The sequence below is a fragment of the Electrophorus electricus genome, chromosome 4 (assembly GCF_013358815.1).
Source record: "Electrophorus electricus isolate fEleEle1 chromosome 4, fEleEle1.pri, whole genome shotgun sequence".
Lineage (NCBI taxonomy): Eukaryota > Metazoa > Chordata > Actinopteri > Gymnotiformes > Gymnotidae > Electrophorus > Electrophorus electricus.
In genome coordinates, this window is record NC_049538.1 from 18,512,366 (window position 1) to 18,584,454 (window position 72,089).

Below are 72,089 nucleotides of genomic sequence, written 5' to 3' on the forward strand. Positions count from 1 at the left end.
AAGGATTACGGATGGTTCCTAATCCACTGCATATCTTCGGGTATTTTCTCTTTAGGATCTCAAGAGTGATGCTATCAAGTCGTGCCACAAGCTCTAAACATGTAATTGCTCTACAAAGTAGAGCCATCTGCAGGTTTTTAATGATGTACACATCATGTGTTGCCTCCATGTTCCCTTTTTGCGTCACAACACTAGTAATACCCAGTGTATCTAAGGGCTAGCGTCCTGCCCCCAGAGCTGTCCTTCAGAAGTGGTTTCAGAGAGTGAGAGAAAATGTCTGTGAATACTTCCTCTAAGATAGCGGTCACATCTGCACCGGTGTCTGTTTTAAATGTGACATTTGTGCCTAACACTAAAATGTCCACCATCCATGGGTAAACACTGGCTCATCTTAGGAATATGCTGTCCTCTTACTGGATCTTGTGTACTGCTTTGGCTTTAGCGCATAGACGCTGAAAATTACGTTTTTTTCCACACCGCGGACAGATCTCATCGTTAGCTGGACACATATTTTGGATATGAAATAGATTTTCCACGTGTAGCACGGATTACTCATGGGCTTTCCTCTGCTTGACTTGGTTTCGCAGGTTTGCCTTGTTTGGGTGCTGCACTGCTCTTGCACACTATCCACACCGAAGCCGGTTCATAGCCCAAACTGCTCTCTCGGCTTTTCACTTCCTCTGACAGCCTAGCCATATTGACGGCTTTCTCAAGAGACAAATCTTGTTGCAAACACTCAGACAAAGATGTATTGGCTAATTCAACAAATAGCCTGTATCTTATCAGCTCGTCATGTAACAGCCAACATTTGCAGTGCTCAGCAAATGCATATAAAGCGGTCGTAAAGGAATCTACACTTTCATTGTCCCCATTTCCTCATATTAAATCTGGCTGGTTCATAGATTACTATCTTCTTCACAACAAAGAACGAGTTAAAACCATCTCTTACGCACGTTGCTTCATCCCCCATTCTGTAAATGAGAGTTGACTTGATTATCTTCAGTAAATGCGTACAGATTTCTCGTCTGGCAAAAATGTTCAAATCGTCAAATCAATCTCTGCCATTCCTGTGGTTTTGCTAAGTCGAACTGTATTTGGACCAGACACACGCATGTCTCGGTTATGCTCAACTTGCCCAGCAGCATTCACCTCTATTTTGGTAATATATGATAGCCCGATCTGCCTCTCTCCGATCTACGTTAGTTTTCAAGCTCCTCAGCCTAATTGGAACTCGCTAAACTACACTCTGTACAAGTGAATACGTGCTACAACAGCTCTCTTCAGACAGCGTTACATTCTCTATTAATAAGTGGGACTGCTGTAGAACTTCGTGTCTTTCTTTATTAAGAAAGAAAATAAAAAAAGTTTCCATTTTTAAATGACTCTCTGCCACAGAAAAGGCGCTCAGCATTTTACTGTCCCTTAAATAGTCAATTAGATATGGGATAACGCCAAAATTTTGAATCATTCCCGCCCATTTCCGGTGGTTCATTGTTGTTTTCGAAGCTTCAAATTTCATAGTCATGTGAGGGTAAGTGACTCAATACAAGCTCCGGTACACTGTATCAAATCATCAAGTGTTGGAAAAGTGACACAAACTTCAAAGCTTCGGTATTGAACGAGAAAGTCAGTAAAGTTCCAGGATCGTCTCCTAAAGAGGATGCAGCTACGGGCTCGGGCCACCACCAGTGCAGAGCTTGTTCAGGAATGGCAGAAGGCAGGTGGGAGTGCAGCTGCATGCAGAGTAAGGCGAAGGCTTGTGGAGGATGGCTTGGTGTTAAAAAAGGCAGCAAAGAAGCCACTTCTCTGTCCTGGATGTTTTTCTTGGAGAGACATTCTGCAGAAAGTATAGGGATTGGACTGCAGAGGACTGGGGCACAGTTATTTTCTCTGATGAAGCCCCATTCAGACTGTTTGGGACAGCTAGACAAATGATTGTCCAGAGAAGAAAAGGTGTGCTACCATGAGGATGCCAACAGTGAGACATCCTGAGACCATTCGTGTGTGGGGTTGCTTCTCATACAAAGGAGTGGGTTTGCTCAAAATTCTGTCTAAAAACACCATCATGAATAAGGAATGGTATCAAAACATCTTCCAAGAGCAACTTATGCCAACAATCCAGGAGCAATTTGGTGATGAACAATGCTTTTTTTCCCAGCATGATGGAGCACCATGTCATAAGGCAAAAATGATAATCAAGTGGCTCTGTGAACAAAACACTGATATTTTGGGTCCATGGCCAGGAACTCCCCAGATCTCAATCCCATTGCAAACCTGTGATAACCTCTCAAAAAGAGGGTGGACAAACAAAAACACAGAAACTGTGATCAACTCCAAGCACTGTTTAGGCAAGAATGGGTTGCCATCAGTCAACATTTTGCCCAGAAGCTGATATCTAGCATGCCAAGGCAAATTGCAGAAGTCTTAACGAAGGGTCAACACTGTAAATATTGAGACTTTGCTTAAACTGGATGTATTTCTAAATAAAAAGTAAAAAAAAAACAAAACAACAACTTATGAAATGCTTATAGTTGTACTTCACTCTACCATATAAACATCTGACAAAAGGATTAAAAAAAACCAAAAAACTGAGGCAGTAAAATTTGTGAAAACCAAAATTTCAGACTAAATTTTGGCCACGAATATATATGAAACAAAAAACGTCATGCCCTGCTGAATCTCAAACCCAAAATCCTGTTCTGGATTTTGTAATGATGGACTCCCTGGTATCGCTATCTGAAGCTGCTTGTAGCCTGGGCATAATTTTGGACATTCAGTTGTTATTCTTAACTCAATTCAAATCTGACCCGGTCTTGCAGATTTCTCCTTTGTAAAGAATTCAACCCTTTCTCTCGCTGGAAGCTGCCCAGGTGCAGTCTCTTGTAATCTCAACTAGACTACTGCATTGTCCGATTTAAAACCTTGATGCTTGAATACAAAGCAAAAAATGGACCAGGCCCTGTATAGGTGGTCAGCAGTCAAAGCCCTATTCATAACTTGTGTACTTCGTACCTCAAGCACGGCTTGGATTGAAACACTATGCACAGTTTCATGGAAAACAAGCATTGAGACTATGTCCCGGCTCCCGGATGGTGGAATGAAATTCCTCTGTCGGTTTAGACTGCAGACTTCAAATGCAGACTGAAGACCCATCTATTTATGGAATATTTAAATGACCATTGATCCTACATCTATGCTGAGTAACTGAAACGCTAGTACTTATTCGTTACTGCACTAATTGTTAGCTGAGATAGAGCTTATGCATGTTTTGCACTTCTAGGCATCAGCATCGATCCATGTGTTTCAACAGTATTCTAGTTCAATGGCATCATGAAATGTAACAAACTGTACTGGCTATGATGCACTATATAAGTAAATGACAAAGCATTTTTGTAAGTCAATCTGGATAAGGGCATCTGCCAAATGCCATAAATGTAAAGACTTAGTTAATTTACATCATAAATCACTGGTATTCAAAACTGTAGATGCTTCACCCCTTTTTACCTACAAGTATAATGAAGTGGACAACCAGTTACATTATCATCATTTCAATTAACGTGACTTAAAGCCAGAACTGGAAATAGGATTCATTAGGGTTTTGTCAAATTCTACCTTAAGCCAAGCAGAAAGACCCTGTTAAGATGATGTTTTCTTTATTAGAGCACTGAAACTACTGGAAAATGGGCCACAGTTTAGTCTCCAAAACATACACATTTCATACATCAATTTAATCTACCATTTATCAAATTAGTATGGTAAATATTCAAAAGGTAAACACAATAAGAAAGGGAACACCACTACTGGGGAATAATCCCTGTCCTCAACCTGTTAAACCACACTGATACTTAGAAGTTCATGGCTGTACTGTCAACGTCAATCTCAGTCAAATCAATAACATTTTGGCAAATCAACATGGGGCAGTCAGTGAGACTAAAAGTAAGGAAATTTGAAAAGCAAATATATACCTTCTATGACAGATTTGGAGTTTAAACCTTCTTACCAAATTATAACCCAAGATGTTGGAACAGTGACAGTGTAAAAAAGAGACTATGATTATTTCAGGCCATTTATTAAAAAGTGTACAAAACCAAAAATGCATACAAACCTTCAACCAACAAGACCAGAAGCGAGAAAAGCCCCACAGCCACCAGCGGCCACTCTCACTCATGCACACACTCTCAGAATAGTGGTCCATCTGGGCTGGAGACAAAATGCTTTGCACATGGAGGGAGCACCGTTGTTTCAGCTGCTGGTTATGACTCAAAGCGTTCTTATTTACAGCAATGGTGAAACGCGAGTTGTGCGCTCTTTGGGCCGCTGTCGACGTCGGCACATTGGCACTGATTGTCATCCAGCTGAAGCAGGAGCAGATGGAGGCTGAATCTAGAGCCGCATGCTGAGGCCAAGGAAGTAGTCCCTGTTCTGCCACAGTGCCAAACATACATGAAACAAAACACACAACTGCTACTGAAGAGGGGCCACACCTGGCCTGCATTACTGTTCATCACCATGACTACACAGAACATCTTCAAGCTTGACGTCATTTTTGGAAGAACAATTTTGTTTGTGTGCTAAAAATAAATAGGATGGGAGGTTTGAGGGGGAAAAAAAATGAGGGGAAAAAACCCAAACAGGAAGTCTCTCTCTGAAAGGAAAAACAAACACACATTTATCTGTGATAAACAAAAATGCACACACATATACATAATATATATATATATATATATATATATATATATATATATATATATATATATAAATACCAGTCATGCTATATCTTAAAGCAGGACTAGCTAGTTAACACCATAAATGGTAAAATCAGCCTGTGCTAAAGTGCATTATTGTCCACACTGTGACTTAGGAAGATGGTCTCCATGTCAGTAAGACTGCAGGTGCAGCTGAGAAGTCAAAAGGACAGGCGTATTCTTCAGTCACCAGCAGCAATGCTACTTAATTCCAGTCTCCAGTGAGTAGTTTCACAAGATGCGGCCCATGACCCTGACATACTGGCCCCAAGCATCTGTGACTTAAAATACAAAGTCTTCTATTGGTGGATATCCTCAAAAGAGAAGGGCTGATTGGTGGACAGAAACTGGAGGGCTGGGGACTGGAAGGCAGCCTCACATCAGTCCCATTCTGGAGAAGCATCATGCAATTAACTTCATTCGTCCTGGACAGAATAAAAGGAAAAAGATCCCAATAAGAATGAAAGACAAAATTAAAAAAAAAATGTTGCTAGTGTCAATAAACAATGTCAGCAAAAACTGCAATGGACAAGAGATCACAGTCCACGGGTAAATGAACCAGTAAAATTCAGGTCACCTGGACCACAATACACTCACCGATCACTTTATTAGAAAATCCTACCTTATACCTACACAGAGAGTTGATTAGAAACACCTACCTTACACCTACACTCCCTGGCAACTTTTTAGATACACCCATGTTCATGAGTTTTTAATTACAGACTGAATCTCATCTATAACTAACTAGCAAGATAGTGGTCTGCCACCTAAAAAAATAACCTTCCAACAGAAGGTCAACTGGTCAGGACCTGACCTCTGGGGAAGGCCGAGAAGTTTGCAAATGCAAACTGAACGCTACAGATACTTGTGCCTACAATGATACAAGTTGCCTCTAATAAAGAAGCTGGTGAGTGTAGAACTACACCCATGTTACTTTGCATGAGTCAATGCTAAAAAAATTCAGCTCAGGCACTTGGTTTAGTTAGTCACCATTAGGTTAAGAGACATTTATGAATATGACCACTCATTTTCTGCATTGAAAAGGGAAGAGCTTTATCACTACATGTGAAGGGGATGATGTTTGTCCTTTGTAGTTGGTATGTGTGCTGCTCCAAAAAATGGTGGTGAACTCATCACTCTCACAAAATGTATAACATTCATTTGCACTTCACACAAGATGTATCTGTATAGCTGGTCCCGCAGTGACCGTATACACTCAAGTCTCTTGGTTCCACTCCGTCCCTCTCTCACAGCCTCGCATGTGCACACACAGTGACCACCACACAACAACCAAGCCACAGAAAACAGCAGCCGTGGAAAACTACTTTGACAAAGAAGGAAATAAAAACGTACATAATACACAAAAGCGTGACAGGACAAGTCAGAGCAACATCAATTTTTACTCCACACAAAAACTCTCACTCACGCACGCACAAAGACACTTTCCTAGGGTTAGAGGCAATGTGTTAGATGGGCAGAGGGCGACCAGGTGACACAGGGCCATGCTGAGCCTTTCCATGCTAAGAAGTCAATCAGAGAAAACCCCACCTACCTGCCCACTGTCCCCAACCAATGGGCTGGCTCTGTCTACCTGTCTGTCTGCAAACCAACCAATTAAAGGGTCATAGAGATGAGGTGATCAGGTGCAGCAAAATAAAAACTCAGATCCAAAGGCATTCCCCCCTTTTAAATACATCCATATATGTAGCTTGACTTTTATGCTTACATTGCAAGTCTGTGCATTTTGTGTGTACATGCAAAACATGTCCATTATCTCCATGTGACTTAGTAAATTTGTGCAGTGAAGTTTGGCAAAAGAATCCTGCCAAGAACCACTCTCCTGCAAGGGTTGGATAAGTCCAAGGAGTAGACATCTTCGTGTGAAGGAGACATATCTGAACTGCTGTCTTTTGCAGCTGGCGGTGCGCATACAACAGAAGAACATATGAGGGGGTATGTCTCCTCACCAGTGGTGAGCTGGCTGTGGGAACGGCGGCGTGAGCTGTGACTTCTGGAGGTGGAGGAGACAGTAGAGCTCACACTGCTGGCCCTGGAGATGGGCAGGGGCACAGGGGTCACCGGAGGAGAGTCCAGCTGTGAGAGAGAGTTATGACTGACAAAGGCAATTTACATGGTGGGGAGTGAGAAGACTTTGGATGGCATGTTTATGGTAGTGGCTAATGGGACACAGACTACAGGTCAGGTAAAGGAACTATAAAAATCAATCATGAAATTTAAAATCAGTTATTAGCCATATTTTTTAAATGCCCATCCTAGAGATGTTGTGATTGACTGTGTATAGTTGTGTGTGAATACCTCCACACTGTCATGAGTAGGTGAAGAAGATGTTGAAGAGTTTTCAGCACATCTGCGTGAAGACGATGCCGGGCCAAGCTCGACTGTACGAACACGTTGGGCAAACTTCAGAGAGCAGACTGACTCACTGACATTACTGTCCAAAGGAGATACCTGAGAGAGAGAGAGAGGGAGAGAGAGAGAACTTAAGTGCTTTCCATATGATCTTTTGATATCTAAGGTTAAGGCCACATGGCACAAGATTCAAGGGAGGAGAAGCCAGAAACTCCAGTGTGAGTGACCCCATGCTGATGAGGGCATTGAGAATGAGCAAAATTCTGTGTGTTAGATTTGGGGAAGCACTCCAATGTGCATAGCCTGGGGTCCTCACAGCTGGGATTTAACCCCTGCTGCCTGGAGGCTGCTGGATGGCAGAGACCTGCACCACCATGAGGGTCTTGTTGTCTCCACTGAGCGAGTCCTGGAGCAGGTATGTGAGGCGCGAGTTCCGGAAGGGCACATGAGAGTGGCGTGAACGCAGCGCGTTGATCACGTCGCCCAGTGCTGACAGGGACTTGTTGATGCACTGGGCCTCCCGCAGACGGCTGCCCTCAGCTCCAGATTTGGCGATCCGCTCTGAACCAGCCAGGTCCACCAGGTTCAGCTTGCCTGAATGCACGCACACACACGCACACACAATTCTCCTGTCCAAATATCTTTAAAGTATAAAAGCACAATTTCTAACAAACTGTTCATTATGCCCATGCCCATTTAAATCACAGATCGTTCGTGTAGGTGTGTGTTTCCATCTCCCCACCTGAGGTGCGGTGTCCTGTAGAGGAGTTGAATCCAGCCACGGTGATGATGAGCAGTGCGTGTGAGCGAGAGCTGTGTTCATTCAGGTTGGTGCATGCCGTCGCCCTGTTCATGTGACCCAGCTCAAACACCTCCAGGGGGTAGAAGTCAAGAGTTAAGCTTTCATTTACACTCCAAAGTCAGCACTCTTGACATGCAAGGACAAATGCTGAGTGACCTCATGGTTTCCCAGACTGAGATGGAGGGAATGAAGGCAATATGGCTTCCCTCAGCATTCAGTCAGTGTAGCTGGTCTCATGCCATTGCTCACCTTGTTAATGTCCTCCACACACTCCACTGAAAACTCTGTGAGACCCGGAACATACAATTGACCACTGCCATCTGGACACATCTTAATGTCCAGTTTCTCGCTGGGGGTGTCTCCTAAAAGATTCCTGAGGAAAACAATGATTCCTCTAAATGAAGGTTGATACAGGCACAAAAACTAAACCAATGACCAATAATGTGACAACCATATCAGTAACTGCAGAGCAAGCATGTCATTACAATATGGAAACTTGCAATCCTCTCCAACAAATGTGGTCTTTGAACTGTGCAAGTTTTTACACACACACACACACACACACACACACACACACACACACACACACACACACACACACACACACACACACACACACACACACACACACACGAGAGAGAGAGAGAGGCTATAATGCTTGGTGAGCCATTATGTTGCTTGTGTATGGTCCATCCTTCTCTCTTAGTTTCTCTTGCACCCACACGAACATGCACACCCACACACATCTACGCATACCCCTCTGAAGCTGTAGCAGACGGCTGTATATCTGACCCTGATCTCCTGAGGAGTGCTTAGACAGTGCGCTCACTCGGACTGGCTAGTGAAGGCAGCTGTGAGGGACCTGCAGGGGTCCAGGGTAGCATGTGCACTTACCGCAGCATCTCATTGTAGATCTCCACCATGCTGACGGTGATGTTGTAGTCCCAGTCAGGCTTTTTCTCAGACACCTCGGAGAACAGCAGACGAAGGGCTCGCTGGTTAATACCGGGGTCTTCAGCAACACCCTAAAAGAGACACACCCACACGTTAGATGAGACACATTAACTCATCTTCACCTTCATCACAACTCGTATTGAGTTGGTGAGCCTTAAATTACTTCACCTCCATTGTATAGGTCTTTCCTGAGCCTGTCTGGCCATAAGCGAAGATACACACATTGTAGCCATCTATGCAGGATGTGACCAGAGACTGCACCTCCTGAAATACCTGCCCAATCAAACGAGAGGAGACTATGAGGTCAAAATAGGCACTTGACCTGCACTAGACCAGTGTGACCTGCCGTGACCTCCTGCTCAAACGAACCTCCTCCTGCGTGGCCTGAGGTGGAAAGACCTTGTCAAGTTCAAAGGTCATAAGCTTGCCCTTGTTGGACAGGCAGAGCACAGCATCATCATCTGGGTCAAAGGTCACCATGTTCTTGCAGTCACCCTCTGCTTCCTCCTGACAGATGGGCCGTACACGGCACAACACTCGAATGTTCCCTGTAAAAACAGAGGCATTGTGGGCCAGAAGGTCTGTAATCTGAACAGCAACCTCAGTTTCCAGGTGGTATTAAATTTTTGTAAGCAAACCAGAGTCATGTGGGCAGGAATGAAAAAACTGAACAGTCCGAACTTTCTGCTCAGAGGCACATGAGGGGAGTGTTCACAGCCAGATGTTGCTATAGAATGCTCCTAGGCAGAGGCCTGTTTTTGGCTGGGGGAGGTCTCTCTCTCAGGGAGCCTATACCTTTCAGGCGCACTAGCTCATTGTGGCACTTCTTCCTTAGATTCATCTCCCTCTTGTATTTGCGCAGCAGCTCTTGGTTGGCACTGCTCACCTCACCGATCACCTGACAGATCTGAACACACATGCATCGCAGAAAAAACACGCACACACACACGCACACACACGCACACGCCATCATGTCCAGGGTCGGGTCTCTCTCCTTAAGGTAGGAAATTATTGTGTGTACTGAGTACGTGTGTGCGCGCGCATGTGTTTGTGTATGTCTTGCCTCTTGCTTAGCCTCAGCAATAGCTTTCTCCAGCATATAAGGGAAATCCTGCACCTGCCTCTTCAGGCAGTTATAGTCACAGGTGAGTGTCCTCAACGCTGGCTGCAAGGTCAACAAGTTCATCCGCACACCTGCACACACAATGAGGAATTAAAGTATGCCAAAAACATGCACGTGCACACATGCACACAAATGTGCATGCACCAAAAGGGACGAAGGCACGCTAAAAACAAATGCACAGACACACATGTGCACACGGACCTGCGAGGTTCTCGTGCACAGCCTTCATTTCACTCTCGGCTCGGATAAAGGCTTCCTCTATAACTCGGTTCTTCTCCTCCTCCAGACTCTGCAGCTCCGCCTCCAACTGCCCTTGAGCTCGCTCCATCTCACCCTCGTACACAAGGATCTGACACAAACGCACACACCCTACACATTAACTTGCATAAACATGTTCATGACACATACACAGAGCCATTCAAGTATAAAAGCTTTTGGAGACAACACACAAATAGACGTGCAATGTCACCTCCACAACCTGGACATATTCTCCACTTGCAAATTTAGAACGCACACACACACACACACACACACACACACACACACACACACACACACACACAAAAACATGTATGCATGCATGCATGCATGCATACATACATACATACATACATGCATACATACATACATACATGCATACATGCATACATACATGCAAGTATACTCAGAGAGCAAATGAGACTCAAAGTTGCAGTGAAAGGCTTCCAGAGAAACACGATGTTTCGGACAGAGTTCCTACATCCGCTGTGCAAGCAAAATGCTAAACTTTTTGCAATTTGCTTACACAGCTGATGAAGGACCCCTTTTCGAACCAGAATGGCCCATTTCACTGAAAATTGTGTGTACTCCACTGCATATTATATACAGTACACACACTAATATTTTATATATATATATATATATATATATATATATATATATATATATATATATTATATATATTATATATATATATACACACACACACACACACACACACACGCACACACACACACGCACGCACGCACACGCACGCACGCACACGCACGCACGCACGCGCACGCACACATACACACGCACGCACACATACACACGCACGCACACATACACGGAAAGGGGGGTGGGAACGCATGGGTGTGCAGGTGGTAACATGCGTGGATCCCTTTTAACATACTCAATACTCTAAATTTCCTGCAGTTTCAAAACTCAAAAAAGGCTATCGAGTAGTTCAGAATAAGCTAACTGTTCATCTAAATAAAATGTGAGCATTTCTATGATGACCTAAAAAAAATGTCAATTTACCCTTGGTCAAAAGAACTGGGAAATTGACCCAGGTCCCTTTTTTTTTTTTTTACCTTAACTCTAGTCAGCCCCAGAGTAACCTGGCCAACTTGGGAGACCCTAAGGATGACCTCCACAGCTCAGAGAGGGATAGAATCCTCGCCACACTAAATCTTGTCTTGGGGAATTGAGGTTTCATACTATCAAAACCAGGGAGAACAATGGTGCCATTACAGGGGAAAAACAGAGGCTTCTCAAAAGGGGTGGAATATACAGAACTCAACATGGCCAACCACTTCACAGAGGAAACAATGCCAGAACAACAGAATTCAGAACACCACAGCATATTATCTGAACAACTGTGGGAGCTTTAAGTCAAATGGTCTGCTACTGGTGTAGTAGGGTTAACCCACTGCAACAGGACAGAAACCGAAAACCCAAATTCACCAGGTATTCCACAGCAAAATAGTGTACACACACACACACACACACACACACACACACACACACACACACACACACACACACACACACACACACACACGAGAGAGAGAACGATAAAACAAAACCATTTTTACCATGGCTGTCAGAGATTGCATCTAACCGAGTTCAACTGACGTTATCAGTCAAGTTATTTGCCATTCCAAAGTGACTGTAGCAGTGGAATGTATAAATCATTTGCAGACAGAACATGCCTGGAGGCGTATGCATGTGCATGTTATACCTGGTGACGCAGCTCACTGCTGGTTCTCTGGCTTTCATGCAGCTGCTCCTCCAACTCTCGGAGGAGCTGCCTTTGGACCCCCAGCTGTTCCTGGAGAGCTTGGTTACGTGCCTGTGCCTCCACCAAGGCCTGCTTACACTGAACAGATTCAATCTCCACTGTCCTAGTCACATACTGCAGAAAGAGAGAGAGAAAGGGAGAAATGCACGAGAGTGAGCCCAAGAAAGAGAGAGCAGGTTATACGTTGCATGCATGCTGCATAATATACATAATGAAGTGAGTGAAAGGAAACATTTAAAGTCCTTGGCCACCACATTGAACAAAACATCAGGCTGGCCGCTGCATTGCTCACCTTGACCTGCAGGGGTGCTGCAGCCTGGTGGGAGAGGGCTTCCTCTGCGTCTTGGAGCCGAGCGGCCAGTTGCTCCTGGTTCTCAGCACTGCGGCGCGACGCCTTCTCCATCTGCTCCTGCAGGTGGGCCACCAGCTTCGTGCGCTCCTCCAGCCGCTCCTCCAGGGTGGCCAGGCGCCGGCCCTGCTCGCGGCTCTCCTCCTCGCATCGCAACAGCGCCCCCCGCAGGGCCTCTGCATCCTAATACGCAGCCGCATATCCCAGAGGCGGGAATGGTGGGAGAGATGGAGAAAGACAATGGGTTGCATTTAGGAATCCAGTCTAGGACCAGTTTTTGCCTTTTACAGCTCAATAGTCCTAGTTATGTTGATGAGGCTGGGGTCTATCTGAGTCCAAGGTCTAACTCAGACATGCCTAGACTTGTTCTACATGCTGTGTGTTTATCTCCGTGTATAATGCAGCCGTAGGTGACTGCGGATGTGTAAGAGTAAGAGTGTACCGTACCTGGCTGTGGGAGCAGGTGGAGGTGGAGCAGGTAGCTGGGGGCTGGTGGCCGGAGGTGGCCCTCAGCTCCTCTCTGAGCCGCTGGTTCTCACTCTGCAGCAGCTCCAGCTGCTTTTCCAGGTCTGTTGCGCCCTACACACACAGACACGTGCGCACGCACGCACGCCCGCACAGGTGCACAGACGTGGCCAGACACACGCACCCAAAACTGAGAACTAGGCCATGTGCCGAAACCTAATCTTGTGGAAGAACCACATTCCTGACATATCAAATCTAGGTCAGTCTCCCTGACTTTCCAGCCCGCTATCAAATTAATCCACAGCATTAGGCTCATGGGCTCCCAGTGTTGGGATTCCGTGCTTACAGCGAGCAGACGGCTGCTTGGCTCAGCTCTATTTACCATCGGTCTCTTTCTCAACCCTGATTTCTCACCAGTTCAGAGCGCAATTTCTCCACCTCCTGAGTCTGGTTCACCAGTTTCTTCTCCAGCTCCTCAATCTGAGAGGAACACACACACACACACACACACACACACACACGACTAATCAAATGTAGTGTTCAAGACATTACAGACATTATGCATGAACAAAGTACACTGTGTGTGTATGTGCACGCATGCTTACCTGTGTGTGCAGCCCCGTTATGAGAGCGAATTGTTGGGTCTCCTCTTTGCGCAGTGTGTGCTGGGAGTGAGCAGGGTCAGGGTGATACTGTAGCCTTGGTGATGCTGCACTCAACAGCCTTGTTCCTGCCACACACAAAACACACATCATTCCTCATCGCTCTTGTATTGCATAATTTCCTGCATTGGCTTCCCATATGGGATAGCCAACCATTTACGACCTGCCACAGATCAGCAATATACTAAAATCAACCCTGCATTTTCTCTTCCTTCTCCACTATGCCCTGCTCACCCGAGGCACAGCCAGCTTGGTCGAACTGGTTCTCCTGCAGGCCTGGCCTCCCGGCAGGCTCCCGTTGGGCGTGCTCAGGCTGGCAGCCCGTGCCGGTCCGCTCTGGGCTGCCCACCTGCTCTTTGTGGGGCTTGTGCACGTGCACTTGCTGGAGAAGCTGTCTCTTGGTGGCTTCTCCGCTGCGCAAACAAGCTTGATACTCACACACTTTCTCTTGCAGTGCCTGCAAAGACACCGGCACACACCAGTTACATCATACTCCCCTCTGCACTGGTTAGGAAGTATAGATGTTGGCGTGCCATACAGTTCCATGGAATTTCTAAAACACCTGATATAAAATCTAAAATCTGCATGATACACGCATATACACTGGCAGCACACTGCCAATCTTGAAAGAAGTATAGGAGAAGGGAGGACTAGTACCCTTGATGCATATCCACACCCTAAAAACCATATGCACTAGTGAACACACACACCCACAAGCAGAGAGCAGCACTGCAGAGAACATTCTGCTCACGTCTGATGGCACAGAGGCCAAACCAATGACTAAATGGCATCATGGCTAAGTACAAAGTCAGAGGACCAGAGGGGAATTAGATAGGCCGGCATCCGTGAATCAGGTAGTGAATCAATTCTGTGCAGGTGGAATGGCCCAGAGGTGACTGGGAGTATGAGAGCAGGCCAGGAGACAAGGGGAGACAGACACAGGAGGAGGAGAAGAGACGTCTGATGAGTCCAAGATGAATCGAGGCACAGATGACAAACGACACAACAGATGTGACGAGGCATCTGTTCCCCAAACATCAAGAAAGACACTGAACAGTACAATGCTTCAAACGGAGAAAGGTTCACCACGTTTTATCCTTTGAGTCACAAACCTTGCCTTCACATACCTCAATTAAAAATCATCATCATCATCATCATCATCATCATACTCACACAGGCCAGCCCTTGTTTTGCACATCAGCCAGCTGGACATCTCAGATGCATTGTGCTATTGCTCCTCTAACACCAGGAAAGTGTACCTGGTGACATGCAAGCTATTGTGGCCATTCAGAGAGGCACTGCACATTCAAGACACCAGCCTCCCACTCATAACAGAATTCAGGCTGTGGAACATGTGAATGGTTGCCCAATCAGATCTGAGCATGCATCTCAAACACTCTCCCTTACACTCTCCCTCCCTCCCAGAGCAACTGATAAATGTTTACAGTACAGTGAGATTAACAGGAGTGTTGAAAGTTTTCCAGAATATCACTGCAATGTCCTATAACTTTGTGTTAGTAGACCATGCTAGAGCGGAATCAGAAGCTTAGTCAGAAGCTTAAATAAGAGCACTGGGATCTGTGCACAGGTACATTGAGATCTTCACTTAGAAGCCAGTGTCTTTAATTGTCACCTTTAAAACAAAGCAAAACAAAAACAAAATCAAAACCAAAAACCAGAATAACCAAAATCTGACTGTGCAACCTGAGCTTATTTGAAGCAGCAATGAAAAATAGATTAACCATGATACTTCAGGAGACCGCAGATCATTACGATCATGCTCTCCTAGGAACATCAGACAGCAGTTAAATGAATGATACTGCAAAGACAACTGTTTCCTGTGATACAGGAAAGACAACTTGCTAAGGGTAACACAGAAACAGGTATCCAATAAACAAACGGACATGCTACACACGAAGCCAATATCACCAGTTAGGGAAAGTAGCCTCAGGCTTTTGCCCCATTCTCATTTAGAATAAAGAGATTCTGGATAGCAGTGTTTGGTCTAAACTGGCCCAGTTAGAGGACAGGTGGGGGGGATTCTGGAGAGTGAAGTTTGGTTCAAGCGAGTCCGGTTAGACGACAGATGGAGGGCTTTACCTGTAGGAGCAGCTGACGCTGGTCACAGAGGGGAGCCTCGTTGAGGTCAGGGGTCAAACGGTGCCGCTGGAGGACTGAGTTGGGCAGTGTCAGGAAGGAGCTCTCCTCCTCACCATCACTCATCAGGAAATCCACTGAACTTGCTGTAGGGGCACATGTGTTTGCACGCACACGCACGCACAATTAAATATTTAGGTGAAAGGCCTATGAAATTGGCAAGACCCAGACCCAGAACTGCTGTAGGTGCAGGTGCAATCAAAGCAGATTAACTGGACGCCCAAAACCAAAGTGTGAATCAGTAGAATGGAGGTAGGAAATGTAAGATTACTCTTTAATGAAAACCTTAACCAACACACCTACACTTACTGCAGCTCAAACCCCACAGACACACATGCCAAGTTCTCTTTGTCTTTTGTTCCCTACCTGAACAACACCAAGGTCCTCTAGGCACCATGGAAACTGGCACAGCACGATAAACTAACAGATTACAGCCTTCTGTGGGTGACACATTAACTTAACCTCTCTGTGTGTGTGAGAGAGAGATAGTGTGTGTGTTCTCAATTCTCTGCACAGGATCTTATCATAGGGAAACAATCCCGACCTGTACTGCTGCAAATGCTTATGATACACACTTTGAACAAACAGACAGGAAAGGCTGCGTTCAGCTCCCAGCTGAAGAACGAAACCTTGGCAACCTGCTGGAATCACAGCTATGGAGACTACCAGGAAATCTTTAGAATCACAGTATTGCATTAAACACCACACACACACACACACACACACACACACACACACGATGTGGCATGCATGTTTGCTAATGACAGTTCACTCAGTGCGTGCGTGTTCTCACAGACGACTATGATCTCCATGAAAAACGCTCACCTCTATCTCACCATCCTAGTGCACTAGCTGTATTTGCCATATTTCCCTACATTTACCAATCCTAGTGCACTAGCTGGTATTTCTCCCTAAAGACACTGTCCTAGTGCACTAGCTCGTATTTCTCCCTACAGACACTGTCCTAGTGCACTAGCTGGTATTTCTCCCTAAAGACACTGTCCTAGTGCACTAGCTCGTATTTCTCCCTACAGACACTGTCCTAGTGCACTAGCTGGTATTTCTCCCTACAGACACTGTCCTAGTGCACTAGCTCGTATTTCTCCCTACAGACACTGTCCTAGTGCACTAGCTCGTATTTCTCCCTACAGACACTGTCCTAGTGCACTAGCTGGTATTTCTCCCTACAGACACTGTCCTAGTGCACTAGCTCGTATTTCTCCCTACAGACACTGTCCTAGTGCACTAGCTGGTATTTCTCCCTACAGACACTGTCCTAGTGCACTAGCTGGTATTTCTCCCTACAGACACTGTCCTAGTGCACTAGCTGGTATTTCTCCCTACAGACACTGTCCTAGTGCACTAGCTCGTATTTCTCCCTACAGACACTGTCCTAGTGCACTAGCTGGTATTTCGCCCTGCTTCTCTCTCACTCATGTGTTTGGTCATCAGCATCTCACTTGCCAGTTCTTTCTCATAATTACATTCCTGCATTGCTGCCATCACCTTGAACAGCTCTGCAGTAAAACTCAACCCCTCCCGCCAGTATTCAAAGCAACTCTATTCCTAGCAAGATTTATCCCCCTGTACCTTTTTTCACCAGTTCAGTCCAGAATAATATTATCCTTCTCTTGGGTTCTTTTCGTCTTCGCCTGGTCTCTGCCCTTTCCTCGACTCAGCCAGCCACACTACCCCCAACCCCTTACTCTCTTCCCTCCTCATTCACATGCACGCACACTCTCCCAGTCATCTGAGAAATGTCACCACGCTGGTTTAAGTGAAACCACGTCACCATGCTCACCATCCAATGAGACGTCTTTGCTCCAGAGCTCCTGCAGGCAGGGGGTGTGGCCAAGGTCCCAGGTCTTCCGTGTGCTAAACATGACCGCTTGGCCAAGCAGACCGCACTGCTGGACCGTCTGCAGACACAGACAAGTGCACTATTCATTCAGAGCTCGACATACCTCTCTTTTGAAGGTGCCTCTTTCCTGCAGGTGCAGGAATGTAAATCCGGTGCTGGATTTATTTTTTGGTTTGTGCTGGATATAGCTTACACAAAACCAGTTAGTGCTGTAGTTCACACAAGTGTGTATTATAATGTTTAATTTAAAGCTGTATGACCAAAAGCATTACAAATCTATCCAACTATGTGCATCAATGTGAAAGTAAAAATGTAGCTCAGTGGTAGCTCATTGGGCAGTGGTAGCTCAGAAGGTTGCCAGTTCAAGTCCCACCACCATGAGGTTGCCACTGTTGGGCTACTGAAAAAGACCCTTAACCCTCAATTGCTCAAGATGTGTTCAGTCAGCTAAATGCCATAAAAGTAAATAAATTGTAAAACTGCTTCTGGTGAGCTGGTGCTGCAGACACGTGAGATTCAACAAGGTACAGCAATTCTGGCCCGAATTTTCACTAGAAATTCTCCCTCAGCTATAAGAAACGGTACTTCGACTCTGTCCGCCATACTGTCAAATGGATATACGGAATACACATTATGCTCAATATTCCTCAAGTGAGGCTAGGTATGCCGGAATACACCCCCACACACCAGCAGTCATGTTTTCCTGTGGTCCATGGCGTGGCTGAAGTGGTTGTGGCCTTGTCCCTGGTCCAGACAGCCGTTATGAAAAAGTGACCCCACCCAATCCAACATCTTCCAGTAGACTACTGCCTGAAGTGTTATCTGGAACTCACATAACTCACCCCTGCATTAATGCTACCCGTCACAGCAGAGAAGGCTTACAGGGAAGATGGGAGGGAGAGGGAGAGAGAGCAGGCTCATTTGCTGACAGGTAAGAGGTGAAGAGCTGTGGCTCCACCCTCTGTTGTGGTGATTACCCATAATCCTTTAAAACCCGTCAGCAGATGGCCTCCCACACTCTCTACCCTGCAGTGCCAGGGGAAACAGGCCAGACGTTCTGGGCCCAGTTCAGAGGCGCACCCTCACCTGTTCCAATGGGCCCTCCTCACCAGCTCTTTATGCATTGCAAAACTCCACCACGTCCCCTATCTGTGAGGAATGGATAGCATTTGTCTCGTGTAGCAGTGAGACACACTGTCAGAAACAATGCGATCAGAAAATGTGCAGTTATCCTGTTGGTGCCTTCAAGACCCTTCATCATTTGGAGCCAGAGTTTGTCAGCATCAACATTCAGTTTTAGTTTACTAAATAGATAGATAAAAGAATAAGGATATAAATACCCATCCCAATTGTTTAGTTAATGTGTTTTAGCCATACCTGCTGCTAATAGGTATTAAAAATCAAGCACATCGCCAGGCAGTCGCCCTAATGTAGCACAGAACACCTCATACCATACAACTCATTGGGACAGTCATAGGATGCCACCTTTTTGTCACAAGTAATTTCTGCCCTTCTTAGTCTGAGCTCAAACTTTACCCATCCTCTGTTGCATCACATCAGTTCAAAAAAAGCCTCTGGAAGCAACATCAGCACAAGAACAGTGTGCTGACAGCTGCGTGAAATGGGTTTCCATGGCCAAGCAGCTGCACACAAGCCTAAAATTACCACACGCAGTGTCAAATATGTAAAGCACGCCGCCACTGGACTGTGGAGCAATGGGAATGTGTTCTCTAGAGAGATTAATCACACTTCACTATCTGGCAGTCCAATGGATGAATATGGGATTGGCAGGTGCCAAGAGAATGCAAACCATTGGAATACATAGTGCCAACAGGAAAGCTTGGAGAAGGAGGGATAATGCTCTGGGTTTGTTTTTCAACTCCATATTAAAACTCCCATTTTAGAATGGGATGCCCAACAAGGGGACCACACACCTTTGATATTTTCTCCAACACATAAAACCAGTATGGTTTTGACCAGAGGCCACTAGATGGCCAAAGCATCCCTATGATTTCAAAACAGACCCAAGGAGGTTCATCTCATGGCAAGCCCTCTATGCATTTTCCATAACACTGGCCAAATACGTTGGACATCTGCTCTCTTGCCTGGATCAGTCTCCATCATGTCCCTCTCTGCGGGATCAGTTTACTCTCCAGAGAGTGAAACGCTAGCAGAGTGTAATTTTCAGTGCGAGGTCCGGTGCTCCCCCCATGGGAGCTGCATACAACAGGCGTCCCATTTACTGACCAGCTGAGATGGCGAAAATGCATCATTCACTTAGGCTAAGTTTAGTCTTTATCTGCTCGCATAAAAGATTACCTGCTTCTAATTTTCAAAGAGATTTTGAAAAAAATGGAGGCGAGAAGAGATTAAGCAGATTTCTTCCTTTACTCCACTGCCAGATCACATCAAGACATCTAGCACCTTCCCCAACATCTGCAGCATTCACGTGTGCACGAACACACACACACACGAGCCGGCGCATGCATGCACGCACACACACGATCAGACACATGCACAGACACGCACACACAGGCACACTCACAGGGCTGTGCGAATCTCATTAACCCAGTTCTCTTAGCTCTCACTGCAGCATCTCTTCCGATTAAGCCATGCTCGGCCCAGACAATGCATGCATGCATTTGTGCAGCTACATGTGTGTGATAAGAGCATGCTGATACAATTCAAACCTTTAAGGGCTATTGTGTGCTTTTGTTCCCGTTACAGATCACTGGTGTGATAGAGGGAGAAGAATAAATTCTCCATCAATAACCAGTTAACAAAGCTTTAACCAAGTGCTGACCAACAGCATTTCATTACACTTGACTGCACCATCAATTATTCAAAAGCTATAACGATGACGACCACCCCCTCCCCCAATATGCGCACAGTCTGTCACCAGAGTGTACCATAATGGATCCTGTGGACATGCAGGCTGTCGCTAGCTGCAGTGTGTGCAACATCTGCAGTCACTCTGCCTTTGTCTCGTACATGCAAAGAACCACATACAAACAAAGACCAAGAACTCAAAGCGCTTTACACGTACAATGCAGGAGTATGAAAGATCTGATATCATTGGCTGCCCATCCCCCAGTAATAAAGGGGCTAGCCAAGTCTCGCTAGGTCTGGGGGTAAACTGCTCTACCTGCCCGAGAGCTCTGGAGCACTAGAATACAACACTGTTGGAGGCAGGGGTGGTAGCGCTAACGCCAACACATGCTCCTGTCATGGGTGGTAGCGCTAACGCCAACACATGCTCCCATCCTGGGGTCTAGCCAGTGCCAGAGTCTAGGTGATAAATGTGCATCACCAGTCAGTCAATGAAGGGTAAGGCACCTACCCCTTCTCTCTGTATCTCTCTGTACTTACCTCTCTCCCTGCAGTATCCTGCCTTGCCTCATCCTGCAAGCGCCATTGAGCGCTTGTCTTTATGGATTGCAAACACACACACACACACTCTCTCTCTCTCTCTCTCTCTCTCTCTCTCTCACACTCCCGTTTCCTCCCCCTCACTCATTCACACACAAACACACGCACGCGCCACCAAGCCCTGTGTCGCACTGCCACCAGCTCCGCCAGCTCCTCCCACTTGCTCGCCTTCTCGCTCAGACACATTCTGCTCTTGCTTTAGTCTTTATGTAGAGCTCCCTCACTCTCCCCAACCCTCTTTTACACACACACACAGTCTTGATGTGCTGCTCCTTAGTAACAGTGGAATGGGAGCACAGCATCACCCTCTGTGCCCCCACACACCCGCTCCCTCTCATCCTCTCCTTTCCCGAAGCCAGAGGAATAAATATTTTACAACACCGCTGAAGAGCTGTGGCATACTCTGCTCCCCTGACCGAGCTGTGCACGTTTGTGTGCATTTGTCTGTGTTAGTGTTCAACAAATATGGATTTTTCAATGGCTGATGACGATGCCAATATTTAGAGATCAGGTAGACCGATGGCCAACATAAAGCTTGTTCTTTGTTGTATCTTAAGTTGAACTTAAATGAGCATTTATGTAACACTTGTCTGCATTGTCTGTTTGCTTAAGTATATCTGCACTGCACTTATTTTAAATAAAAAACCCTAAATATCCACAGGTAAAAAACAAAAAACTAAACTTTGTAAAAAAATAAATAAAACAAAACCAAAACACTGCCAAAACTTTAACAAAAGAAAAAAAAAGAAAAAAAAAAGAAAAAGAAAGAGAAACAAGGTTTATGCTGGCTCTCTCAAAATGGCACTGAACTGGCCACTAGTGTGTGTACGCACACATAGGGGTAAAGAATGAAGCAGAATGTTACTTTATATGAATATTGCATTATATGAAAAATATTATACATTATATATCTATGTATGTATGTGTGTGTGTGTGTGTGTGTGTGTGTGTGTATGTATGTGTAGCACATGGCCATCAAAAACCTGGGATGAAGTGAACCTGCCTGCCACTGTATTACTCTGCCACTGCAGAGTAGAAGCCTCCAAGGCTTGATCACAGTACTAATGCTGTTATGGCCTAAAGTCGACTGCTCCCACAGTACTGTCCCAACAGCATAACATAAATGCAGGTGAGGAGGGGCTACCGTGGGGCTTCCTGTCTGGCTAGGTTGAGACTGCGGCGTGCAGGAACGTGGGGATGTCCAGCCCCTTTAATTAAAATTACAACAGTTACTGGAGGAGAAACAAAATGATTTTTTTTATGTGAGGATATAAAACCTTGTAAGCCCACAGTTGGAGGACACTGGAATAAGCGACCAGTCAAGAGGACTGTTGTGAGCGAAGTACGAAGTACATTGTTGCTCAGATTAACCACACTTTGCTTACATAACACTCAAATGACCCCTTTAATGTTGCAGGACTGCTGACTGCCACCACACATCCCCAGTACATTACTGGTTATTACTTTACTGGTTTTATTGGCTATACTGGTAAGGTAACTGGACCACTCAACAAGAAAGCACATTAGAGTCAGAGTAAGAAAGAAAAGAGAAAGATCTAAGGAAAGAAGAAACACTGATATATAAAGAGATCTAAAGAAAGATATAAAAAGGGAATGTACAAAAAAGAAAAACAAAAATCAATAAAAGGAAAGGGAGAGATATGGGGAGACGCATACAAAGAAAGAAAAGACAAAGAAACAAAGGAAATGAGAGAGAGAGAGCGCGAGAGAGCGCACAAGCTTTACTTTCAGGGATCATATTAATGCCTTGATCATATCTGTGTAATACCCACCCAGTGCAAAGACTGAACTGATATTTGAGTCACTACCATTCCTGAGAAAGTTTTCCACCTTAACAGTTCAAATTCCTCAACAGCTGATGGTGCTGCACCACCCATAACAGAGTAAAAACACTCGTTCTCAGTCCAGGGTAGACAACCCGTTGACGTTGAACCCTGACCAAGAGAGACACATGTATACATTTAGCTAGCTCAATAACGTCAACCGTTATGAAGAGAAATAAACCAAAATGGTTTCACAATAGCGGAATAACCAGCAGCATACCTGAAGAATGGGGTCATGAAATGACCAAAACAGAAAATACTTTAAGAGTCAAAACATGCTCTAGCATTTCCCAGTCACTCAAGTGATACAATTTATTTGTTGCGAGAAGAGATATGACTGATGATGCACTTCTTCAACTAATCATATGCATTCAGCAGTACAATATTTTAAAATGACAAAACCATGCTATAGCTGCACTTCCTCTCTGTAAGGAGCTTTAATCTTCCAGTTTTTAAATGACAAAGAAATAAATCTCCATACTAAATCTAAATAGCAAATGCTCATCTAATAGCATACTCTCATCTAAAACAAATTTACAGAAATATTGTGAATATTGTGGAAAATTACAAAGAACACTTAGCAAAAAACAAACAGCAAAAAAGAAACAGTATCACAGTTCCCATTGTCAAACTATATTGTATTCACTACTGCTGTATTACAATGTTGGCACTATTGTTCTGGCCTGTATGAACACCTTCACCCACTGGCCAGCACTGCTCGCTGCTCCCCTTCCCTGCTTCCAGACTTCTCTCACCTGAACTCTCTCGTCACTGTCGGCAACCACCCTCGTGTTGGTTATGTCTGGGCCTGCAGCCCTGCCACCCCTGCGTTCCTCCCCAGGGGCTTGGCAACCTCCAGACCAGGGGCCCCTGCTCATCCTGCGGCCCATCCGGGGAGTCTCACGTCCAGGCTTCTCGCCAAGCCCAGTGGGCTCTGCCTCATGGAGCTCCAGGGACCTTGGCTTTTTGAACAGGTTTTTTATCGACAGCAGCAGCAGGGTGCATAGGACATGCATAGTCCCGCGACACTTGGCTGTGCAGATAGAGATGAAGGTTGTGGCCGTCCCCGTCACAGGGCAAGAGCCAGATGGACACGTTACCTGTTGGTGCAGTTACAATCTGCAGTGGTATCGAGTGCTGTGCTCGCGAACTCTGGGAAGGGGTGCGTTTTCAGTCAGGGAGCCTCTGAAACAAACCCCTCATAGCACACAGCTTCTACTAAGCCGTCCCGCAAACAACTAGGCACCTTTTTAAACTCTTAGCTATCTACATCAAAATAGAGACAAGGATGAGATATTTGTTTGCTCTTAAGCGTCAGGAAGGTGAAACACTCAAACAGAAGAAAGAATAAGGGAATAGTGGTGTGTTCAGCATGCTCAGTTCTCGGCGCATTTACAGCAAGGATCCTATACAGCAAAGCTGATCTTCAGATTTCACAGATCCTCCTGTGGGTCGGCCACACTGACCCCGAGCTGTCAGCCTGCTTGTTTCAGATGGGGCAGGAGTGAAGTGGGTCCTAATGTTCAGTGAGGCACTTCGATAATCAGCCGCGCTGATGAAGCAACGCCATGGCAGCCCTTGTGTCTCGCTGTCGCCGGCAGTAGGTGTGTGTGGTAGAAAAGTATGTACGTCCTACTTTTATAGCTTGAGTTGCTCACCTCTTACTCACCTGGATGCATGCAGTCACACCCCTGCTTCTCTGGAAAAAGATAAACATTGCCAGAGTGAAGTCCGACATTCTTTGCATCCGCACCCGATTGTTATCACTGTAGTTCTGTTGCTTCTGAGCTCTGCAGGAGCTGAATAGGCGCTTGGCCTCAGACGGCCCTACCTCTGTCCAACTGAAGTCATGAGAATCATTAACTTTGGCATGAAAACAATTTTAAGGAACCAGGAACAGCGCAGGAGCACTTCTGTGGTACCACTCCTCTTGCATAAGCAATATTTCCAACACACTTTCACAGTCGGCGGATTAAAAGCTGTAGAAATAGCCCAAGGTCAGTGAAGGAACTTCTCTTCCCCAGACTGGAGCAGTCCCTTGTCATTCTTGTCCAGGGTCTAGCAGGGATGTGTGAGAGACAGCAAACAAAAGTCCATGAGGGAAAAGAAATCCCATACAACCACCTGTTCTGCAAAAGAGTGTTGGTGATCCACATAAGTCTCTGATTGGCCATGGGCTTAGTGAGATGACCTCATTATAGCATCCCCATCGGACCTGCCTATTGCCCTGCCACCACACGGCAGCAGCACAACGGCAGATGGCAATGCCTGAAACGCCACCTGACGGCAGGTGCCAGCAATGATCAGAGCAAGAGAATTCTGACAGTTGGTCACCACTGCTGCCTGGCCTGAGAGGGGTTCCACGCTGCCACCATTTCAGTGAGCGAAACACTAGTGCAGCATGCGCTCTCCCCATGGGGCGGCCATAAAAATGCCCCCTCTTCTATTTCATTACCCTTTGTAGGGGTCACACACACACACACACACACACACACGATTCCCACAACCACCTTTACACTCTTAACAAAAACATTTGACCAAAACTGCCATGACAAACAATACTTTTTATATGTGCTGTATAATTTGTCTACTATCTAAATTACATCTGCTATCTATATAATAGATAGACATGCACTTTATCCTTAATAAGGTGGTAACTTAAGCTCAAAACAAGGATTGCCCAATAGGAATGCATCTCATCTCTCCTCCTATTGGAGTCTTTTCGCTTCAGTTAAAACAGGTGTTTTACTTCAGCAAAACAAGTGCTCTCTAGGGGTGCAATTCATTTCAAATAATTTACTTCAGGAAACAAAACACTAATTAAAAATTCTAAACAATGAGACTAAATTGTGATTAATGTGGGAGTGACTGAAAAAAGAGCAAACAACCAGCTGCCTCACTTAAACAGTTTAGAGCATAGGCATGCAGTCGATCAGCTCAGACGGAGAAGAACTGCCTGTTCACACAGTCCCAACACACACAGAGTGGGAGAGAGTGTATGGACAATAGAGCCTCGCTATTGTTTAGGAGCAGTCCCTTTGGCATGGCAGCCCTATAATGCACTGTAAGTGTGACATGTGCTGTGTCTTATTTTAGAGGTAAATTATAGTTTTACAGCAAAGGGTGGGAAACTCTGAAATCACAGGGTACATCTTAACTCAAGCAATGCAATGCCACAAAAGGTCCCTCCCAAGGAAAAAGGAGTGTGTGCTTTTTTCATTGTGTGTGTGTGTGTGTGTGTGTGAGAGAGAGAGAATGAGCCTACTTACATGTGCTCTGAATGACGTGAATGTAGCGCATTATGTCTCGAGCAGTGGCGCAAAGGTCTGTATTAACTGCACTCTCCCTCACCACATAGCTAAAATACAGGACACATTCAGATGTAATCTCACTGAAAAGTGGGAGCTGAAGAGTGACTCACAGTCTCCACTAAGGCAGAAGTGTGGAGGACCATTTGGAGTCTGAGAAATGGCCATGTTGTGGCTGCCTGACATCTGCTTTGCACATGCGCTTTATAGAGCATGTTAACCACTCCAGCCTCTCTCCTGCGACTGCCTCAACAGTGGAAACTCAGGAGGAGGAGGCTTTTTCAACTCAGGGTAGTTTTTAAGAATAGCAACATGTAATTTGCCATTTAAGTCACAAAGCCTGCTATGATTCATTGGGGATAAATGACCCTTCTTATAACAAAGATTTTATTTTTACTCTTAGGAACTTGCAAAATTCTTATTTGGTAAAAACTATTTAGCATAAACAGGAGAACTCTACCAACAACCGAAATGGATTATACTAGTCTGAGAATCTGAAATAAATCAAACATATCCAAGAAGATATAAACAAGAGAAGAGCGCCCTCTGTTGGCTCCATTGAAACATGAAATTCCATAATCTTCTCAATCAATAACCCAGTTGCTTGTACACAATACAACAAAAGACATTTACACCACACTCAACACACGCATACAGTCATACTTGCAAACCTTACATTTGCGCCTTACATTTGCATTGAATCACACCAAACAGTTCCAATTTTTCTCAGCATGTTGCTTAAATAGGCGTATATATGAAAACTCCATGGGGATACGGTGTATGCCTAATACAGCATATACAAAATTGTTAAAGCAAATATTTAAACTAACCTACTAAAATGTTCTAGCAAGGTGCAGTTGACCGTGAAATAAAGGAGCCCAGTGAAATAAGGCTAGCTTTACGTTTTACGTTTCACTGATTACATTTTGCGGCGCTAATTCCGCCTCCCATATCACTGTTACTCAACAACGGTCACGAAACTAGTTCACTTGTTCACATGAAAAGACAAGAAGAGCAGGCTAAACCGCCGGCTAATCCGCCACCCGCCAACAGCAAACATACAGCTGTTTATTTCCCACGACAACGTAAACATTAAAGAACGAACTAGTCCCCTTACGGTCCTGACTGACGCACTCTCTGGAATGTGCTCAGGGGCCGTCATGACGTGGGATGCACAACTTGAAAATGGGCCCCGAAGTGACATAGTTTGCATTTAGTAGCCATTGCTACTCACATGCACACAGTTTAGACATATTTACCGTGTTTTTAAGCAAGCAATGCTTTTCACCAGGAATCGCGTGATTTAACCTTTTTCTTCAGCTAAAGCTATACACAATACACAAACTCAAAGCGACGCATGATCAGCATCACTTGACTACAATTGAACAGCCTGAGCCGCTCTAAAGCAACAGACAACAGCACTGATTCGATGCGACTAATCTAGATATGCCGGTTTGGGTGACATGGTTTTGACACTGAGTAGCTCTTAACTTGAACAGTCGTGTAAGGCCGTGTGCTGTTAAAAGTTATGGTCATTGAGCCGTTACTACAGCTGCTCTGAAGAGGTGGCAAACACAGACCTCACATTTTAAGACCAGCTCTTAAAACAATGAAAGAAAACGCGTCTTTACACAAACGATAACAAATGATGTTACAAACACTCCGATACTACAGAACAGAAAATCTAGTAGACTGGATTTCCCATTCGCTTTTGGCCGGACGTCTATGCGCAAACAGGAAAAAACGAAGCTCACCAGAAAACTTTCCATGCTCGTCATCTCAACGTTTTCTGAACGGACGTTCAAAATACTCCACTGGCGTAATATTAACTTCTTTGATGTCGGGCTCACACATATATATTTACAGTAAGTTAGCAAACATGTAAGAAACGTGAACCTAAACTTGCATAAGCAGAATTAGTCGGCATTTAATATCCCACAGCCAAGCAGCAAAAGGAATGCGCTTACGCTCGTTCTGGGCCAGCACACCGATGTTTTCCTCCAGAGTCTATTTCTTGGTTATTCCGTCATTCTCACAGCGGTAACTTGTCATTCTTGTAATCTGTAGCACTCGGTGCTATTTTTAAAACCATGCGTTTGATTACATTTGAATCATAATCGGTGCAAAGTAATCTGAAGAGCGCGGGGACACAGCCCCGAAAAAAAGACTCGTGAACAAGAAGCATGAAAGCGCACAGCTGAGCGCACTGTCTAATAGTGACGTAGATGAGCTCGGTGCAAGAAACGAAAAAAAAAACAAACAAAAAAACAAACAAAAGGAAACCTACAAACAAACAAACCCACAGGAAAAAAAACTAATTTAATTTAGGTTAGAAGCCAAATCTCGATTACACATAGTATTTTAGACAATTTAACCGTTCGTACAAAGTCTTGATAATAAACATGAAGGGTAGATTGTTTTAAGACGATGTGGAATTCCAAAGGACATTTATCTATCTTGGGAATTACATACATTTATACAATAATTTGGAATAATATGGAGAAATTTAATAATAATTAAAAAAAAAATACAATTAATAGTAATATAATAGGGACATTTTTGTTTCTTCTCAAGTCAATTTTGCAAATTCACATCATGATAATTATGCAACAAAATTAATATTGTGATATGTACTTTGCTCTCGAATATTCCTGTGCAAATGAAGTGATGTCTTTGGCTACCTAACTGACAACAGATTTCCCATAACAAGAAGTGGTCAACCCTTCTCATGGACTGATGCTGTCACATCTATCCAGCCACCCCATCTACTCCACTGGCTGCAGAAACAGCTTGTCTACCCTAGACCCACAAGAGTAGCTAAAACTCCCACATCGATACTGAAGTGGCTACTTTGACTAAACATAATGTAATAAAGAACGAACTGTTTATTGGATGGGCCGCCTAAGGATGATGAGTTCCCGCTTGAGCCTTTTCCTCAAGGTTCCTTCCTTAATTCTATCCAGGGAGCTCTTCCTGCCACTGTTGCCTCTGGCTTGCTCATTAGGGATCTGGACCCATATATTTGTAAAGCTGCTTTGTGACAACTCATGTAAAAAGCACTATATAAATAAATTTGACTTGACTCAACTCCTTGTCAGTTTGAACCTCAGCGCTGAGCTACATTCACTTCCAGAGAGGAGACATGTTTTCAGCATTTTCTCTGCAATGTCCTTCACAAATCATATTGAGTCCCTGGTTATATGGCTTATGGAAGCCCCCCCCCCCCAAAAAAAACCCCCCAGCAGTCTGAAGCTCATGCATTAAGATATGCCAAATGTAAATGCATGCTTTAGCACAGAGACATTATTAAGATCTATAACATTATACTGTCATACATGTGCACAAATACATATCGGAGATTTCCAATTAAGTATTTAACACAAAGCTCATCTTTATATTCATCACATTTGGACCCATGTTTCTGCTATCTTGTAGAGTCTCTACAAATTAAACACTTTTAGTGAGCTTCTCCCCTGCTGAACAAATGCATGTTGGTATTGTGTCCTAGATGTTCTGCCTTTCCTCACTTCCTGTCTCCAGGAAGGGTCAGAGAAACAATGAAAAAAATTTCCTCAATCTTCCTGTCCCCCCCCTCCTCCTGCAGAATGATTACAATGGCTATAATAATAAAACATAAGAAATCGAACTACAACTACCACATATGAGTAGCTGTGAGTAATTTTTTGGGTGTGTGTCATTTACCAGCTGGAGCATTCTGCCAAAGCTATAATGAGTAGGGACAGTGAGAGTATATCAGAAGACAAGTTCTGAAAGCAGATATTTAGCAGAGAGTAGATTCCACAACACACTGGCCTCTGTTTCCCCTACAGCTCCTCCTTTACTTGCCTGCTTGAAGCCAGCTCTTCGTTTAAAGGAGAAAAGCACCACTAAAGCTACCAACATAGCATTGTAAATTATTTGGTCATACTGTATTAGGCACCCCAGCCTAAACACTGTGTAGATTTTGTTAGGATGAAGTCAACTGCATATGTATTTGTCTTTCAGTGTGTAGGAGAGCGGCATTCAAATCCAGTTCTTGAATCCAAATCCAGCACAGGGTTTTGTAATCACTCGTAGCTTGCCAAATGGAACATGTAACTAGTTTTTTTTTTTTTCCATTTTTTTGTCATCACACTTGACTCTTAGTTAAAGGAAGTTTAAATATGACCTCAAGGACTGCCATTTCAATGTCTCTGTTTTAAAATTGTGACCCACACAGTGTAAAAAAAAGAAAAAAAGAAGCAGCTGTACAGGACCAAGAATATTTCCCAGCCCCCTCTCCCTCCTTCCTCTCCCATTGTTAGCTGTTAAGACGTGTCTTTCTTCTGTTTCCTTAGCCTCGCCATCCTCTTCCTCTCCAGGACCCAACCCCACATATAGAATCTCCTCTCCATGCTGCCTTGGGTGGTGGGGGTGAGGTGAGGAGCAAATGGTAAAGTGAGGGTGAGGGTCAAGCCAGAAGGCCTAGAGGTGGAGATTACAGGTGATCGGGAACATCCCACATTACAAAGTTTGATGAATGTCATTATTAGGATAGATATTCACAGAGGTGGACAAGTCATAAAGTAAAAGTCCTTCTTGGTCTGGATTTGCTGATTAGATCAGGCCAGCAGGTTGAATTATTTACTGCTATCACCTTGGTTTTACTTAACTTGTACATTTTGAATACCTTAAGCTATTTTACATCATCATAGTAGTCACGAAAGTAGTTTTTCTGAGAAAATAAGTGTCTCTGTGATTGTCATGGACTATGTAATCAACAACTAAAAATATGAATATATCCAGGTCTCCTATATTAAGAAAACAAACTCGCTTATATTTTCACTTATTTTGAAGTACAAAACACATTATATTCATAAAGCTCAGCTTTTGAAAGACTATGAAAATAGGAGGGTTGAAGGCTTTGAATCAGCAGTACGGCCATTTAGAATCAACTAGTTTAAATCCTGCTAAACCAAGAGCACTTCCATATCATTCCATATTCCAAATAGCTCAGTCCACAAGTGAGGAGGACTTGATTTTTTTAATTGAGATTTTTTATTTTGAGTTATCTAAAGTTTCAATAAAGCGATTTGGGTTTCATCAGCAAGCTTTACATTTTTGGGAAATCCTCTTGAAGCATAATTTTTCTCTTCAGAATACTGTGCTCTGGAATAATCATTTTATCAATCCGAACAGAAAATCATTTTAAACCAAATTATTTAAAGCATAAGATTAAATTTGTTTGTAACTTCTGGATAAAAATGGTGACTTCTTGCCTATTATTGATTTTGTGACTAAATTTAAATTCAATGTTGACAGTAGAGAATTTGCAAGATCATACCAAGCTATTCCTTTTGCCTTGCTTCGGTTAATAAAAGGTATGCAATGTTCAAATATATCTTTCTCTCCTTAAACTAGTCTGGAGTTAATGAGTTTAGAATGTAACAACTTGTGGATAAAGAGGTTTTTATACGAATCTTTATTTGTAGGGTTCAACAGACCATTTTGTCATAACAATGACCCACCCTGTATGTGAGCCAAAGTACAACATACTTGAAGTACAACATACTTCAAACACTCAGTCCCTCCCAAAGTAAAGGAAACTTGTTTCAATATTCTGTTATGTTTTTGCCCTGTTAATGATCTTCATTGTGGCAGATTTCACATTTACATTTATCTGACGCTTTTATCCAAAGCGAATTGTTTTTCACATTATGAAATCACTGAACATTTTTTCCTGTGAATATGTAAGAACATTTTGCACTGAGACTGAAAAATGGTTTTCCACCTTTTACTCTAATTTAGCTTCATTTCAATGCTATGACATTAAGTATTTTTAATCATTCTAATATCTTTACTTTTAATTTCTTTATTAATACAGGTATTTTTATGTCCATATTTTATAACCACAAATGTAAATGGACTGATAAACAACAAACATTTGTTTTCTTCTATGTTGAATTTAATCAAAATATGTTTGCTTTGCATTTCTCTTATAACAAATTAGCACTTAAATAGCTGAATAGTATAATAATATGTAATATGCTTGCATGTTTTTTGGTATATGTGTTTTATATTTGTTTTTTCCCCTTAATAGTTGCTGTCCTTACTTGTTTGTATGTGTTGATGTATTATCCAAAATTTAAAAAAAGAACTGAGGATCTTTGAAGAAAGCTTTGAATGTTGGGACTGAGTTTGTGGGACTGGATGGGATGGAAGTGAGCAAGAATTATAATATTGACTACAACAACCTAAAAACCATTTTATGAGATGGTTTTAATGGTGGCCAAGGTGTTGGCTGGGTAAAATTTATTCCACAATGCATTCCATAGATCTGTCCACATGTGTGAAATCTGCAGAAATGCACTATTGCAAAGCAATAATGGCATAACACTCTGGGACGTTAAGTATAAAAACAATGAGTGTGTTGTCTGCACCTCTACTGTGCTTCACTGCTCTTGTAGGTCTCCTTCAGCTTGGCAAAAGTCTCTCCTTTGGCCACCATCAGGGCAGCCTTGAAGAGCTTGGGAGTCTCGGGTCGTGTTATGATGACCTGGCTAGGTTCCTGAACCACTCCCTTTTCTTCTGGAGGCTTTTTATCCTTTGTCAGCATCTTCCTGGGAAACACAAACACAAAAACAAGCTCACACATGCATGTAGTTCACCAAAGGACTGGTCAGGATCTGCCCAGCGGGGCACCTGCTGCCTTACACTTACTGGCTGAGTTCATTAAGGGTTTGATTATTTGATAGGCTGGATGAGGTGATATACAGTAGTAAAGTGCATAGTGCACTTGTGGTTGAGATTTTCACTTTTTAAAAAAGGATTATAAGACTTCATTGCACAGACAGGTTCCACACACACATTCCCACACACCCATAAACTGAATTATGATGATGAATTGGAACCATGGATGAGCAGCAAACAGGAATCATGAGGCTTTTTCCTGATCCCAATGAGCTCATTGCTAAGACACTAATCACACAATAATGGAGTTTAATGCCCATTCATCTGAGGGAGTGGGTGGGGGAGATTGAACTTTCTTTATCTAGTGTACTGTACAAGAAGCTCTGCAAAAAATGTTATAGTTGATTCAGTCAGAGTGTGTGTTTGAGTCACATCTGAGCCCCTATTCCCTCACTTGGCCTTCTTGCGCAGTAGTTTCTGGGATTCAGGGTAGTGCACCAGGATCTCCGCTAGGTCCTTCTTATCCAGGATGAAGAGGTTAGCGAAGCCATGAGCCACAACATTAGCTGTGCGTCTATTCCCCCCTCCGACTGCCAGCAAGCTGATGGAGACATCACACAACCCCCATAACCATTTCACACACAACAGGACACCCTTTCCCAAGGGGAAATTGTACGATTCCCTGAGGATTAGGTTATCCAGTGGTGGTCTATGCTCAGAAGCTTCACCTGATTTCTCCAAACACGGAACCTGCTCGCAAGGTCACAAACACAGTCTTCCCGTCTGGGCCTCCAACAACTTGCACCTCTCCGGCTTTGATGATGTACATCTCCCTGCCAATCTCGCCCTGCCAGCAAGAGGAGGATCAGGAGGCACTTTACACCACAAGCATGAAAGACAAAGGACAATAGACTTTTTCCAGTACTATCAGACGTTTTTGACCCTAAGTTCTGTCCCTCAGAGACTCTGAGAAGCTAAAAGCTAAAGGATTTGCTTCCATGCTTAACAATCAACACATATATTAAGGATTATGTGGGAGAGGTGCTTGTCAGCGTCTTTGGTGTGATCTGCAATCGGTAACTTACCTTCTTGCAGACGTAGTCTCCTGGGAGGTACACCACAGACTTCAGCCTCTTTAACATGTCAAAAATCATTTGTCTGTCACAACCCTGAGAATGAGAGTGAGAGAGGCATTGAGACAAGGTTGAATAAGGGCACTGTCTCAATCTCTTGTGTGAGTGTGGCTTGGCATATTTTAGTTTATGGTCCTTAACCAAGGCTCACTTGAAAAAGAGCTACTTTGCTGACAATGGCATAATTCACATCCACTGCAATGTCCAGACGCATCTTATCAGGTAGTTGCCTGAGTAACTCTTGCTCATCTTAATAGAGAATGACAGAGATTCCCTTTCATTACAGGCATGGTTAATTATATAATCAAGCCAACAAATGTGAAATCCCTTTTTTAAAATCAATTTGTGCTTACCCAGCATGCCTTGGGACTGCCACGTGTAATCATACCAGATTTTGACCCGGTTTTGAATCTCACGAGGGATACGGTAGGATGTCATGTAGCTCACTGTGCTGTCCACACATGACCTGTAGTAAGCCTGTCCTGCAGTGGCAGCTCCAACAACATCTCTCATCTACACGGGCACACACAAATAGACACACATGCAAACAGCACAAAAGAACAACAGGAAACAACTGTACGTACCTTTAATCTCACTCTATTGTCTCTATCTCTTTCTCTTCCTAACTGACCACATGTGCCACTCACCTGACCAATCATGATTGAGAAAGCAAAGACTCCCACGAAGTAATTGACCATTTGAAACACAATTTCAAAGACAGTGGTGGGATCTGGCAAACCTCCAATGGTGATCAGGGTTTTTACAGCAAAGTAGTAGCAGCGGATATAACTGTCATGCACAGGTGCACATACCACACACACACACGTATGTGCATACACACACACACACACACGCATGCACGCGCACACACACACACACACAAAGAACATGCATTTTCTAATGTATGGCACTAAGATTGATGCGAAGACTTAGTTGATTTTTAATGCGCAGTGCTGGAGTGAGGAGTCTTGATGTGGTCACCTGTTGCCTCTGCCATCATAGACCCATTTAGTGGAGCCCAGACCTTCATAATCAGATCCCCAATAGAACATACAGGCATTGCAGTGCAGAGAGTAAATCAGATATGCAGATGTCCGGATGACTCTGAGAGAATGACACACACAGGAGGGAGAGAAACCTGTGACAGCCAGACTCCAAAAGCAGAATACGTAGTAAGGCAATGAAGAGGAACTCAGATAAAAGAAATCCTCAACTTACTGAACATTATGTACTGAAAGCTTACCTGTAAATGTAGGCTTTTTTCATCACAGCCTCCAGACGATCATTGAATTCAAAGAATGCCATATACTGTAGGAGTTATTAATATTTCATTAGTGCGAATAGTAAACCAAAGGCATATTTAGGCATATCTAGCATTTGTGTTTGTGTATGTGGGCAGGCATTTGGATACCTATTGAAGAGCACTGATACCTTTAGAAGGCGAGGAAAGCGCAAAACAGATTTCACTCCGGTGAAATAGTACAGGATGTCCAAGGGGAAGAGACTGATCAAATCCATCTGAAACATCCAGACAGCATCAGTCATATTCAAAACAAACAAACAAACAAACAAGAATCCATACCTTTTCTCTGGGGCTCACCTTAAATCGTTGAGTTTTCATGTAATGTACTCTCATATCCTTTTTATCACACTGAAACAGGCATAAAAAAACAGACATATCAATTAACTACATGCAAATGTACTCCTTTACATATTTACATTCATGGAGTAGTTTGTATACTTGAACGAGTATTGTTTGTGTTGTCTGTACAGTATATATTTGCATCCATCTGTGAATGTGCATGTGTATCGTTTACAGTAAATATACTGCGATTCTCAGCCATGTGTGCGCATGTGTGTTTGTGTTTGTATCCAGCTCAGCCTACGCACCACAATATCCCCCCCTCGTACAAACTGCAGCCGTGGCTGGAAGACAAGAATATCCAGGATGTAGATTGTGTCACACAGATAGTCCACCAGCAGCCACAGGTGGATGTTCTCTGGAGTCTGGTATGGGAACACCCAGCGGACAGGGATCAACCACACGTTCCAGTTCCACGCACATGTCACGATGAACAGCCAAATGACATAGGTCATATCTGTCAGGAGGAAACATAAACAGGGGACATTCATGTCTAAATTACACTACTTTGACTGACTCTGGTACTCTATTTGATTCCATGGACTGCATGTTTTTTTATTATTACATGTCTGTTTCAACCTGTCAGGTAATTATTGAGCTCTTCAAGAGGCAAGTGAGTGGTGTTTGGGAAGAAAGAGCACTGAAATGTTAAGGGCACACACTATGTCCTCATGGACTGAGACTGAAAACCTCTGAACCAAATGTTTGCAGCATACAGGAAGGATGTCAAAAGCATTATCAGTTCCAATCCTAAAAATCAAATATTAAGAGCACCATTACACTCACCATCCACTTTATTAGATTACAACTCAATTGAAGACACCTTGTAAGTGTACAGCTAAAGACTATAGTCCTGTTACCATGCACACTGCTAATAATCTGATAGGCATGTACCAGCTCAACACCCACTACCATCTACTACTTTAGTGTTTATTTTGTGTTGAGAATAGACTGCCACCCAAATATAATCAATTCAACATATGACTGGGCCAACTGGGTCAGCGGGTGTAGGCAAAAGGTAGGTACTTCTAACTAAGTGACTGGTGAATGCATGTTTAAACAGCATTATGTATAGTCTTACCAGCATTATGTATAGTCTTACCAGTGTAGGGATCAATGCTGGAAGGGAAGCGATACACCATTATAGCTTGCATCCAGCCTGGCATCGCAGGTATTTTGGGCACCTTCACCATATAGCCCATGAACTCAAAGAACTGTTCTTCATCGTCCTTGCCATCAGCTTTAGAATTGCTCTTCTCCTCAGGGGGAGGAGGGGATAGCGGCGGGGCAGCTCCAGCTTTTTTGGCAGGTGCTGTAGGTGGAAAGGTCAACCTTAACCTCAGTAAGGTTGGAAGTGTTTTGGCTCTTTTGAGGTTTTCATATCAACCTGGGGACATTTGGACTTCAGAAAGAACTAAATACATATCTAGACACACACACTCACGTGAGGGGCTCTCCTCCTCAGACTCATCTGGGTCAACAAGTCTCTCTTTAGTTCGTTCTGTTCGTTCCTTGAACAGCTTCACCAGCTCCTGCAGACGCTTGCTCACGATGACACTCGTCTGGCTAGCTGCAGAGAGAGGCCACTCAGAGTCCCTGCCACGTCACATCAACAAACAGGACACAATGGAAAAAAAAACATAACACTTGCTGAAGAAAACAAAAGTGCTTGTATTGAGTACCAAATGTTAATAACTCTCTTGCACAGCCATTGATTTATTTATACTTCTTAAAGGAAAAGTTCAGTCAAAAGTCCTAGCTAAAAGTTATGCAGATGACACCAAGCTGATTGGTGGATACTAGATTTCTAGATTTAAATTTTTTAAATAAGTGTAGCATCATGGCCTGTCACTCACTCCCGATTTGCATTGAGGAGACCAGGCTGGATGGGCAGATCCTCCTCCTTCAGGCCCAATGCTTGGTCTCCTGGCTGGTTTGTTTTCCTGGATTGGCAGACATGAAAGCACATAAGCAAAGTGAAAAAAACAAACAAACAGCAAAACTGCAGGGAACAGTTTCTACACTAGCAAAGAAGGAGGAGTCACTGATGATCATTGTAGTTGTAGTTTGTTGCTCAGTGTGCCCCTGTGTTAGCGCAAGGCAGTTGCTGGATTTCAGGGTGATGCCTCTCCCTGCACCAGCATGCCACTAGAGACAGATGGTAAGATTCTCACCTGATGTACTCTTGGGGTTCAATGATTTGGGGTGCAATGGCAGAGGATGCATCTTCAACCCTCGCTTTGTTTGCATGTGGACATTCAAACAAAGGTCTATCAGAATATATATTTATCTGTATATATATATTTTTTTCTCTATGCACCCCTGGTTCTCTTCCTCAGTTTGGACAGAGCACTCTCCACCATTTCACTGCGTGTTGTACTGTGTATGACTATGTATGTGACAAATAAACCAAACTTGAAAACTTGAAACTTGCTGGTAGTATTAAGTCTTTACAGAAAAGGATTGTACTGCATATGCCTTTTATGAAGGCTTTGCACCAAAGTAGTCATGGTAACTAATTTAAAGGAAACACTGGGTACCAACTCAAAAATCACAGCACAATATTACGCAGCATGTCCAAGTATGACACAGGACAATTTACCACAGCACGAGTGGCTAGTTCACCTGAATGTTTGTTTATATACTGCTGGATCTCTCTAAGGAGAACTCTGAGTCTGATGCTCTTCAGGGAACAAACAGGCATCGATGGATATACTGTGGAGCTTTGGCATGAACTTAGCAATGAGAGGGTTTTATTTGGCTGCTAAGATGCTAGCTAGCTGCAGACTCTAAGTGCAGGTCTATGCAGACTCAGGCGTCCTACAGGGGCTTAAGGCCACTGAGATGCAGGAGCACTGGCGGGCCTGCTTTGGGACCTGCGTCAGCTCCTGGCAAAGCAAGGCCAGATTGGAAGAGGCAAAGCTGCTCCCCTTCAGCAGATGGTTGTAGCTACTGAGAGGATATGAGGGAGTCGAGGAATCCAGCGCTTTAGTGCAGGGCAGATGGGGGTGCCCCAGCGGGTTGGACAACCTAATGTGTTACTTTTATTTGTAGGTGAGGAAGCGATGGCACTTTGATGGTCTTTCTAAGCTAGCTGACAGCACTGCTTCATGTAACGAGAAACCTAATGGTTTTAAACTTTAAAAGAGACTACGTTTTCATTTTATTTGAATAGAATTAATCAGATGAAACAGATATGAAAATTGTCAGGCATTTTACATTTACAAAACACATATAATGTTTATGATCACCACTAACCTCCACCTGCCTCTTCACATGCCTCTTTTCTCTGTATAAACAGGAAATTATAGTTAGTAAATCAGTCAAAATTATGAAGTTGTTATTTGCTGGCTGTCTTTACCATATTACATGTTACCTGGATAAATTCAGTTTGGGACTCTGTGATCACAGCTAGAATCTCAGGCTTGTTCGATGGAAGACTCTCAGCAATGCCCACACTCCGGTAGAGGCTGTTTGAGAGGGAGCATTGTCAGAGCCATCAATGCCACCATTCACAATGCCTGAGAACCAAGTCAAAGGTATTGTTTTATGGATTACAACATACCCATTAATATCTGCTCCATTTACACTGGAGAGCAATTTTTTGCCGAAAAAAGAAACAATAAGACAAAGAACATGGTTTAACGTTGCACATGAAGGTTTATTTCATGTCAGTTACAGTCTATCTGAACTGTACCTAGTCTCAGCACTAAACACTCCCTTTGCAGACTGCATGCTCTCACAAGGGAGGAAGCAGTTTAACATCTGGTTAAGCGGAAAAGGATAAAGCCAGATCTTAGCCCCTGAGGTCATTGCTCAGTGGACACACAATCTGCTCCTTTAAAACAAAGAAGTGAAGAAGCATACTGTATTTTCTTTTTTCAAAACATCTTTAACCTGTTCTATGGATCCCATTCCTTCTCTACTGGCAAATTTATAGATGTTGAGAAAGACACCTATCATTGTGCCTCTGTATATATTTCAAACAGATTAGATAAAATCTCAAAAACAGGATCTTCCCTGATCTCTTTAAAAATGCTAAAAACCTAATGTGAGCTAGGCAGTTCAGCATGCAGCAGATGCCTTTCACAAGCAGTGATGAATGAGATGCCAAACTAGGCCTGTACACACAGCTGAGGGCAAGTAGGTTCAAAGCTTCTGTGCTCTACAGATGTCCATGTTAAAGCAGGACTTTTCCATGTTTAAGAAAAGCATGCCTTTCATTTAATTTTTGTTTAGACTACAGGTACTCAGAAAAGGTGCCAATCATAGAATTTTGTCCAACCCTGCAGAGCACCAGTAGATTTTGCCAGTAGACTCTTCTCCTTTATGAAGAAGGAAACATTGAATCAGATGTTTGGGCGCATGGTTAAAACAAGAATGTTGTTCCATGACCGTTCAAGGTGAACTTAAATGAGTACACATAATGCTATGTAAGAGACCATTTGTTTTTCTTCTCTCAGCCTGCTAGCTGTTGACCACTGAGCTCAGAGAATGGATTCCCTTACTCATGGGCTTTCCTATAACCAATGCCCACCTCCCTCCCCTCATGCAGTGACTGTAACCTGTATGATAGGCCAGACACTGTAGGGCAGCTGCAGACAAGAGGGGAAAGAACAGGACATGCAGGATGAATCACATGCAGTTTGCTGGACTTGCTTCACCAGCCAAACATCTGCAAAGCACAAGGGCATGAAATAATGAAAGACATGAGGGAGGCCAGTGGATAGATTGATAGGAGGGACTCTGAGTCTCCTTTATTCTCCTCCTGGATATTGGATAGTCTATGCAAAGCAAACAGTGAGCTTATGTGTGTGTGCTTGTGTGTTTGGGAGGGTGGGTATGTGTTAAAAAGTGGCTGCAGTGGTTTGGTCTCATCTCAGTACTGCCAAACTATGATGATGATAAGTTTCAGGAAAAGGGATTAACAAACAAGACATCTGTATGCAGCAAAATCGAATTCTGTATGAAGAGTGGGCCTACTCTGCATTATGGTCCTTTCTTAATATTGTAGATTGTATCTTTGGGGCAATTGGGGACAATTTTGTAATTTTGTGTATTATCAGGTGTGTGGTGTGCAATTATGTATATATGTGTGTTTATGCATGAGGTTTTGTGCATGTGTGTGTGTGTATGTGCGTGTGTATGCAAGACTTACCGCTCTTCATTGCCTGCTTCAGACACTTCATGTTCCCTGGCTCTGTGTGTGCTCTGCTCCTCTGGCTGCTTGACTGCGACCTTGGTGGCCTGGATGGCCAGTTCCTCAGCTAGCTGTGCTGCCTCCAGATACTCCTGCTCCAGCCTGTACACAATACCGCAAACAGGAACACAATGCTACACATAGTGCATGATGAGAATAAAAAGAATAGTGTTTTCATATTTATCTAATAATAGACATGTGAAACAAAACTCTAAATATTAATATCAATATTTTAAGAAAATTAAATAATTTTATTTCAGTGTACAACAGCCAGTAAACTATAAATACACTAACATTTATTCATTTTTTTCTGCGATTAATATTTTGTTGGGCTCAGTGGTCATTCTCTTTTCTTGTTCAGTTCAACTCCAATCTAAAACTCTGAGATCCACAAGGCACTTCAGCCAGTTGGTGAAGGCATGTGCTAAAACACACGAGGCTTGGCTGATTATGGTTGGAACTGAACTTTTTATAAAGATAAAAGAGGTGGACTGCCTCCTGGTGGCTGCTGGTTTAGCGCCTCACCTGTCCTTCTTGGTGCCCATGGTGACATCATCAGCTTCTTGCTTGGAGTGCTGGCTGTCCCACCCTGTGTCCACTGCCTCCAGCACCATGTCCGATGCTTCCTGCAGAATGCAGGCTGAGGTGAGAGGGGATGGGTAAGGAGAGGTTAAAAAGCAATACTGGATTCTAGTGTGTTACAAGCACTGATGTAAGAGGCATATATGTATTATGGTGACCAGACCGGACAGTCCAGTAACTGTCAACTGTTATTCTGTATAGTAGTCTATAACAGTGTATATAAAATCCCAACACACCTCATCCAGCATTTCTGGGGATGTAATTTTTAGGCAGAGAAACCTTGTAGGGCATAGTCCCCACAGCTGGAACTCTGTGACTGTGCGACTTGTACTTCATAAGTGTTTCCCGGCTTTGTTATGGGTGATATTAATTTAAAATTTAAATTGCAATAATTCTGGATTGAAATTGAATATTCGATGATTTAATCTAAATATCCCTTAAAAACTGAAGCTCAGCATCATATAGTGTTATTATGTTTATCAAAACTTGATATATTTTCTCTCAACATTAGAGAAGGAGACAGGTGTATTTTTCCAACATTAAAGCTCTCTGTCATCAGTGACGTGTACCCCCAGCCCCTCTCCTCACTGTTACTCCCCACGCTTTTGAGCTAGGTTCTTGATAACATATTGACACTTCTATATTGATTTCTTTAAAGTATTAAATCTACTGATAAATTTGATTCATTACCCAGTGTTACTGCTCTGTGTGATTGACTTTGACTGGAACTATTAGAGAAGTGAGGCTCAACCCCATATGCCAATTGTCTGAAATGGACCTCGTCAGAATCATGTCATATACAATGTTTATACACTGTTAAAAAATAAAAAATTGTGTGAAATGCACATTCTAGTTCTAAACCACAAACACACAGGTATGTGTGTAAACTAGCATGGACATTCAACTCAATGTTTTTGTACTAAATGTAAATATAAACATGAAAAGCACCAATGCTCCTTATAATATAATACATTTGTTATAATATCTGTGTGTCAAATATCAAAATCAAATCAAATTTATTTATATATTGCTTTTTTACAACAAATGTTATCACAAAACAGCTTTACAAATGTCTGAGTCCAATCCAAGTCCAAATATAAACTTAAAGTTTAGCAATGGAGAAAATTATGAAAAATTGTACTTTCTATAAGAGAGCCATATTTAGGTAAAAATAGCACGTCTTATAATAACAAAAACGTGCCGTCACAATCAGATATGATTCTTAAAGAACTTTTCCATATATAGCACTGTAGCACTCCATAATCAGATTTAATGCCATTATATTATTCATACTAATTTTTTTATTATTTATTTCCAAAATGGACTCCCCCTTCTTTTCTTTGGGGTAATCTATTGTTTATTGTCAGTTTTACAAGCTACAACATTCAGGTGTGAATGTTCTCACACTTAATCATTAATTAAGTTAAGCACTTTGTTTGTGAAGAGTCTCTTTAAACACAGGAAATGAATGAATGATGAATTAAGGTATAATCCTCATTATATCTGTAGCAAAGTTTAACTGATCAGACATGATATTTACATAATACGTATGCAAATAACTTTTAAGTACATCCCTCTCCTATAGTAATTCTTAGCTACTACACCAGATAACCTGATTCTTCATGTTGATATGAAATGTGTTTATGTATTTAAAAATGAGACCTATTTGAGACCTATTTGGCTACTGTATATTAACCTCCCACCACATTTTGCATTTCAAAACAGTTTATTTCTTGTTATATGCAGAAAGCATTTCTCATAAGAGATAAGCATACGCCAAGCCAATGGTAGCATCTCAATCACACAACAAAAACAACAGGAATGTAAACAATGGTGTTGAACCTGGAGTTTAACACTGAATGAGAAGAATCACAGCTTACTTGCATAAGGTACAGTACACTGCTGCTAAATGCTGTTAGTTGCGAGTTCTCTAGAGAGTGAATTCCTTTTGTATAAAACCATGCAATCAAAATTACTGATGAGCCAAGCAAATAGGCTTGCTGTGATGCTAGATCTAATCATAACAGCGATTGTTCCAAAGGCCCAAGATAAAGCACTACACAATTGTGCCATAGCTAAACTAGCATGAAGGAAATGCATAACACATTATATCTGCTCAAAGTGTCAGTGAGCAGGTAGCTCTACAGAGCCCTACACTGGCCAACCTTTTGTGTGGCAAAAAATGTACAATATGGGTGGGAGTGGATGTGGGCATCCATCTGAGAAATGTCCTTGCGCCCTCTTTCGTTGTGGGGATAAGTAACTCTCCCAGTCTTTTTCTCCTTATGTTTAGGGGGTTCTTATGCCTTCTCCCCTAAAACAGAAGGAGAAGAGGAGCTGAGTTAGAGTGTGTCTCAATACACAGCACCCCTAATGCAGTGGTCCTCCTTCTTTATCCTCGTCATCCAAGAGCCCTGTTTGGATTTTACATACCAATCTATCTCACCATATTTATATAATCAAATCTTTCATGAACTGGTTCAAGTATGTCAGAGCAGAGCAGACACAAATATACACAGGGCATGGGGCCTCCACTGCACTGGGACTTGCCCTAATTTAGGAACCCGCACAAGGCAGTCTGAACTAGCCAACTCCTTTACAATGTCAGAAAACAATTGTTTTTCAAACTTCAAACACATCATTAGATGTCTACAACCTCTTCAAACATCAATATGTGTTTTACACCAGGGTCCACTGTGCTTTAATTTAGTGTTCAGACACACAAGTCACACACTAGTCCTATATAAAGAATTCAAGAGATTCAAGAAGTGACAAGTATGTATACAAGGTAACAAAGAACCCTGGACGATCAGTCCACAAATCCAATACAGCACTAACATTACGGGAAAATTTAGGCACTAGTACATTAGAATGTAAAAACAGTGTGTGATATGCTCACACTTTTATTTGCCATTACTAAACTCTCAAAGTCAATGCAATGTGTATGGGAAAGGGACAATGTAGAAACTCACTGCTTTGAACTGTATCCAAGGCCTCCTGTGAAGAGATATCAAGATATTAGAAAAGAGCATGATTAACACATGTTGCACAGTCATGGTAGATATAAGGGCTTAAAATGGTTGAAACAGCAGAAGAAACTGAAAAAGTCATCCATTGCTTTCTCTCCATTATATAGTCCTGTCTCTTGTCCATTCATTCTCATTCAGTGTTGCTAAATTTACTAAAGACAATAGAAGAGAGGAAAGCCACTTAGCAACATGTTCAGAAGCAACATGCTTCTTTCATAAATACAGCTGGAAGATACTTGGAAAAAACGCTGGTGTACTTTAATAAGGCCACAAAGATGGTAGCCTTATTCTCTTACCATTTTTGGTTTGTGGACAGGCTGTGGCATAAAACGGCCGAATCCCTGCATGATCCAACCAACCATGCTTGGAAAAGAAAGAAAATAGATTAATTTTTAGATATATACAAAGTTATAAAAAGAAGTTCAGAAAGTAATGAGACGGATCTTATGTGCCTTGTCAGGGCAAGGTCTATTAAAAAGATTAAATTCATTCCAAGCAGTGAAGCACTTTGACCTTGGTAGGCAATGCTTCCATGCAGACTACCCATGTAGACTGGATGTTTTAGTTTTTTATGTAGGAAACAGTTTTGGGTCTATGATGGTAGCAGGACAATTTTGTGGAGGCATGCCATCAGTATACTGCCACCTACCTGGATTCTTCTTCCATGCTGTGATGCCATCAAACACACAAACACCCAATTAATTATCAGAAGAGATTATTTGAAAAACCACATGGCTATGTAAACAGGCTGAACTACATTCACCTTTTGCCTTTGAGCTCTTCTTCTACTTTGGGTGTCTCAGCTGTTGTGTGTACAGGTGTTAAACAGAATAACAGAATCTAAAATTAACCAGGGTGAGATAATTTAAATGATTCCCTTATGACAAAAACGTAACAGGAGCTCAATATCACATTTCAGTAACAAAGTGAACTGTCAAGGTAGAAGACCGAGAGACTGCAATTCAAATGTATTTACCTTGTGTTGGTTGAGGAAGTGGTTCTGGGCCAGGGATCTCCTTCTCCTTCTTAGTTTGAGGCTCTGGACAGAATGGAGGCTGGGGTACTACCTTATCAAAACTCTGCATTATCCACCCCATTGCCCTGAGGGAGAGAGAATGTCTGTATGTTTGTGTGAGCGCGTTTAAGGAGTACAGATATATAGCTCATGCCTTATCATACTTTGCAGGCCCATGTATATTCAGATTCAGTGGAATTAAAAAGCATAAACTATTTCAGTAATGGTATTTCTCTTTCTTTTTTTATTGATCTTTTGTAGGTGATGTCTCCTCTAAAAGTTGTTTCAGTTTCTTGTGCTTGCAAATAGCTTGGGTCTTTGACAACAGCAGAGCAATGTCACAATGTAACACTATCAGTAGACTACAAGCTGCAGAGCAATGTCATTGAGTAATGCTGCCAGTGGAGTGCTACCTGCATGTATGTTAATAGCACACACAGTTAAAGTTCAGACTGTCTGCTAATGAAACTACATGGATGTGAAAATAAGTCTAACTACACCTACTTTGTGCCTTTGGCCCCATCCTCTACTTTAGGTGCCTCAGCTTTTGAGGGTGGAGGTGCTAAACAGAATGACAAAAGCACTGAAATCACAGTAAGATTTTAAAAGATCTCTTTAACACAAACAATCTTGCAGGAGCCCAGAGCATATAAACGATATAAAGTGGATGAAGATCAAGAGGCTGTTTTTCAGGTGTATGTACCCTGTGTCAGTTGGGGATCTGGGGTAGGGATTTCCTTCTCATTATTTGCTGAAGGTTCTGAGCTGGGTGAACAGTGTCCAGGTTGGGGAACCACCTTTTCCAAACCCTGCTTTATCCACTGCATCATTCTGAAAGAGAGAGAGAGAATTTTGGAAAGTATTGACAGGGATTTCTGGGCAAAGTGAAAATGAAAATCAACAAACCAGGTCAACAGTAAAGCAAAACTCCTTTCTTTCTTTTTTGACCTTTGAGAAGTGACTGACAGAAGACCAGTCTGCCTGCTGTAGGGTTAGGCACTGACTTCCAGGGTGGAGACATGTGGGGGCGCTAGCTCCCTTACATGAAACTGAATCAAGCATGGTTCTTGACGGATGCACAGAGGAACCAGCTGTGGGAGAAAAGTTGGTGTTTGTTCTACTTTGTGTGTATGTTATTCTTTCTCTCTCTTTCTGGATTTTGGATTGTGCTTGAACTAACATTTTGTACGTCTAAAACATGCTTGAGCTGAACTGTAGGTTTGACACAGACTGAAAGTGAGTTGGCCTCTCAGTGGGATCCAGCTTTAGCTGACAGAACATATGATAGATAGGGACCATAACTATGTTAAACCCAAATATACAAGAAAAATATAGATCTGTTAAGTTAGAAGACCATAATTAGCCCAGATACTCTAGACAATACATCTGACTTAACTAACTAGTAGTTCTTGGGCCTGTAACAGTGTTGCTTCCTTGCAGACAAACAGACTACTCTTCCTGTTTGTTTTTGTTTGTTATATATGCAAGTACCTTTGGGTCTTTGACAGCAGCAAAAGAAGGTCAGATCTTTTTTGATGGCTGACAAGCCATCAAATGCACACAAACCCAGTTAGTATTCATAATGCTGACTCATTTCCAGAGAAAAAAACACATGACGAGTGCAGTTCTAAGCACATCTACCTTATGGCTTTTGTCAAATCTTCTGTTTTAGGCGTCTCAACTGGTGCGGGTGGAGGTGCTAAACAAAATGATGAAAACGTGGTGAGCTGGTTAATATTTTTTAATAATTCTCTCTTGTAGTAACAACATTATCACATTTCAAGCTAAAGTGGCTAGACAAGGCAGAAGACCCAAAAACTATCAAACAGGTATATTCACCCTCTGTTGGTTGTGGAGATTCCTTCTTAGCAGAAGGTTCTGGGCTGGCTGGAGGGTTTCCTGGCTGGAGAACCACATTCTCCAAACCCTGCTTCATCCAACCGACCACTCTAAGGGTCTCTTCACCAGAAACCACTTCCACCACAGGGACAGCTATGTACATCATATACAGGACAACGGTCAGTACATCACTCTCTTTATAATAATTATACTGTACATAGTACAATACTGTTGCAAGGTTCATCACCACTGCCGTAATCTCTAACAGTGCCTTGTGTTTTGTGTATTCATTTAATAACTGACCCACCTGCTTGATCTTTAGCATCTTTTACCTGTGAAAGAAAACAACATCCAGAGCATCTTAGCAAGTTATTTAAAATCACTGAATTATGGACCATTGTGAAGCCTATTTAGGTTTGCTTATCATATCTGGGTGCTTCTTATATTGTCACAAGCATTTTTTACAGTCACACAACAACAAAAAAAACAACAACAACAACATAGCAAAAATGTATACATTTATAAAGTATCAACAGGGGGTACCACCCTAAGTGTAGAGAAACGATTATCGATTATTATCGATTAATTACCTAAAGTTTATTAATGTTATATCAGTCTCATTCCAAAATTAGTTCACATTTTGTGCAGGGTCCAAATACCATTGTTTCAAATATACTTGTCACGATGACCAACTTAATGAATAAACAAGAGGTTTATTGATTAATTAATAAAAACTAATCGTTGACGTTATAAGACACCTAACGCTAGCATAATTATAGTGGGACTTCGCTCAGGTTTACAGAATCCTTAATAAATGATTAAGGAAGGAAAGGGAAAAAAGAAAAGGGAAAAGGGGAATAAAGAAAGAAAATAAGATGAGCTTAGAAAAATGGTTTGAACATATTAAAACCGTTATAACCTTAATGTAATGATCATGCTTTCATGCAGCAAATAGTAGAAGTTGCTGATATGGAGAAATCCTACCAATGGCTGGAAAAGCTGGATTGAAAGTCAGCACAGGGGCACGAATCATGGCAGCACAGGAACAAGAGCTAAACACGAGATCTGTTTACCACATCAGGAAGGACCCCAGATGCAGGCTGTGCAAAGATGCCACTGAGACAATCCAGCACATAACAAGATGCTTGCAGGCAAGGCTCACCATAACCAAGTGGCTGGAAAAGTGTACAGAAATGTCTGTGCCAAGTATGGAATGGAAGTTCAAGGTCTAAGTGGGATATACCCACAAAGTTGGTGGAAAATGACTGTGCTAAGATCCTGTGGGACTTCCAGATACAGACAGACAAGATGGTAATGGCTAACCAACCAGGCATACTAGTGGTGGACAAAAGACATAAGAGGGCTGTAGTGATAGATGTGGCAATCCTGGGTGATAGCAACATCAGGAAAAAGGAACACGAGAAGCCCGAGAAATACCAAGGGCTGACAGAAAAGATGTGGGGGGAGGAGGGGGTGGATGTGTGAAGGCAACTGTGGTTCCTGTGGTAATCGAAGCACTAGGGACTGTAACCCCCAAACTGGGGGAATGGCTCCAACAGATACCAGGAACAACACCTGAGATCTCAGTCCAGAAGAGTGTAGTCGTGGGAACAGATAAGATACTACAGGACTCTCAGGCTCCCAGGTAGAGGATATGATCTTGAAGGAAAAAAGACTGCCTGGATATATATATATATATATATATATATATATATACACACACACACACATACATACACACACATATACATACAGCTCTGGAAAAAAATAAGAGACCAGTCCATTTTTTTCTTAAATCAGCATCTCCACATGTACAGCAACCATTCCATTCAAGTGTTTGTTAAATTCCTTCACAGACACATCTCATTCTACTTTGAGATGCTGAATAGGTGATCACCTTAACAAAATCATGTTTTAATGAGTAACAGTATAAAAATCTCTGCTGCTGTCATCACTATTCTCTTGTTATAGAACCAGCTGGATGGGAAAAACAGTGCTAAGACTACCAAAAAAGTAAGTGTAGTCAAAATACTTTTACATACCATGCCAAAAGAGTTGAAAATAAAGGTTATTATTAAACCATACTTGGTTTTATGTTGTATGTTAAAGTTAAGTACCTAAAAGTGTTTATTGGGCAAATAAAAATAACATTCTTGTATTACCAAGTAACACCCTGTACTCACTTCTATTTTATCATAGAATTACAGAAGAAAGTGCTTCAGCTACTTATTGCTATTCAATCTACTGATAGGCTGGCATTTCAGATAAAACTGTGTGTTGGCTGGTTTTAGGAGCTGGAGAGTCATCTGGTAAAGGAACGTGAGAGCAGCCTTAGTAAGTTTCAAATGATTCATTAAGTTTAAAATGATTCTTTATCATCTTTGTGCATGTGCATTCAGGTGAAGTGAATGAAACCACTTAGTCTTGTATGTTATTATGTAGCTGCAGTTATTCTGGTCCACAGTCTCCATTCAACAAAAAGGATGCATATGACTATAGGGAATATTGCAGCAGTTCATAAAGAGTTTCCACAGGGAGGGCCTAAGGATGGCTGCATCAGTTGTCCATTTATCAATTTGTTCTAGGGCAATATATCTCTAAATCTATTTGGTGGAATACCACAAAAATGTGTGAGCTACTTCATGCTACTCAGTAGATGGACCTTCTCAATTTTGATGACTTACAACTTTTCTGCAGGCTCCAACCTCAGGTCAAAATGTAGAGTCCCCACTCTCTGACCCATTGCATTCTTCTGACTTGGCCCAAGCCAAGCCAGTAAGACAACAGCAGAAGAGGAATATCTTGTATTACACTGTTGGCTACTTTAAAATCTTGAGTTTACAATGAACACATTTCACATAATGCCCAAGTAGTCAAGTATAATCACTTGAAAGAAAAGAAACTGGCTGTACCAGTAAGCACTGCTATTGTGTTAACCTTGCAAGGTTTCTTGCTGACCAGTTGAATTTCTTTTTGTTTTTCTCCTTTCCAGCAAACACATTTGAAAAGATTGGGAGGTGTCAATGAAGACATGAAACCAATGGCTCAGTCAAATGTGCACCCTCTGTACAAATATCCCTCAACAACAAGAAATATTTTTGTCAGTTGTACTTGGGATACATTTGTTATTGTTTAGCCAAAATATTATATTGAATACTTTAAATATGTTTGTGTTTTTCCAGGACTCTCAAATGCCATGATGGCTAGGATAGCATAGTACTAAGCATGCAGAATGGAAAATTTACCCTACATCATCTGGTTGTCAGGCTCATTACATTTGAACTTGTTGTACACTATCCAAGAGAGACTCTCTCTCTTCTGCCAGGTTTTTGATCAAAAATAGATCTATTGCAACAACTAAGTGAGTTTTCTGGTTTGGCAAATCTAAGTTTGCACACTTTGCTTTTCCTAACATGCAAGGTTTTATCTGAATGCGATCCTACATAAACAACTACAGCTCTGGAAAGTAGTTTGCAATGCACACAGGATTTGTACATGAGCTAAAATGTGCAGCATTTGAGACCTTAATCTAATTTATGGTTTGTTGTTCCTCTTTAGATACTGTCATCAGTACATGCAAAACAACAAACACACAGGTAATGGAAACTATGGCTAAATACCGTAAGTATGCATCAGAGAGGATGGGTGGTGGTGGCAGAAAGAAATGAAGGGCTGTTATTTCCGGTTGTACTTTTTCTCTTTCTCTGATTAAAAATTTTCTAAAAAGTGTACTGTTTTAATTTCTCATTCTGGTATTTTATACAGTAGTTTTACCACCTCCCATACAATGTGGACAATCTCATTCCTGCAATAGAGATAAAACAATACAATTTGTGGGCAGCCTACATCAGAAAACAGGCTAAAACAAGCCTTTTAGATTTGGCTCCCCTTTTTTTAACAATCGGGAATTCATTAGGATTACACCACCCCAATGTGAGTATCTCTACCCATGGTTTGAGAACTACTTTTACAAAGGTAGCCATTTTTTTCTCTCACATTGTCATTAATCACTGTCACGACCCACTGTCATTATATAGTCCTGCCCAAGGTCTCTTATTGGTATAGCACAAAGCACTTGCCCAAACTGTGAATTTGAACAATATGCTGCCATGTCCAGAACATTTGATACTAAATATTAATATTGTCTATTATTTTAACCGTATGAACCATATACACTGCCTGGCCAAAAAAAAAGGTCACACACGCTAATATTTCATTGGACCGCCTTAAGCTTTGATTACGGCACACATTCGCTGTGGCATCGTTTCCACAAGCTTCTGCAATGTCACAACATTTATTTCTGTCCAGAGTTGCATTAATTTTTCCCCAAGATCTTGTATTGATGATGGGAGATTTGGACTACTGCACAAAGTCTTCTCCAGCACATCCCAAAGATTCTCAGTGGGGTTCAGTTCTGGACTCTGTGGTAGCAATCCATGTGTGAAAATGATGTCTCATGCTCCTGAACCCGATGAATACTGGCATTGTCATCTTGGAATATGCCCGTGCCATCAGGGAAGAAAAAATTGAATATACTGAACCTGGTTGTTCTGTATATTCAGGTAGTCAGCTGACCTCATTCTTTTGGCACATAATGTTGCTGAACCTAGACCTAACCAACTGCAGCAACCCCAGATGATAGCACTGCCCCCACAGACTCGTACGGTAGGCACTAAGAATGATTGATGCATCACTTCAGCTGCCTCTCTTCTTACCCTGATGAACCCATCACTCTGGAACAGGGTAAATCTGGACACATCAGACCACATGACCTTCCATTGCTCCAGAGTCCAATCTTTATGCTCCCTAGTAAACTGAAGCCTCACTGACAAATGGTTTTCTTAAGGCTACACAGCTGTTTAGTCCCAATCCCTTGAGTTCCCTTCGCATTGTGTGTGTGGAAATGCTCTTACTTTCACTATTAAACATATTCCTGAGTTCTACTGGTGTTTTTCTACAATTTGATTTCACCACACGTTTTAAGTGATTGCCGATCACGATTATTCAGGATTTTTTTCTGAACACATTCCTTCCTCGAAGATGATGTATCCCCACTGTCCTTCCACTTTTTAATAATGCATTGGACAGTTCTTAACCCGATTTTAGTAGCTTCAGCAATCTCCATAGATGTTTTCTCTGCTTGATGCATGCCAATAATTTGACATTTATGAAACAGATTAACATCTTTTCCATGACCACAGGATGTGTCTTTCCACATGGTTGTTTAACAAATGAGAAGCTACTCACTGCATCAGTTAGGGTTAAATAACTTGTTGCCATCTGAAACATAATCACCCATGCAGTAATTATCCAATGGGAGGCTCTTACCTATTTGCTTAGTTAAATCCAGGTGGTGACCTTTTTTTTTTTTGGCCAGGCAGTGTATTTTGAAATTTTCATATTGCTAAATTGGCTGGAGGTAATCTTGGTAGTACAGTACTGTATTGTTAATACAATACCTGAGTTTTTAATCTTGACAGTTATCAATTTCTTGAATAGGCCTATTAAAATAACTGCTTTAGCCTTATTTTATTGTAGGTATTTAAGATTTTACATCTTTACTGTTTTGGTACTGCTAAGCGAAATATTTAATTTACTTATTTGAAATGGTATATTATTAATACACATTTTTAAAGATACTTTTCTAATGAGTACTGTTTGATTTTATATAGGGAAACATGCCTGATATGCTATGATGAAAACATGTGGAGGTAGGTGATAAACATGTGTTGTATATAACGCTGCTCTATATGTGCAGCTGCCAGTGTGAAATGTGAAAGTAAAAATGTGAGGAGCATGAAACAGTACCATGGGTCCTTAAAATGTTTTAATTTGTATGAAAATACATTTTAAAAATTTAAGGCATTAACAAGTCGTAACATTTGAAATTACATTTGAAATTGCTTGGTCTTAAATTTTATGCTTCAGATGTGTCATTTCTGTCAGCCCATTCAAATGTCAGAAATGAAATTCCTAAGATTAACACAGTTATATCTCAGCCGCTCAATCACCGAGCACAGAGTAAAGCAGAGAACTGCCTAGTGAAGGTGACAAGCTACATTTTGATATAATTGGTTAAAGGCTTTGTGGTGCAAGTACCTCCTTATTCAAGTTTTGAGTTACGTTCATTTGAGCAGGCTATGTCAAGAAAACATGAAGTTTGTTCACAAATATCCCTTACTAGCTGTTGTTGTTGTTGTTGTTAATAATAATAATAATAATAATAATATTATTATTATTATTATTATTATTATTTCAGCAGAATTATTATCCTTGATAAATGTAGAGATTTATCATCTTTTAACAGTTTATTCATAAACCTTGATTTATTGCATTTACTTGCAGAAAGTGTATTTTATCTACAAGTCTCATTTGACACAGGCAAATGATGCTGAAGCAGTTGTTGAATCCAAGACTGCTGAAGCCAAGACTGAGGAGAAGAAAAGCTGAGTGGAAGATGGCTCAGCGTTACAACAGAAAGAGTTGATTCAAAGTATGAAGTCCAAAGGAAAAAAGTCATAAAGAGTCAACTTTTGATCCTTCGACCTGTAACACCACCATATGTCTCTGGACCATCATCTCAACCTGCAATGACTCAATCTGCAGGGACAGAGAGTCATACCTCACCGCCAAATTTCACCCGGCCTTCAGCTCATCCTAAAAAGGATGTATAAGGTGGGTGTGTCTTCACTTCTTTCACTACACATTGGGACTCCACACCAAGAAGCAGCTCTCCACAGGATCTATAAACGATATGCAAAGGACTCAGATCTTCAGCTGAGAGAGTTCAGAACACTGAGCACCATTGAAGATGTTGTGCGAACATTAACTTTTTCTAGCATTTTTTATTTGAACAAATAAAATCCGTTTTCCCTCAGATTTTCAACATATGACTTGACAAATCCAATATTTTGTCATTTTTCTTATTATAACTCCTTATTCAAGTTTTGAGTTTTTTTAATTTGAGCAGGCTATGTCAAGAAAATGTGAATTTTGTTTACAAATGTCCCTTACTAGTTGTTATTAGTAGTAGTAGTATTATTGTTAATATCAACAACAACAACAAAATTAACAAAAACAATATTTTAGGTTTTTTTTTTCAGCAGAATTATGATTATCCTTGATAAATGTGTTGTTCCTAAATCCCCAGTCAGCTAGTTGTAAAAGTAAACATTCAAATATAAAATGAAGATGCAAACTTCAGAAGTGGTTAAAGAGAATAGCTGGTCTGTCCTTTATTGCAGGTTAACGTTAACAAGCATTATTGAAGCACCCTCCAGAGAATGCCTAACAATTAAACAAAGAACCCACATTTTTATACAATGGTCAGAAGTGATTATGTATTCACCCCACTGTTTTATATACTAGTGTTTGTATTCATCACCATTATATCCAAACCATACATTAATCAACATATGCAACTTGACATTCAACACCCACACCAGTTGGAACCCGTTACCACCACATTCCAAGAGAAGACTTCTCTTAACCTTGTTCTAAGGATTGTTTTTCTGTACCATCCTGAGCCTGGTGGAGAGGTCATTTATCTTATATCCTACCCAGGATCCTTTGCTGAAGCTTGCAGAGGCCTATACAGAGGCCCTCTTTGCAAATCATTCTGAAAGGACAAAGACTCTCTGTACTCCCTTAAGTTTTACATTAATAACCTGTCGAATGCACTGTTAGGCCTCTTTTGCGTGTTAGCAGTCTTTTATTACCTCAAATGTATAGACGCACCTTTTTACAGTTTGTTCATAAACTTTGATTCATTGCACTGAGTTGCAGAAAGTGTAACAGTCCATTATTTTCTCTACTAGTCTCATTTGACACAGGAAAATGATGTCGAAGCAGTTGTTGAAGCCAAGACTGCTGAAGCCAAGACTGAGCAGAAGAAAAGCAGAGTGGAAGCTGGCTCAGTGTTACAAAAGAAAGAGTTGATCCAAAGTATGAAATTCAAAGGAACTGTCATAAAGAGTCAACCTTCGATCCTTCCACCTGTAACACCATCATATATCTGTGAACCATCAGATCGACCTGCAGGGACAGAGAGTCAAACTTCACTGCTAAATTTCAGCCAGCCATCAGCTCTCCCTAAAAAGATTTTGTGTAAAATGGGTGTTTCTTCACTTTGTTCACTACACATTGGGACACCACACCAAGAAAAACATAAGGCCTCCTTTTTGCCACAGGCACCATATGCCTGTAAAGTGGGCCCAGCCCCAGTGATTGATGATGAAAAGCCTTCCAAATCCTATGTATCACTTCATGACAACCAGCAAGACTGCAAAAGAGCTGCACATGAGTGTAATGAACCCAGAGGAAGACCTAGGTAGCCACATAATTAATGTTACGCCAAGTGGGCTAGTGAGTTTGAATATGAAATTGCTTGAGGTGGAGTTTCATGACAGATTGGCTGTACTGGACATGTTAGAAGAAAACAGGAAGCAAAAAACTAAAGCAGCAAAAACAAGCAGCTCGGAATAAGAGAAAAAGAAGAAGGAATGTTTCACAAAGTAAGTAAAAGAAAGAAGAAATAAGAATAATTGATGAAGGTATAATGAGGGCCAAAGAGAAGAACAAAGAAGAGATGTATGAGATAAAATGAAATGAAAATGAAAAGCCACAATAAATGAAGGAAAGTAGGAACAAAAGTCTAATTTAATGACCACTCTGAACCCAGCCTGCCCAAATAGACAAGCACTGTTTCTGTATTGTTCACTGATATTACTGGGGCTATATGAATAATGATGGACACGGGCCACTTTTAAATTAGAATTTTTGGTTGTGTAATATTCTTCTGGACATCTGATCCAGTCCATAAATCATTCCATACTCAACACACGCACGCACGCACACACACACACACACACACACACACACACACACACACACACACACACACACACACATCAAACATATTCTATCTAATCGGGTAAATTAAAGGTTGATAATTAAAAAGGGAGGTTTTTGTGTTTTTTTTTATTGTTTACTAATATTTTGTAAAAAATGTATGTGATAAAGAAATAACTTTTATTTAAACTGTAATACATTATTTCCTTCCCATATTTGTGGATTTTCATTAATGGTAACACTTAAGGTAAACCCAAGTCCCCCACAGAAGAGGTAGCATTGTTACCCATGAAAATATACCATTTAGGCAGTCACCTAGAGCCCCCCTGAGCTAAGGGTCAAATTTGTGTTGATGTTAAATAATTTATTCATAAACATATATGATTTAAAAAGGCCCATTATCTGCCTCTATACCAATCATGTTATGTTTAGTGATCTTAGTGCAATGCAGTGCCACCCTCATGGTTGTAATGGTATGTATCATGTTTTTATGTAATGCTGTAACTATGTGAATGTGGACTGGGGCAAGTGATAGCTACTGTGTGTGTGTGTGTGTGTGTGTGTGTGTATATATATATATATATATATATATATATATATATATATATATATATATATATAAAGGAATAGCTACTGTGTGTATAGGATGTGTGTATATGTAAAGTGATAGCTACTGTGTGTATAGGATGTGTGTATATATAAAGTGATAGCTACTGTGTGTATAGGATGTGCTTCAAAGTGATTTTCTGAGGGTTGAGAGAAAAAAAGACTTGAATAAAGAAGAAAAATGCAAAATGTGGGAGAAAGCAGAAAACTGGTCACCACACTGCCAAAATTAACTAGTATTTTTCATTAGAAGTTTGTACTTCCACACAAGCTTTCAATCAGCTCAGATCACCAATCAGAGCCGTCTTATTTGGTTTTCAGAGGATTTCCTTTTTTTCCGAACTTGCCAATATTCATTTACAGCAGAGCTTATTTCAATTAAGGAAACATTTTACTATTATTATAAGATTTGAAACAGAATCTAACACTCAGACATGGATATGAAGTTTCATTTGAAGCTCTGGTGGCACTTCAGATTAAGGAGTGACAGGACTAAGTTCAGTACTTGTGCTTAGGGGGGTAGGGCCCCAAAAATCACTTAACCCACTCCTGATAGTACTATAAACAAAAAAGCAAAAACACCAAAATAGCCTATAATTTCTATCAAGTATTAAAATTATAGCAGTGCTCTGGTGAGTTTTGAAGACCCTGCTGTTTCACTGTTTTTGAGTTTTCAATCATTGTTTTAAGGCTGCTGAATGTTGGTGAATCTCACTGTGATACCAATGTTTGATTTTTGAGCTCTAGAACTGAGTATTGTGAGTGGTAACCCCCGTTTATTAAAAGTTGATGCCATACACCCACTACATCTCACAGAACGCAAGACTACTATTTAGAGCACAGCCAACTAACTGATTTGACTACTTTATATAAGTACTTATCGCACTTCCTTTTTTTAATTTGGAATTGTGTGTGTAAACATACCTCAGGAACCTCCTTTGGTTCTGTGAGTTGTTTGTTCTCAAGCTGTGGAACCATTTTGCCTAACCCCTGCACAATCCAATTCATCACCCCTTTCCTGAAAGAAGGAAGGAAATCACTATATAAATTCTTTGAAAATCTCCCCTCTTTACCAAAGGGCAAAGCAAGCAGCAAGTAAACAGTAGGAGGCAGCAGAACACAGACAAAGCAGACACCATCCTGTGGTTAGCTCTATGCACAGCTTCAGTAACATAAGATCATGGCCTTGTCATAAAGAAACTGCTGATTTTTCTATGTTACATGATGTATTTCAGTGATTTTCTGTTATGTTTGCAACCAGTGGAGTCTTTACAGAGGGAAAGCAGTTACTAAATGAGCAAGCCAAAAATTGCCAACATTGCTAAAAATAAATGGAAGGTCAGTTAGCCTACTATTGTTATAGGAGATCTTCTTATATTCCTTTAATATATGCCTGATGTATTAGGAGCCTTTGCAGAAAATATATTTTTTTGTTCCCTGAACTGTATGTTAAAGTTTACTATAGTGAAGGATGTGGTGCATTCAAAAATGCTTTCATGAATTCATGGTTTAGTTAACAAGGGCATTTAGCCATCGACTTACTCTTCACCCACTGTACTGTAATGCATGACAAAGTGGACAACAAATATGAGAGATGTGGAAAGATAAAAAGATGTTAAAGAAACAAGCACACAATACTTTACTTTACAAAGGTTACTTATGTATCTGGTAATAAGAAGATAATAAGAAGATTACTTATGTACCTGCTGCTTGCTACATTTTCCTCCTGTTCCAAAAGAATGGCAGCAAGAGAGAGAGAGAGATAGAGAGAGAGATGAATTAGAATATTAGAATGATTACTTAATGTGTTTATTAGCTGGATGAATAATGCCTCCAATATATCCCTGCAATGTAATTTTTATAATATGATGCAGATACAAATGATCTGTCAGCTCATGTATGTTATTTTCCAAAACTGTTGATATCACAGTCACCTACCTTGCAGTCAACATTTGTCCTGCTTAGATTGGGAGAGGTTACAGGCTTGGGGAGGGCACTGGCAAAACCTTGGGACTGCCCTCTCAGTACCCCACTCTGAGTATTACTAGTTAACAGAAAAAAGAGAGAGACTCTCATAGATGGAGTTTGTGTGCGATGTGAGGGAGGGGGTTAACATTTGAAAACAGAAGCTAACTAAGTTGAGCCTGGAGGAGACTGAGGACCATTTATCTTAATAAACCTGATCATCCTGCTACGCAGTGCAAGCACCTGGACCGCATTTGCAGCAGTGGGCTAATAGGACATGGGAACAGTCCAATACAGAGAGAAGTTGAGCAGGCAGACAGACAGACAGACAGACAGACACACACACACACACACACATACACACATACACACACACACACACACACACACACACACGGATACCTGTTGTGTTCAGATACCGCATCCCCTTTTAGTTTAGCAGGCTTGCTGACTGGTAATAAGGATATACAGGAAAAAAAAAAACTTTTTTAAAGAAGAATGAAATATTATTACAAGCATTACAAAAATGCTAACAGACATCACAGACTGCATTATACATTGATTAATGATTAGCTGTCAAGTTTGCAGTCAAACTGCAAAGTGTATATTTACTTTCTTTTTCCACTTCGTCTTTGACTGATGCTTTTGTTTCCTGAAAAAAATATAAAACACAATTTAATCTAAAACACATAGCTCAGTGGCAATTATTGAACAGTTGGAAGCAAGCAAAATAACAAACAGCCTGTGTCTGAATTGCAATAATGACCTTTCACAAGATTCAACTTTTTCAATTTGCATTTTTGGCAATTCAGAGTTTTAGATATTTTACTTTCAATAATTCTAAATACTTACAAATAATGTAATTGGTTATGATTGCTTTCAGTTGATTGATCAACAAAGATTAAAATGGTATCTTTCCAATTGTGACAAGATGCCAGATAGAGTTAATATGCTTTTAAATATAATGTGAAGTCTATACCTCCTGGTCTTCACTCTTTCTCTTTCTCTGCTCCCCTCCCCCCACTCACACATTCACACACACTCTTTCACAGACACACTTACTTGTTCTTGAGGTTTATTGCCTTTATTCTCCTCTCCTAGCTTTCTTGGCTCCTCAGGGGGCTGGGGAACAACTTTCGCTACCCAGCTAAGCATACTTGCAGCTCAAAACACAACACATAACACATCTATGAATATCAACCAAACACATATTGCAAACAAACATAATGTGAATGCTTTTGCTATGACACAGAACTACACAACAATGTACAAATGGCAATCATTATTGTTAGGGAGTGAAAAGGGGGTCAGAGGTTCTGATAAGTACACTTTTACATATCAGTTGAAATGCAAATACATCAGCAAATGGGATACTTTACAAATGAATGCTGACATAATGGTGGTCATTGATTTTAACACTCTTGCCATGTGGAACACAACCTGCTACCTTGTCGATCCAGTGAATCTCTTTCTGGGGGTTTAGACTTCAAGGTGATCGTGGCTGTATGTATGAGGAGCTGTCAGGGCTAATGAGTCATTAACATGTCTGACCTTAATCTCCCCTGGCCTAAACTGGGTGGGAGAGAGACGTCGTGGCCTGGCTTTGCTGCTGTTCCGGACTTGGTATAGTGTACCAATGCACTTCAGACACTTCAGGAAAGGATATGTCCTAAAATCACACTTTCTCTCTCGCCTTCAAATCTCATCTGGCACCAACAATATGACAATAGGCTTAGGAACTTGATGGAATTTCATGCCTGATTTCACTACATCTACGGCAGAAAATGTATTTGTTAGGCTTTCCTAAAGCCAGATAAAACTTACATCGGGTTTAACTTTTTTTTGCATTTAATTTATTTAAATTTCTAAAATAAATATCAGTATCCTGGATGAGCCGAATTAACATATAGTTTTAATATTTATAAGTTAATTTCAGGTTAACCTAGGCATTTACATTCATAATAAACCAATGAATAAGTATATGTTCTATAAATAATTATCTATGTTAACATTATCATATAATAAGTAGTATATTGTCTCAAAATGAAGAACATTTTCCTGTAGAAAGATGCATAAACATTTACCTTCAGATGCAGGTACTTATCCCAGAGATTTAGTGACAAACAGGCTGGACGACTGGCAGGTAGAAAAGTGCCTGGATTAACCCCGAGGAGGCTCAAATAATGGGATTAGCATCCTCAGGGAAGGGTGTTGAGGGAGGATGGACCTACATGATGTGGCCTGCAGAACCTTCAGCATGTAGCTTTGGCATCTGGGTGTAGACAGAATCAGACAACATCAGCATTGCTAAGAAAACCATTCACAGTGTCTAATTAATGAGCTATTATTGGCAGTTACATAAAGGATTGGTGGAAGTCAATAATAGAAGTCAATAAATAGGCCTTTACCTATGTTAATTTGTTCCCTACAAGTTACACGTGACCAGTCACTCACTGTAATGTTTCTGCTCACTCCACACTTATTCTGCTCACTGTGTAAATGTCTCTTTGCCACTCAGAATGGCCAGTTCTCTACAATAATTCTGTATTACATTACATGTATTACATGTTGATTAGCACAGGATGGACAATGATGCAGAGAAGTATAAGAACAAAATATATTATCCACCCATTATTGTATGCAAAAATGGGTACAACTTTAAAACACCATCATGAAACCAAGCCAAACCCCCCACACAAATATCAAAATAATGCACTAATGAATGTAACCATTAATGATGAGAGATGTAATAGTAAATGTTTTATCGTAAATAGACAGTACATTTTCTTGCTGAATGGAAGCATGATGCCATATCTAGACTGCTGGAAATTCAGCAAATTTTCAACCAAACGTCTTTGATGTTACAGCAAAATGGATGTACTGATGGCTCTTCTTTCTTTTATACAGATCAAATACTCTGTGGACTTTCAGCTAGATGCCACCTGAGTGCTGGGCCCAGGTTAATCACAAAACAGCACACGACCACTTCCTGATTTACAAACAAACATCAGAAATCGTTGGTTAGGTTTGGCTACGTATTGCGTAGATATGTGGATGTTTACTAGCCTGTCTAAGATGATGAACTATTAAATCTTAGTAAATTTGAAGAGACAGAATAGATGTTTGTGCAGTTACAGTGAGATTAACCCTTGATTTAATGTTCCATTAAATCAATCTGAATTGTTGAGAATTTCAAAAGATGAAGATTCAAAGTAGACTGTTACATTAAAAAAAGTTTGTGAAACTAAGATGCATAGCTTTATTTGACAATTTTGAGAATTAAAAACATACAAGCAAAACCAGTTAACAAAATTATGATCCATATGAAGTTCAATATGAAAAATCAAATCATCTTAATACATAAACCTGATTAGAACCACCCACCAAATTATCTTCCCAGAATAAACATCTGAGCTATAAAAATCTCAGTCAAATGACACAAAATCTTTAAACACAATGCAGACACTAAACTCCCTGTCTGCATTACGTTGCATCACTAATGTGACTGATGGCTGGACTACAGGCTGTTTCTGCAGCCAAGTTCATAGGATTAAGTGGTGGCATGGCTAATGTGACGTCGCAGACACATGCTGAAGTCTAGCGTTAGCAAAACGCGAGGATGGTTGTGATTAATATTTCTGAAGCATTTTCAGTCTCATCTCTCTTCAGCTCTACAGGACTGCAGCGATTGGTAATTTTCCTGATTTAAACGACCGAATCTGATTTATTATTGAATAACCAAGTCATTACTGCAAGGTACTCTAGCGGGCCGAGTGCCGCAGCGCAAGGAGCAGGACGTACAAACTCCCTCGACAGTGATGGACATTTATTGACATACGTTGAAGACAATGGCACTCACGAAAACGGTGCACACGAACACAAATAACTTGGAACACTGAATTTAAACACGAACACTAACACAGGCTACGACGAACATAATGACTGACGAAGACGCACACATCCCAACAACGGTTTAAATAAACAGACATTACAACACTACACCATGGGCAGGTGCGCGATAACAACATGGGCGTGGTTACAAACAAGACTAACATTGAACTCCCACAGCACGCGGCGGGCCGAACCATGTGACCAGCGTAACCTTTGTTTGAGACTCTAGAAAGGGGTTTGCCCTTAATGTCCTTAAGAGGAGGACCTCTTATTATGTTCATACAGTAATACGCACACAGATACAGACACACAGGTATGCACATCCAATCTCCTTAGACGATAAAGAAGTTGTAATCCTGCCAGGCATATGCCTGTGATGCAGGAATGGAGAGAAAGATGTGCTGATGAATCAGTCACATGACCCTTGAAGCAGCAGAAGAAAGTGACACCAAGAGTGAAGCTAGCAGAAAGACCAGAAATGTTCACTGTGAAACTGAATTCCACTCTACTGTTAAGCACCCCTGTGTACCCCACTGGTTGATATAAAAAAACAAGCAAACAAAAAGTTTTTTATCTTTTCATCTGAATTTGTCACATATATCTGCATTTATCTTTGCTCCAATTGTTAACCAAATCCATTGCAACTAAGTGTGGAAGCTAATGGCTAGCTAACTTAGCTACCATATATTGTCGGCTAACTTTTAAACACTTAACATTCAATATGTCAAAAACGGGAAACACGGAGACAAAGAGACATTCACAAATTTGTCACATCATTGAGTGTCCTCAGAACAAAGGCAAGAGACTGTTTCCTTTAAGTATTAGATTACAGTGTGAGATGAAGGGCAATGCTGCTCAGGAGTTTAACTACCCCTAGAAACACAGTAATCTTACCTCTAATCATATACTCTTTCAATAATATGAAAAGCAATTAGAGCCTCACTAATGCATGAGTTTGGAATGTTGTAATGGGCATTTAATTAAATGGGAGCTTTTTAAAGCAGTGTGGACCAGAAACAAAGGAGATAATGAACACCTCCCTGAATCTCCCAGTGCCAGACTCTGCATGCTGGATCAGCTCAGTCACATGGGGGCTCTGCTTAAATCTCTACAACTTTCCTTTTACAGAGCTTTTCCCCCTGGCCAAATGTAGCCAAGAGTTTTTCATTTGTCAGATTGTTGAAAGTTTATCGCATGCACACACACACACACACAAGAAATCAAGACATAGAGCAACTATCAATGGGACAGTAACCAAGAATATGCACATTGCCACTAAAGTGCTCAGAATTTGTCTTGGGGAATTAAATCAGAAACTGCTTTAAAAACCCCCAAAACAAAACGCTGCCAGCCACAGTGCTCAAACATCACTGAAAGATGATACAGGTTTTTAAAAGCCTGTCATTAATTTTCCAGTCAGCATGGAAATTCTGTGATGAGGGACTGAAGAGTGCTATATTTTTCTAACTCCTGTTTCTGAAGAATTGCATAAAATGATAAACATCCATCATCTCTTTAAATGTATCAGTGTCAGTCCTGCCCACTAGCCTTTCCCCACCCAGACGTAGATCACCCTCACCTGAATACTGATTGATTACCCCTGACTCTCGTTTCAGTTTCTTTTTTAACCTCCCTTTTCCCCATAGCATCCTTGCAAAGTATTGTATTCTCCTGCATGCTGAGCTGTCCTTGTTTCTGCTGCTTTTCCTGGATTTGACCTCTCCTTTCCCCCTTGACAATGCCCACTCTTAGCCCCTTGGACAACCTCAGATTCTGCCTTCTGGTTTAAACATTGGACTGTGCCCTCAACTCTCCTCTTTGCCATTGCCCTCCCGTTTACGACTGCCCTTCTATTTCACCTCACAACTCCTTCCTGCCTGTATTGAAAATAAACTCTTGCCTTTGGATACACACCTACCTGTGTCCTTATGATTTGTTACATTAATATACAGTATGACTGAACCTGAAGAACCTCCGTTGTTGAGTATTGACAGTATACATAACTGCATGATGTAATAATGATCTACAGGAGTACCCTACAAAAGGAGTCCCCAAGTTATGAATAGCTTCCTTTTGACTGCTCAGACCCTGTGGAAAGGAACTCAAAGTTTCATTTTAACTAATGTCACATTGTATTTTTTTTCACAGCAGTACATATATGGCATCATTCTTCTATTTGCCAATCAGATGTATTATCTATTCATTTATTGTTAATCAAAATTTTGCAGCCAAAATATTTGTTACTCCCTGATACTGTTCTGTTTAATCTTTCTCTTTCTCTTGCTCTCTCAATCAGCAGCCAATTGTGTTATATTCCATATATCCCATAACCTGTAGTTCACATAGTAAATAGCCTAACGTCATCTCCAATTTCTCCAATCTCTCATGCACATTTTGTGCCCTCTCACCCTGTTATGACAGCTGGATATTGGCTCATAATAGCCAGAAGATTACAATGACCATTTTATTTTTTTTGTTGATATTTTAATTTTAACTATGCCACGTTAGCCCTTGTTGTGTAGTGAAAACAAAGTCACCAAGCCTATTGGTGACTAAAGCAAAGAAATTAGATTTCATAGACTTACAAAACAGCCCGGACGGTTTTAGGAACACACCTGCATTTCCAAAGTACAAATGCAGTATGAATCCATTTGTAACCCTTCATTTGTAAATCTCCATGCAGTTACAACAATGACAGCCTGAGAGTTAGGAAGTGTAAGTAAACTCATAGCAGCCTGTACTACAGTTCAGTGTGAATGTTCAGTGTGGATGATGATGATGCGGAAGATGATGCTAACAAGAAATAATAGACACATATATATTACAAACTTCAGAATATAAAGTGCTATGTAACTGTTCTTGTGGTGAAAAATGAAAAGTGGCTGAGAGTGGCAGATGCATACCTGTATACTGGAGAAATTCAAACAAACACATTCTTGGTCTCTCTTCTGGGTCTTGGGTCTGGCTGCTGCATCTGTCAAGCCTGTCCTCTGGCCCCTTAGAGACCTTCTGTCATCTCTTTTCAACTTTCACCTCAACCCCCACCCCTATAACAGCACACTCATGCATGCACACTCTTCCAAACACACACACAAAATACCACCTCAAAGGCACTCAAATACCAAAACCAAGACCCAGGGGAACTATTTGTCTTCTATATGATCTCTTTTAATATTGTGTAATATTTCTTCCATGACTTATTGCTTGTGGGAAATGGAATTTCTTTGGAGTTTTTTTCATTCACACATAAAATGCTGCAGGAAATGTTTCATGCAGTTAATACTGTACTGTATTATTGTCACTTGGTTCCCGCATAGGAGGCTATTCTGTGCTTTTTGCCACTCTAGATTTTTCTACTGGTCCCCAGGTTCCCCCCTGGCACAGCTCACCTCTTGGCTACATGTTTTGAAGGACTCAAGTACTGCTATTTTTATATATCATTTGCATCTTGGACTTTGAAAGTCTTATTTGCTTTTGTTTTTTTTGTTTTTTTTCCTGTGTGTTTGAGTCAAATCTCCTATGGTGCGTTTGTTCTATTCTGCCTGGTTTTGGCCTCTTGCCTGTTATTGTTTCAGATAATGGATTTGCCTACAATCATCCTGACAGCCTGTTGTTTTTTTTTTAAAGACCGATACCTATTATGATGGCGAATTAACCTTAATCAAGTGACTCAACACTTGCATCCTATTGTGCCTCCCATGACACTTACAATCATCATCATGGTCATCTGAATCTTTAGCTGTCTAACTTGCCCACTGATGTGCATTAATAACATCCAACCCCATAAATGCTGGGGAATATTTAGGGGGGAAACATCAGAACAGGGTGAAACAATGCCTTATCAGGACAGAAAGACTGGATGCGACAAATAAGAGAAGTATAAATAATCTGTTGAATTGAATAAACACTCTACTAGTCTGGGTATGCTGCAAGTTGAAGAATTTCCATTACCTTCCTCAAACTCATCAGGACCTACAGGTATCACATGCCATTCAGAAGTAATAGCCTGACAAACAATGCAGGGAATATGTTTGGTAATATTATGTGCTATTTCCAAAGAAAAAGCACAAGCTGTGTTTCCCTGCTATCTAGACAGGTTAGGATTTTTAAAATATTCCCTGAATATTAGGATAATAATTACTGAAAAAGAGTTAATATTCTTGTGTGTGCTGGCTTGGTGGGCCTTGGAAGCTAAAGGCTCCAGTCAGATAGCAGGGCTCAGAGTGGCGCTAATGCTAGCAGCGCCAATGCTAACGGCGCTAGTGCTAACAGCACTAATGCTAGCAGCGCTAGTGCTAATGGTACTATCGGCGCAGCCAATGGCGCATGCGCAGGGCCCACCATAGAACAGTGCCCTCTCATCATCACGGAGAGTGATGTGAGGAGAGTGTTTAAAAGGGTGAATACCAGGAAGGCAATGGGACCAGACGGTATCTGCGGGAGGGTCCTCAAAGCCTGCGCAGATCAGCTAGCCCCGGTATTCACCGACATCTTCAATCTCTCCCTGACGCTCGGTATCGTCCTGTCCAGCTTCAAGCGATCCACCATCGTGAAAATGCTGTTTGTCGACTACAGTTCAGCATTTAACACTATCATCCCCTCCCTACTCACTACTAAGTTGGGGGATCTAGGACTGCATACATCCCTGTGCGACTGGATCTCCAACTTCCTAACAGACAGACCACAATCAGTACGGGTGGGCAACTGCGCCTCATTCACCCTCACCCTCAGCACTGGAGCTCCTCAGGGTTGTGTCCTAAGCCCCCTGCTCTACTCACTGTACACCTACGACTGCACAGCCACTTCCAGCTCCACCATCATTGTCAAGTTTGCTGACGACACCGTTGTCATGGGTCTGATCTCGGACAATGACAAGAGGGCCTACCTGGAGGAGATTAAACACCTGGAAAACTGGTGCCAGGAAAATAATCTCCTCCTAAACGTCAGTAAGACAAAGGAGCTGATCGTGGATTGCAGCAGGAAGCAGGAGTGGCACTACCAACCTGTGAGGATCAGTGGAACCACGGTGGAGAGAGTAAATAGTTTCAGGTACCTTGGTGTTCACATCTCGCAGGACCTGTCCTGGTCCCGCCATACCAACTCCCTGGCAAAGAAAGCTCGTCAGCGTCTTTACCACCTCAGATGCCTAAGAGACTTCAGACTGCCCTCCAAGGTGCGGCGGAACTTCTACACCTGCACTATCGAGAGCATCCTCACGGGGAACATCACAGTCTGGTTTGGGAATAGCACCAAGCAGGACAGACAAGCACTCCAAAGGGTAGTGCGTTCAGCAGAGCGCATCACTCACACGGAACTTCCTGACCTGCAGACCATCTACTACAAGCGGTGCCAGACCAAGGCTAGGAGGATTGTGAAGGACCCCACCCATCCCAACAATAGACTCTTCTCTCTGTTGAGGTCAGGGAGGCGCTTTCGCTCCCTGAAGACCAAGACACTTAAGTTTTGCTTCCTACATTCTCCATCTCTCCAGTAGTTCTTCAGTTCTCCCAGCTTATCTCTGCTTTTCAGACATCTTGCATGAGGATTATAGCCCTTGTTGTGTAGGGTATGAGGTATGCTGAGGGATCATATTGCATTGCCAGTACTTTATATACATTTCTGAAGGTTGGCTCTGACTACCCCATAGGATGATGCCTATAAGCTAAGTGATTTGTAAGGCGATTCCAATGCAAACCTAGCGTAGATTCCTGTGGGTGTTGGCACTGTTGGGAGAGTGACAATTCTGTACTGGTAGCTCTAGCCTGACTAGAGAGGTGTTCTACTACAGCTGGAATATTGCTGGTCAATTGTCTTATCTCAATGCCTCCTACGCCTAGCAATTCACAAAGTCAGTCAGTGAGGCTCCTGGATGACTCTACAGAAGTAAGACTTTGGAGGCAGTTGTCTACGTAAAATGCTCATTCTATTAACTACGCAATGTCCTCATTGCCTTAGCTATGCCTTCTGACATGATACTGAAGTGCACAAGTAGCACAACAGAGACTATAATAGTGCCAAACGGAGGTACCTGCCAGTCGAACACTGTGGATTCCTCCTCCTTCTTCTCCCTCCAAATGAAACGCAGTAATGGCTTGTCTTGGGGAAGACGCTTATAGCGACAGTATTCTCCTGAAACTCAAGAAGGACACCCAATAATGAGGGTCCCAATGTAGGTTACTATTAATGTTTTGGCAACCATGCTTGAATGAACAGTTGAATACCAGCCTTGCTTTACCATTATGACACACAAGGTGATGAGGCAGGAACCAGGACTCTTCAGTAGAGTCTACAGACTCCAGAGACAACCTTTGTATATAGCCAGTTCTAACTGAAGGGGAGATGCATTTTAGAGGATATGGAAGTGTAGCGGGTGATACTCCACATCATAGTCATCGAGATAGGCTGATGGATGTCTCTCCCGCTGGATCCATGACTGCGCTGAATGTACATCAGCACTTTCGTGTTTGGTATCCATAGCCTTCGCAGTTGCCACTAATCTGGCTCGAAGGACCATGAAAAAGAATTAATACTCTAGTGTGTGCCGGGTTGATGGGCCTTGGAAGCTGGAAGCTCTGGTCAGAGAGCCAGGCTCGGAGAGATAGTTAGCCAGCCATAGGTTTATTGATCTATTTAACATTTACACAATTTTTACAATATTTTACACAATACTTCTATAGACCTTCTAGGATTCAAATAATGGCAAAATAAAGTCAATTAAAAAATAATAAAATGTTGATTATTATTATTTCTAGATAAACAAGACCAAGACCATAGAGAACAATTTCCTCCTGCTTGCGTGTAGCAGGTTCTTTTTTTTTTTTTTAAATGCTGCTGATATCCTGCTGGTAGATTAGATGACTCATGGATGTTGAGAAGAAAATCTCAACAAGGGATAGTGGAAAGAACATATTTTCGGTCATCTGTTGTAAACAATCCCCAGGTACCTCGTCAGGTGGTTCCTTTATTGTCTATGAGCAGGAAATGTTCATTTAAATTTATATCAGGGAAAGAGTGAGAGATGGAGAGAAAATGGAACAAAAAGTACATACACACATTTCTCAACCTAGTCTAATCAGGGGCCCTCTTAATAATTTTAGTATTGTTTACACAACTAGCATGTATCCATTGAGGCATTTTATCTGTTAACACAGATGAGGCTTTAATAGTTAAATTGCTTGTACATGTTAAGATATTTTTATAGCCATTGTACCTTTGTGCCATCATGTGCTGTGCTGATAACGTATTGAGAATTACTAACACCTGGTGTGAAGTATACAGAGTTAAGGATGTGATCGATTATTTCTGCACCATGCCCACAAGATGGATGCTGCCACCACAGCTTGTAAACAGGCAGGTAAGCCTTGTGCTACTGCATCTAGGGTTTTGGATACATATTTGGTCAGAGCACAGTGCTCATTTCAGAACAGATAAGGATTCTGCAATCTCGTCAGTCCATGTGATAGTGTCAGGAGAGTTTGACTTGCAACACTGTTTCAGGATGGAATGAACAGTTTGGAATCCATGAACAGTTGATCAAACCCAGGAATGACATCATGCCTCTATTGTGGCTTGAGGTTTGAATGCTTTGATAACCTGTGTGTGATCCTGGGAGATTTTCTGACTTCCTTATGACAAAATTAAAAAAGGATATGAGACACTTGTTTGATAATATTGCAGTTTATCAAGCACAGCTTTTATCCCTTCATTAGCCAGGTGTTTCAGCAGTCTGAAAAATGTTTCCGCAGTCAATATTATGTCATCTATGTACTGTAGCACCATACAACCCTCAGGTAGCATCAGTGTGGACAGGGAGTCACGTACAGCGGCTGCAATGACAGTAGGTGCATCCTTTGTGGCAACGTGCATTGTTTTCCTTTAAAAGTAAAAGCAAAAATGGGTTGTGTTTTCTTATGCACAGGGATGCATAAAAATGCTGAGCATAAAACATCAATAGTAAAATGGCTGTGAGTAGCAGGAATTTCATTAACAATAGCTGACATATCTGGCACAAGAGGAGCTCGTGGAAAAACTATTTCATTTACCCTTCTAAGGCCCTGTGTAAAACTCCATCCCCGAACACCTGCTTTACATACCAGATTATAAAGTGAGACTGTTTCTTTAATCACTAAATAAAGGATATTGCTTGCAGCACACTGGCTAATGTGTTGATAGTTGAGCCTGATATGGTTCAGTTTAACAAACCCACTTGATCCTTGTTTTCCACCCACAATCTCTTGGGGATATCTTTTAGGTAGCCAGGGACCTGTACTGGAGGTTCTATACTAATTGAATCAACAAAAAATAAATAGCCACATTCAGAAGAAACTGACATTTTTCCTCTGTCAAAAGAGATTCACAAATTTAATTTTGACATGATATCACGACCTAGTAAGTTTAACAGTGACTCAGTAATAATTACAAGTCTATGTAAAAAGCAATATCTGGATCACTCTGTGTGGCAGTTGATGTGTTTTTGAACACACCCACAAAATTAATAACTGTCACAGTATGGCCCCTCTCCCCCCAAACGTCTCCGTGCGTGTGTATGTGTGTTCGTCAATGTGGCCACACCCTCCTTGCGTTGCACACCTGCTCCTTATTGTGTCGTTATCATATTTATAAAGGTCTGTCGTTTACGTGTTTGTGTTGTCGGTTTTTGCCTCTGTTAGTGTGTATCTGAATGTCAAATAAACATGTGTTGGTCTGTCATGCTACTCATCCCCGCATCCTCCTTAAAGCCTCCGCATTACAATAACAGCACCTGAAATGGGGCCTTCATATTTAACACTGCTTTTTTTTGCTTGTTCATTTGGCTGTTCTTTTTTCAGACATCTTTTTTCTACAATCCCTAATACAATGCCCGTCTTTTCTGCAATAATGGCATGCACCTTTTTAAAATAACTTTTCCCTTTCCTTTCACCTCTTTATTGGTGAATGCATTGCCATTTACTAATTTGTTTAATAACAATAATGTCAGGAGTAGTTAATATCATGATGTTTCCCCAACAGTAAAGGTTGCAGCCACATTCCGTCCTTGATATCTCCTGTCATTGTCAAGATCAGTACTCATACTTCATGAATCAGCAGAATTCACACTACTTGCCTGATCACTGGTCTGTAATTTGTTGTTAAGTGAAACCATTTGTTTAGTTTTCATTACATCCAAAACCTCACATATATGCGCTGGTGAGGGAGCCAAATGTTTTAACATGTTTTAACATGTCTGTCCCAGTCAACTTTCATCTTGCTCCATGTAGCAAGGCAAATATTAATATAATTAAACCATTTTTATCTATTTTTGTCCATTTTTGTCAAGTCCTTGGGCACTCGCCTGGGTTAGGTTTTACAATTTTGCCCCACCATTTTATTTGAAGAACAACCACTACGAGGTTGGGACCTGTCTTTGTTGCCTGATTGGACCAGGAACGGATAAACCGATAAACCAAATAAGCTTGTCTAGTGTGTCTCCCTGAAACTGACTGCAAGATTATATGCAGTGTTTACACCTAGTAAGTTCACATGATCTCCATGGCCAATGAGGAAGGGATACTAACA

The 72,089-nt window shown here is 41.7% G+C and overlaps 2 protein-coding genes across 10 annotated transcripts; both read right to left on the reverse strand.

Moving 5' to 3' along the window:
• Positions 1-4,757: 4,757 nt before the first annotated feature.
• On the reverse strand, positions 4,758-28,314 carry kifc3 (kinesin family member C3). 9 transcript variants are annotated; one of them, XM_027032412.2, is made up of 22 exons: positions 27,868-28,029; positions 17,473-17,590; positions 15,615-15,757; positions 13,749-13,971; positions 13,458-13,582; positions 13,267-13,332; positions 12,835-12,966; positions 12,331-12,570; positions 11,979-12,152; positions 10,196-10,343; positions 9,935-10,065; positions 9,667-9,778; positions 9,241-9,419; positions 9,040-9,144; positions 8,812-8,942; positions 8,167-8,290; positions 7,858-7,987; positions 7,480-7,709; positions 7,062-7,214; positions 6,713-6,839; positions 6,298-6,344; positions 5,076-5,170 (listed from the first exon to the last, which is right to left on the reverse strand). In XM_027032412.2, the coding sequence occupies exons 1-22, from the start codon at positions 27,889-27,891 to the stop codon at positions 5,162-5,164; spliced, it is 2,871 nt and encodes a 956-aa protein (XP_026888213.2). In that variant the 5' UTR covers positions 27,892-28,029; the 3' UTR covers positions 5,076-5,161. The 9 variants fall into 9 exon arrangements, with proteins under 9 accessions (XP_035381278.1, XP_026888212.2, XP_035381279.1 ...); XM_027032418.2 differs by lacking the exon at positions 27,868-28,029 and adding an exon at positions 20,902-21,021; XM_027032415.2 differs by having other exon boundaries at positions 5,129-5,170; positions 6,713-6,795; positions 27,868-28,031.
• A 684-nt stretch (positions 28,315-28,998) lies between these two features.
• cngb1a (cyclic nucleotide gated channel subunit beta 1a) lies at positions 28,999-59,798 on the reverse strand. The gene is made up of 39 exons (XM_035525438.1): positions 59,706-59,798; positions 59,256-59,295; positions 59,046-59,094; positions 58,617-58,722; positions 58,336-58,343; positions 57,603-57,696; positions 55,203-55,256; positions 47,530-47,554; positions 47,223-47,375; positions 45,888-45,945; positions 45,345-45,469; positions 45,132-45,171; positions 45,018-45,035; positions 44,665-44,731; positions 44,312-44,336; positions 41,283-41,397; positions 40,716-40,859; positions 40,066-40,152; positions 38,934-39,027; positions 38,816-38,846; positions 38,382-38,543; positions 37,732-37,795; positions 37,414-37,500; positions 36,996-37,153; positions 36,660-36,869; positions 35,806-36,014; positions 35,516-35,566; positions 35,347-35,433; positions 35,159-35,223; positions 34,897-35,019; positions 34,563-34,704; positions 34,269-34,428; positions 34,067-34,164; positions 33,868-33,951; positions 33,511-33,629; positions 33,237-33,383; positions 32,539-32,712; positions 30,365-30,512; positions 28,999-29,121 (listed from the first exon to the last, which is right to left on the reverse strand). Exons 1-39 carry the CDS (start codon positions 59,796-59,798, stop codon positions 28,999-29,001), a joined length of 3,837 nt encoding a protein of 1,278 aa, XP_035381331.1.
• Positions 59,799-72,089: the final 12,291 nt, after the last annotated feature.

Excerpts from the sequence above, each read along its gene's own strand:
- kifc3 (XM_027032411.2), bottom strand. The coding sequence starts at position 27,891 with ATGACGAGCATGGAAAGTTTTCTG. Across the intron at positions 12,153-12,330 it reads CAGCACCCCTGCAGGTCAAG|TATGTGACTAGGACAGTGGA; the intron begins GTGAGCAATGCA and ends CTCTTTCTGCAG. Across the intron at positions 7,215-7,479 it reads AGACCCTCATGGTGGTGCAG|GTATCTCCTTTGGACAGTAA; the intron begins GTCTCTGCCATC and ends TCTCTCTCTCAG.
- cngb1a (XM_035525438.1), bottom strand. The coding sequence starts at position 59,798 with ATGCTTAGCTGGGTAGCGAAAGTTGTTCCCCAGCCCCCTGAGGAGCCA. Across the intron at positions 47,376-47,529 it reads AGATGCTAAAGATCAAGCAG|CTGTCCCTGTGGTGGAAGTG; the intron begins GTGGGTCAGTTA and ends TGATGTACATAG. Across the intron at positions 45,946-47,222 it reads ATCTCCACAACCAACAGAGG|CACCTCCACCCTCAAAAGCT; the intron begins GTGAATATACCT and ends CATTCTGTTTAG.